Raw genomic sequence first — 64,889 nt, 5'->3', positions numbered from 1 at the left:
GTACAATGAACTTTCATTATTATTTGAGTGAAACAAACTAATTTCATTTACTTAATTAATTTGGTTTTACAGTGATGTGTGTGCATATATATATATATATATATATATATATATATATATATATATATATATATATAATATATATATATAAAAATGATGACACGACTATAAATACCATATATATAATTTTTAAAGGTGCCATCGAAGGTTTTTTTACAAGATGTAATATAAGTCTAAGGTGTCTCCTGAATGTGTCTGTGAAGTTTCAGCTCAAAATACCCCATAGATTTTTTTTAATTAATTTTTTTAACTGCCTATTTTGGGGCATCATTATAAATGTGCCGATTCAGGCTGCGGCCCCTTTAATTGCTTGCCCTCTCCGCCCCCTCCCGAGCTCTCTACTCTATAATTGCATAAACAAAGTTCACACAGCTAATATAACCCTCAAAATGGATCTTTACGAAGTGTTCGTCATGCATACTGCATGCATGTGTCGGATTATGTGAGTATTGTATTTATTTGGATGTTTACATTTGATTCTGAATAAGTTTGAGGCTATGTTCCGTGGCTAACGGCTAATGCTACAATGTTGGAGAGATTTATAAAGAATGAAGTTGTGTTTATGAATTATACAGACTGCAAGTGTTTAATAATGAAAATAACGACGGTCTTGTCTCCATGAATACAGTAAGAAACAATGGTAACTTTAACCACATTTAACAGTACATTAGCAACATGCTAATGAAACATTTATAAACACAATTCACAAATATCACTAAAAATATCATGTTATCATGGATCATGTCAGTTATTATTGCTCCATCTGCCATTTTTCACTATTGTCCTTGCCTGCTTACCTAGTCTGATGATTCAGCTGTGCAGATCCAGACATTAATACTGGCTGCCCTTGTCTAATGCCTTGAACATGAGCGAGAGAGGGCTTGCATATGCAAATATTGGGGCCGTACATATTAATGATCCCGACTGTTATGTAACAGTATTATGTTGAGATTCGCCTGTTCTTCTGAGGTCTATGGAAGTAAAATAATGCCAAATGTTTTTGAAATAAAAAGCTTGTTGAATTGCACTATTTGAAAAAAATATGCATTACATTAGCTGTACTTGCATTTAGATGCACTGTATTTTTAAGGCTTGCATTTTTATGGGCTGAAATTCAACATGGTCGTATATTTAGGCTGTGAATATTTCAATTAAAAATATTTCACACACATTTTCATTATTAAAAATTCAATAATTCATATTCACCTTTTAGATTTCACTTCCAAAATATTCATTCTGTTTAAAAATACAACCTATAAAATTCAACTAGCAATTTTCAGTCCATTTTATTTCGCTTTACAAATTCGCTTCCACAAATTCAGTGGCTCAAATTCGGCAGAAAATTCAACATTTCACATCCGGGAACTGCAGGAAGAGCAGTAGAGTGCCGATGCATCATCTCTATCTGCTGTTGGTCTTCTTCACCAGCAGGTGCCGCTAGCGGCTGTTTAAGACGAGATCACGGCTAGTAAGTCATCATTCATTCATAAAAACAGATTTACAGAAATGGAGCAAGCGGTAAGTGAATGTGTGATGATTATCAGGGCCAGTATAAATGCAGAAAAGCTGATAAAGACACAAAAGCTGCATTTATGTTTAATTCAGTGTATTTACGCTTACTTTCCCAGTGTAGCTACAGCTTTCTCTCCAGTGAACAAGATAACGTTATTGCCCGATGCTGGTGTATAGATCAAACGTTAAATCTGAGATAGACATATATTTCTCTCTGTTGTTTAGTTTCCTTAACTTTGTATCGCAGCGCTGTGTTGTAATACTAGGGCTTCCCTCATCCGTCATAGCTGCCATCAGGACATATAAACTCTTAACACAGCTTAATGGACTCGTACAGTGATATAAAAGACCAAACTCGCACCTCATTTGTGATGTAGGTTAGACTATATAGGCTCCAAGAAAGCAGATACTGGCATAAAGTTGATTTGACGCTGAACGTTTGATTATGATATTCGCAAATTTAGGGACTGTCTCTAAAGTTACAACATTATATATTCACGTTTCTACCTTCAATAGCATTTAAAGAGAATGACTTAGTCACAAAACCAACTGTAAATTGTTCATCTAGCTGTCAGGTATAATGCAAACCTTTTAGATTTTTGATGTTTATTAAAATAAAAGGTAACACTTTATATTAAATAGTTGATATGAACGAACAATGAACTGCACTTCTACAGCACTTACTAATCTTTGTTAATATTAATTCCAGCATTTACTAATACATTATTAAAATCAAGAGTTGTATTTGTCAACTTTAGTTAATGCACAGTGAAGTAACATGAACAATGAACTGCTGTATTTTTATTAACGTTAACAAAGATTAACAAATACAACAACAAATGTGTTGCTCATGGATAGTTCACATTAGTTAATACATTATGAACCTTACTGTAAAGTGTTTCCAAATAATCTGTAGGTGCCAGGTCGAAGAGTGATGCACCCTTCTCTCTCTCTCTCTCTCTCTCTCTCTCTCTCACACACACACACACACACATTCAAACACACTCAACTCAAAGTACATGCACATATACTTTTTCTTTTTTTTACACATTCATCACACAATTAGTTCTACTTAGTTAATTTTATTTCTAAATTTAATTTAAAATTTGTATAAGCAGGATAATCTATGATCAGGTAAAATAAAAAATGAACAAAGTAAAAAAAAAATTGTGTGATGAACGTGTAAAAAAAAAATAAATAAATAGTATATATGCATGTACTTTGAGTGGGGTGTGTTTGAATATGTATATGTGCATGTGTGTCTACAAGAGTTTGGTAGAAGGTAGAAACGTGAATACAGAATGTCGTAACTTTAGAGACGGTCCCTAAATTTGCGAATATCATAATCAAACCTTCAGCGTCAAATCAACTTTATTCCAGTATCTGCTTTCTTGGAGCCTATATAGTCTAACCTACATCACAAATGAGGTGCGAGTTTGGTCTTTTATATCACTGTACGAGTCCATTAAGCTGTGTTAAGAGTTTATATGTCCTGATGGCAGCTATGACGGATGAGGGAAGCCCTAGTATTACAACACAGCGCTGCGATACAAAGTTAAGGAAACTAAACAACAGAGAAAAATATATGTCTATCTCAGATTTAACGTTTGATCTATACACCAGCATCGGGCAATAACGTTATCTTGTTCACTGTACAGAAAGCTGTAGCTACAGAGGGAAAGTAAGCGTAAATACACTGAATTAAACATAAATGCAGCTTTTGTGTCTTTATCAGCTTTTCTGCATTTATACTGGCCCTGATAATCATCACACATTCACTTACCGCTTGCTCTAATTCTGTAAATCCGTTTTTATGAATGAATGACTTACTAGCGTTGCTTTGGTCTTCCTAAACAGCCGCTAGCGGCACCTGCTGGCGAAGAAGACTAACAGCAGATAGAGATGATGCATCGGCACTCTACTGCTCTTCCTGCAGTTCCCGGATGTGAAATGTTGAATTTTCTGCCGAATTTGAGCCACTGAATTTGTGGAAGCGAATTTGTAAAGTGAAATAAAATGGACTGAAAATTGCTAGTCGAATTTTATAGGTTGTATTTTTAAACAGAATAAATATCTTGGAAGTGAAATTTGAAATGTGAATATGAATTATTTAATTTTTAATAATGAAAATGTGTGTGAAATATTTTTAATTGAAATATTCACAGCTTAAATATACGACTGTGTTGAATTTCATCCCATAAAAATGCAAGCCTTAAAAATACAGTGCATCTAAATGCAAGTACAGCTAATGTAATGCATATTTTTTTTTCAGTTAGAGCAATTCAACAAGCTTTTTATTTCAAAAACATTTGGCATTAATTTACTTCCATAGAGGTCTTTTAAACAAATGAGATTTACATAAGGAGGAAACAATGGAGTTTGAGACTCACTGTATGTCATTTCCATGTACTGAACTCTTGTTATTCAACTATGCCAAGATAAATTCAATTTTAAATTCTAGGGCACCTTTAATAAAACTGAAATTAAATTAAGAGATCCTTACCTTATTTATTAGAACATTTCATCCATGTTTTACAGGCATACAAAAAAAGGATTTGATTTGAACATATACAAACTTGTATATATAATTATGTAGCATATTTTTAGGACCATTAAGATTATTATATTATATTATATTATATTATATTATATTATATTATATTATATTATATTATATTATATTATATTATATTATATTATATTAATTTGCCATGACAGTAATAAGAATTGGGGGGACTTAATTTTTAATAAGTATTTTCTTCCCACTTTATTTTAGGGGAAAATAAGAGTCCCTGACAAGCATCATTACATTTACTGTGCATATATGTATTACTGGGAGGCAAAATATCAAAATAATTTGTTCTACTGAGATGTCCTTGGTCCTAGTTGTCCTAATGTCCTTGTTGCAATAATATAGCCACATGGTGGCGCTACAACTTAATTCATTAGATAATATACATTTTCACCACACTTGCAAACACACACACAACACATGCACACACACACTGTTCTGTTATTCATTACAAATGCACATAATAAAAATGCAGATGAATGGAGTATTTAAGTATTAAAACAACTAAGATCATAAATACCAATAAAAACACATTAAAAACATGAAAAACACATCAACCACCCAAATAAAGAACAGGCAGCAAAGAGCAGTGATTCTTCTGTATCACAGTGACCTCTTTTCAAATAGCCAGCAGCGTGATTTGTACTGGTTGGGAACTGGGGGTTGAGTGAGGGGAGTGTGTCTTTTACTGATTTTCTCTGGAATACCATGTGGCCAAATGATAACATCTCTAGCAAATCAGAGCTGAAGAAAGAAATGAAGCCTTGCATGGCCATTTAATGTGTCACTGCGATAGTGAGCTGATTCTCTCTGATGGATCACAGGTCTCAAGCTGAAATACATTCAGCAGAAACAGCTTGTTCTACCTCAGTGACTGATTTAACAGGTCACATCTTCTCTGTTGTATAATGCTGGACTCTCACAGTTCTCAATGTAGTTTCATATCTGTTTTGAATAGAACTAATTAATCAGTCAGTGAATGAATCACTTCATTTAAACACTGAATCACAGTGGTGACAATAGAAAACATTTTTTTGAACACAACAGTGTATTTGATCAAATAAATGCAGCCTTGGTATATGTCTACTACACTATTTATAAATCTTTTGTTGCAGGTTGAGAAGATACACAAGAAAGTCTATTACAGTTTTGCCATGCATGTGTGCATGAGAATAAGAAGACCAAAGATGAAGGCCAAGCACAGTATTTCAAAGAAGCCTTTATAATTCCAAGCTAATTAAAGTTACATACTGAAAGAAGTGACTTTGACAAGACAATATGGGGAGAACGAGATGAAGAGACACACATGAAACAGACTGAGAGAGAAGTGAGAGTGTGAAAGAGAGGTAGGTGGAGAAAGAAAGGGGAGGGAGAGAGAGAGAGAGAGGAGGGGAGGAGAGATAGAGAACGAGAGGGAAAGAGGGGAGGACAGTTCGCCTCTGCAGCGCTGCAAGGACAGTGTGAACATCGTAAGGACACAGACGGACCCAAGCTCTCAACAATCACATTCTCTTCACAATGACAACCATGCAAATCACTGCACTGGACTGACAGCTGTCAATCGACAAGAGAAGATTATCAGGATCACCTGCCACAAGAGAGATTACAAGCTACTATAGAGGACTTAAGCGGAGTAATTCCAACTTATGTTTGGTTAGAAGTTGTTACCCAGGGGAAAATTGGCCATTTTTGATCCCTCAACTGATTTACTCTTGCATGCGCTCACATGTGCATGCTTTAGGGGGAGTGCGTACGAGGTTGTCTCGCTTTGTATCAGGGTCACGGTCTTACCCGTGAGAGCAGTGCCACAGTAAGCTTCAGCCTGTGTTAGTGGGTAGCTCTGTTTATTTAGCCTTCAGCCACTAAAACCATGAGTGCGGGCAAGAAGGAGTTAGAGATGAGGGACAAAGCCATCATGCACCAGCAGAGGAGACTGAAACAGGCCACTCAGTTCACGCACAAGGACTCCGCGGATCTTCTGCCCCTGGATGGGCTGAAGAGGTTAGGCACCTCCAAAGATCTGGTGAGTGGCTCTTTTGTCGATCCATAAAATGATTGTGACGGTTATCAATTTACTTATGTAAATGCAGTGCGTGAATATGTGAAAGGATTCATGCATGCAGCATTATATATTTATTATGTAAATCAGTAAGCAAGTTTTTGCATCCCATCACACAATGCTGACATGATGCATTATTTAGCGCTCCAGGCATGGCAGTGAATGTTTCTGACACATCAGTAGATCCGGTATTCAGCTTCCCCTCCATGCTGGTAGATAAGAGTCACACACTTTCACACACATACACACACGTCATGGATTATATCATGGTGAGGACCTCCCATTGACTTCTTTTGTACTTGAATCAAGCTAATTATAATTCCTACACATTACTCTACCTCTTTGAAAAACACATTAAATTAAGTGATTCATTTGTGAGGATGTTATGAGATTAGAGACAAATATTTTGTTTTTTCTAAGCGCAACCTATTTCTATTAGGTGGACATTTTGGTTACCTGAGAAACATGTACATGTTTATTTTAAAATAATGAAAAAATATAGTATAAAATATGTAATTAGTTATATATTGTCACACAAAGCAAGAGTGCTGACATGAATATGATTCAGCAGTAGGCCCAAGGCTGCAGGGAATCACAATCGTGCTGATATTTAGACCAACAACACAACTGTGAGTATGGTATTGCTTTTATACAGCAGTTCAATAAGCAAGAAATCAATATTGAGTTACTAAAACTTGCAAAATATTAGGGCTGCACGATATATCGCATGAGATTGTCACGCGCATTTCGTCAGTAAAGCCGGTTCCCTGATTGCCGCTAAATCACCATCACCTGCTTTCAAATGGAGCGGCATTTAATATACAGAGCCGTAGTTCACTGACAAGCCATGCAATATCGCGTTCATATCGCAGATGAATCGCCTTCGATAATGAACGCGATATTGCGTAGCTTGTCAGTGAACTACGGCTCTGTATATTAAATGTCGCTCCATTTGAAAGCAGGTGATGGCGATTTAGCGGTAATCAAGGAACCGGCTTTACTGACAAAATGCCCAACAAAAATATTTCCAAACAAAGCCAACGGTCGTGCATATCTGAGTAACACATAGTGACATTTTGTTTCTGAATTAATCAGTGTTTCAAATGCAAACAAATTGAATGGTTTGGTGAATAATTCAATGACTCATTCATAAGGACATCACTTATTTCTTAAATGAATCAGCATTTTTTAACAGATCAGTTCAAAAGTTCAGTATTCAAAATTGCATACGGTCTGAGTAATAACTACATTTGATAAAGAACCTACTTCGCGACCTTCTAATAATCTATGAATGAAAACTAGCCATTCACAACTCCTCTTCCATGGCCTCATGGGATAGTAAAGTGCTTATAGGGTTCGCACTTCAGAATCTCGCTGAAAATAGTATGTCATCCGATACTTTTTGCCTACTGTTTTATTAGTACCATAGACTCTATAAAACAATGAACGTAGTGTGTGTGACATCGCCGTAGAAGAGCATTTTTGAAGCCCAAAGTGGGCGGAGCCGAACGTCGCCATCTTGGCAGTGCATCACCATGCATCACAAACAAAAAAAGGGCAAAGAGGTGGGATGTGGACAATTGACAAACAGCTAGTAGTGACAGCAGCGGCAATCCACCTGTCACTCAAGTGGCCACGACCCTAATTATGTGGAAATTTAAGACTTAATATAATTTAAACGGATGAGTTATAAAAAAATTCACCCCCCTCACAGTTGTCATGAAAGGCAAAATTAGCTATATAGACCAAAACGGCTTTTTGTACCAGGCTGTAAACATATTTTGTTTCTAGGGGATTGACCCCCATTTCACTAGCAGCCAGTCAATGAATTTCAGTTTAAGTCACTTCCATGAAGAAAAGTTGCCGCTTGATTACTAAGCATTTGGACAAACTATTTTCACATACTATTTTTCGCATACTATATAATAGGGAAGTATGCATATTAGGACACAGGGAATGAATAAAGATGGTCACTTGTCGCCATCTAATGGCATAAAGATGTAACCTGCAGAAATGCCTACAGCTAATGCACATACTGATCGAGATTGATGACTGCTATATTTAATAATAAATAATATTATCTAGATACTTATTACTGATTTTTGTACTGTTTTTCTCAACCAAAAAAAAGATAAGAAACCCGTTTTGTCAAAGTTACATAAGCAAGACAGAAAAATAATATATGGCCTCTACTGGCTTCTGTGTCGCTACAGAGTTGAAATCTCCGTAACGGTGCGCAAATTAATCCTCTCATGAATTAATCAGAGCTGCGTATTTCCACACAAGATTTCTCAGAGCTTAAGCTCTCTAGCTTTTTCCCCACATATTTTTAGTCATCAACATCAGGAGCTAGAAATATTGGTGGACACACACATAATGGTTTATCTCATGGCAAGATAATTATAATATCTTATCCCTAATCCTAAGGCTTACAGACACCATTTTCCATGTTAGTCCTTTTACGAAGTCTCGGTGGCACCACAAGTTCCCCACTATGTAGGTTTATCACTACCTGAAACACACAACAATAGGCCAACAATAAACCGAGAGGTAATGTCCTGTTCATTTTGTGATATTCTCTTCCTCTATGTCATTAAATTGTACTGGTTCTGTCTATCTGTCATAATAACTGTCCTGCTGTCATCTCTAGCCACTACTCTGATTAGATGGCACATACCCAAATTCCCAGTGCGCACTCCAAGAAATCTTCAGAAAACGAGCGTGCGAGAGTGCGCAGACACGCATGCGTGTTTGTATGTGTGTGCCTATGATTAGAGAGTGCACATACACAGCAGGGAAGAGCTGAAGCTTGTGTGCACAGCTTACGATGTCAGAGCCTCAAATGTGGGAGCTCAAGATAACTGGCTGTCACAGGCAATGGAGTTTTTTTGTCTTAACACATCAGTTTAAATGCTTGATGTGTCTCATGTAATATCATATTCTGTTTGTGTGTGTGTGTGTCTGTGTGTGTGTTAACCTACTGCTCATGCAGCTGTTTTGAAAATCACCATCTGGCTTTTGTTGTCAAAAACAAAACACAAAAAAACAACAAAAAAATACAATTCTCTGCCTCTTTCTTGTTTCATGAAGGCTGTCATAAGCAATTATTCACCAGATTCAATCTTGACGCTCATGGATGGCACAGATGTGTCACGCTTGCTTGTCCTGCCATGGCGAGTCAGAGAGGGCAGACAGATACCTACTGACAGTTAGACAGATGGTACTGTCGTTGCACTCCTACAGTGGGCTGTGTACCTCTTAAGGGCAAGAGGAAGATTGTGTCCTATGTGTTTAGATGGATGAAGTGCAGGGTGCGAAATACAGAGAATTTTGGAGAGGCCCCAAACAAAATCCTATAAAATTTCTAGTTATAATTTTATCTATTGCATTTTAAAATGTTTCCACAGCATTTCAACGACATTTCCATAACCACAATAATCGAGGAGGACTATGTACCTGGAGAAAACCAACAGTTTTAGCATTCTCATTTATTTCAATGTTAGTTAAATATCCAATGTATTATCTTGTCCTTTTAACAGTTAAGGGGTTTTCCCGTGACTGACAGCGCTAGTCAAAGCATTTGTCAGTTGCGTCTTGTTCCGTGTTCACAACAATTCAGTCTTTTCAATGTAAAAGTCTTCGCTACTGACTGACACACTCATAAAGAAAGTCTTTGCCACCATCTAATGGTGTAATAATATAACTTTTGTTGCTGTTCACGGTCAGGGACTATCTTTTTTGACAGAAGGAAGGCTTTTAGTTTGTCTGGCTATCACCAGACCAGGCTCAATTTAAAACTGAACATTGTCCTGGGGAGTCTGCTATGTATTTTCTGCTGCTCAAGAGGCGTGATCAACAAGCATTATTCACGCAATTGGATAGTCCTTCAACCAATCAGATCAACGATCCGGGCAGAGCGACAAGAAAACTCCAGACAGGTTTAGTTTGTATTGGTTTGTAGCATTGATCAGCGGTTTGCAGAAGCAGCAATGGCATCAAGCGATTTTTGCAGGTTGTGCAAAAAAAAAAACAAACATGAAAGTGAGTGGTATTTACACCCACTCGAGCGATTTGTTTGCTAAACTAAAGAAGTCATTCAGCATCGTCGAGAGGTTAAAAGGAATTGGATTGACGGTCGTGTTTGCCGTCGCTTCTCTATCGTCATCGCGTTACACCCGCCAATAGCGTGCAAGGTGGATAAGCCAGTCTGTGTTTGGTTCCCGCAAAAGTGTAACAGAAGCAGTAGAAATGAATGTACGGGTTTCCAGACTGAGTTGCCGGGCGAAATCAAATCGCCGACAGATCAGGCTGGGTTTACCCAGTCTAGGTTTTAGTGATTTTACTTCATGAAAGTTGCATTGATACATATTTTTGGTTTTAATATTTATATTGTGTGGTAACCGTTTTATAAAAGCAATAAGGTACTCGAGGCTGTATTGTGTATAAGTCACGGCTTTGCCTTGCCACAATTCTGTCTCTGAGCTCTTCAGGCAGTTCCTTTGACCTCATGATTCTCATTTGCTCTGACATGCACTGTGAGCTGTAAGGTCTTATATAGACAGGTGTGTGGCTTTCTTAATCAAGTCCAATCAGTATAATCAAACACAGCTGGATTCAAATGAAGGTGTAGAACCATCTCAAGGATGATCAGAAGAAATGGACAGCACCTGAGTTAAATCAAAGTCCCTTTAAGACAAGTCATTTCACTCGGCGGCCATCTTTGAAATGCCCCTCAGGCATCCTGGGCATCATGCAATCTCTTTGAATGGGGAAACATCAAATTCTCCAAAACTGTTCGCCAACCTTATGATTAAATTTCATATTGGCTCTTATTTAGATGGCGGGACTTATTCCGCCATATTGTGCGTTACACTTTCTCACATTCAAAACAATACGAGTGACACGTCTTGTGTTATTCTATAGTCTTTGGTTAAATATATGAGTTTCACAGCAAAGGGTCTGAATACTTAGGACCATGCGATATTTCAGTTTTTCTTTTTTAATAAATCTGCAAAAATGTCAACAATTCTGTGTTTTTCTTAAATGATTTTAGCAAATGGCTGCAATATAACAGAGTGAAAAATTTAAGGGGTTCTGAATACTTTCTGTACCACTGTATATATAGTAATGATCATTAACTCTAAGATTAATAGTAAGATTAATAATTCACTATTAAGTTTAATAAATGCTGTAAAGACTGTTCTGTGGCGAAAAAAGACTTCGGTACTCTGCTTGTCATGTGTATGGATGTAATGAAGCACATGAGTAACCAGTCTTTAAAGGGATAGTTCACCCAAAAATGAAAATTTGCAGTTAATTTACCCACCCTCAGGCCATTCAAGATGACTTGAATGACTTTTTTCTTCAACTGAACAGTAAGGAAGTTTTTTAGCTGAAACTGTAGTTCTTGGTGATTCGTATAATGCAAGTCAATGGCTACCTTCAAAAATACATATACAGGCAAAACAAAATGAATACCAGTGGCTACTGATGATACACTGAGTTCCTATGAAGCAAAACGGTCTGTCTGTGCAAGAAACTGAACATTATTTACAACATTATTACCTGTAATCCACAGCCTCTGCAAATGGTGCTGAGCACATTCATGCCAGTCTGCAGCGTGAGCTTCCGGTCGCATAATGACGTATGTGTGGGAGCAAAATTACATGTCAGCTGACGCAGGGCTTAAATATATGGGGAGTGTAGTCAAAGATAAAACAGAACAATTGTGGGAAATGATTTACAACCGGGGAAACTAAATAGAGAACTAAGCCAGGCAAAACAGGAACAGAACACAGTGAAATCAAAACTGAACATAATCGTTACTCTGCAAGACTGTCAAATATTTTTGTATAATAAACACTAAACTGTATAATTAATACATTTAACTCCTCTATGTCACTGTATAGGCTGATTCACACTCAGATGAAGTGTGTGTATATGTGAAGGCAATGATAGTAGAAGTGTTCTCAATGCACCCTGGTTTGCTGCTCTAATTAACCTACAAGTGTCATGTGAAATTGTTCTCGTTATGTAACCGTAGGTTTGTTTTTTAGCTCTTTGGCCTTTAGGCCCTCTGCACTCCCTTCTTCTCTCTCTCATACTGCCATGTTCTCTCTTGACGTGAACTAGAACACAGAGAGCAAAGCAGTGAGCATGAAAAGGGCACACTCAGATCGGCACTGCGCAGGAGATGTGGATGAGTGAAAGAGAGAAAAACACACAATTCCTCCCTTACAATGCTTCTTAATGCACTGAAGAACTGTGTGCTGTTTATGCTGCCGCTTTTTGATGATTTAGTCCAAGGCCGCACATTTCTCACCATTCAAAGAATTCAAAGATGTGGGCAGACAGTGACTGAATGTGCGTGCAAAAGAGTTGTAGCACGTGACTGACAGTCTTCTTGCCAGTGATGTCAGCAGAATTTTATTTTAATTGGGGGTGGGGGTGTATATATATATTCTGTTTTTGATTTACTAGAAAGAAAATAGTGAATGATTAAATCATTTGATTTGTTGCAATGTATTTGTGCACTGTCCATGAGAACACCCCAATGCAAAGACATTTATCTGCATTATTTTGCTGTATTTTTTATTGCATCACATTCAATAGAGATTGTAAGCTTACATTCATAACACTGATAATAATACATTTTGATTTCTTTTGCTGTGGAGCTGAGAATTCAGCAGCTGGTAGATCAACGGTCACAAGCCATTATGAAGTGCAATGTGCAAATAAATTCACTTCTGTTATTACACCACCCTCGAGAGTTCTCAATTCTGATTGGTTAGCCGCAAGATTCTGTGGTCAAGTGTTCTTGTATGAAGTCCTTTTTAGCTCAAATCTCTGTTTTATGTCCATTTATTTATTAGTTTGGTAAGAAGCAGTGTAATATGCAGAAAAATGTACAGTCAGCTGATCAATATCACTAACCCTGATAAATCAGAGCCACGTTGTAAAGCAATATCCTTTACACTTAAAAATAATGGATCTCTACTGGCATCTATGGTTTAATGAAGAACATCCATCTTTCCATTGCACGCAAAGGATCTTTATAGAGTAAACATGTTCTTCAGATTATTACTCTAAGAAAAAGAACTGTTCAATTAATGGTTCTTTGGGGATCTTCTATGGCATCGCTGCAAAAACCTCTTTTTGGGACTATTATTTTTAAGAGTGTACTATTGACATAAAAACAAAATGGTGTAAAGGGAGTAATGGTAGCTTTGTGTCCTGACTAAAACTCCTCATTGGCCTCTTTGATCTTGTTTTACCAATGAGAAACATTACCGCTTATTATTAGGGTTACTTGATGAATAGCTGAACCTTTTTTCCTCACCCCAATCCCTCGTCTCTATCTCTGAGGAATTGTCAAGAGCTGAGATACAAAATGTTCCTTCAGGAGAGATGCTAAAAATACTACCTGTGTCGGGGGGGGGGGAAATAAACAGCTGTACGGCTGCTTCATAGAAGGTAAGGAAAAGGGTTAAGATGAATAGGTAGAGATAGAGAGAGAGAGAGAGAGAGAGAGCAGCTGGCTGTCTGGTGCTGGGGTGGGAGATCAGCCATTAAGTAGGTCACATGACCCTCTGAATGAGAGAGAGGAGCCTGTTGCTGTCTGATAATTAGCCATTAGCCGATAATCACACAAAGAGAGCAAAAGAGAGCAATCTCTTACGGGGCAAAAGCCCAAATCATGTAGGTAGTACTCTTAAAAATAAAAGTTCTTTAATGGCATCTATGATTCCATAACGCCGTTTTAAAATGAAAATGATCCTCATCTACACTGGCATTTCCACAACATTGCAGAAACAGTCTCCGTCTATGGCCCCGTTTACAATAGTGCGTTTTCATTTTAAAACACATAACTTTTGCTATGAACAAAGAACGTGTTTTCAAAAGATGTAATATAAGTCTAAGGTGTCCCCTGAATGTGTCTGCGAAGTTTCAGCTCAAAATACCCCATAGATTTTTTTAATTAATCTATTTTGGGGCACCATTATAAATCCACCGATTCAGGCTGCGGCCCCTTTAATTGCTCGTGCTCTCTGCCCCCAGAGCTCGCGCTTGCCCTAAACAGCATAAACAAAGTTCACACAGCTAATATAACCCTCAAAATGGATCTTTACAAAGTGTTTGTCATGCAGCATGTCTAATCGTGTAAGTATAGTATTTATTTGGATGTTTATATTTGATTCTGAATGGCTTTGATAGTATGCTTCGTGGCTAAAGCTAAACATTACACACTGTTGGAGAGATTTATAAAGAATGAAGTTGTGTTTATGAATTATACAGACTGCAAGTGTTTAAAAAATGAAAATAACGAGTCCTGTCTCCGTGAATACAGTAAGAAACGATGGTAACTTTAACCACATTTAACAGTACATTAGCAACATACTAACGAAACATTTAGAAAGCACAGATCCAGACGTTAATACTGGCTGCCCTTGTCTAATGCCTTGAACATGGGCTGGCATATGCAAATATTGGGGGCGTACATATTAATGATCCCGACTGTTACGTAACAGTCGGTGTTATGTTGAGATTCACCTGTTCTTCTGAGGTCTTTTGAGATTTATATAAGAAGGAGGAAACAATGGTGTTTGAGACTCACTGTATGTCTTTTCCATGTACTGAACTCTTATTATTCAACTATGCCAAGATAAATTCAATTTTTAATTCTAAGGCACCTTTAAAACACCGTTTTAAAACAAAAACTAGTGTAAACGGGGCCTAAACTACACAGCCGAAAACGCATGTCACATGACCGTTCATGCACACTGGGCATGTATGTACAAGTGTAAACAGTTGCCTCTTGTGCATGTAGGCAGCTGCATTATTAAAAAATGCAGAGTTTATACCGAAATGCAACCCCAGCGTTTTCAAACTAAAACGGTGTCTGCAGCGTTTTCGAAAGTCTCTATTTTTGAGGTTTGAAAACTCTGGCATAGTGTAAACAAAAGGTGTAACCGCAGCATAAGTTATGAGTTTTAAAACGAAAAGGCACTAGTGTAAACAGGGCCTAAGAATAAAAAGTTGCAATGTTCATGCTGCAAACCTCATTAAGTTCACAATTAATAGACACTGACCTCTATTTACTCACAATTCAACAGCACAGTGGTTTTGGACATGCTGTTCTAGGCCAAACATAATTTTCTGATAATACAATGATCAGCTCTGTCAGGTTAGGACAGATATTTTTCTCATTAAAACCAGGGATGGCAATTGTCCCCAAACTACCAATAATAGCACACATCTAATTCACAGACCTACGCAAATGAATCATGAATCATTCATGCAGGCCCTTGCAGTGTCCACAATTTAAAATGGATTTTTAAATAATTCTTCTGGTGGGACTGCACAGATTTAGAGGGGAGATTTGCATTTGATCATAATCTGTCAGTTGTATTTCTGATTTTAAAATGACTATTAAGAAGTCTTTATATAAGATTGAAAAAATACACACAAAAACTTCTCTTTTAAGATGTTTCGTAACTGCAATATGTGCCTGTTACGTGACTGTTTTACCTTGATTGTATATGATAAGATTCTTATCTTATTATGAAAGGAGGCCATTTCTATGTCCTGACTAGAGATTTTTTATTATGTCTGGTGTGTCAATGACTTTATATAATCTGATGCACAAGGTTACGGAGTCTTTTCAAATCACCATCAGAACCACACAAGAGCATCACTCTATCAAGGTAACTGCGGCTGTAGTGACAGCCAGCTCTCAAAGGAAAGAGGGCAAGAGAGAGAGAAACATAATGCTGTGATCAATCCTGTCAAAATCAATCCAGCCTGCTCTATGAGCAAACCCAGACAGAGAGAAACATGGGTAATTGCATTTTGTTTTTGTCTTTAAAAGCAGAAGGAAAAACTATTTTATCTGTATTCACCTTACATGTTCCCTGAATCAAATTAACAATGTTCAGTCAGAAATTGCAAGTACATTTCACAAATATTACAAAGCAACACTGAATTAAATGTGACATTTTGAAGTAGAAAGACTGTAAAGTATAATCTTTGTTTTCCAGTAAAATATCTAAGAATATTTACATTATAAGATTTAAAGGGTAAGTTCACCCAAAAATGAAAGTTCTGTCATTAATTACTCACCCTCATGTCGTTCCACACCCGTAAGTCCTTTGTTCATCTTCAAAACACAAATTAAGATATTTTTGATGAAATTCAAGGTTTTTTAAATCCCCCATAGAAAGCAAAGAAATGACCACATTCAAGGTCCAGAAAAGTAGTAAAGACATTGTTAAAATAGTCAGTGTGACTACAGTGGTTCAACCGAAGATGAAAGAAGGTCTTACAGGTGTGGACCAACATGATGGTGACTAATTAATGACAGAAATTTCATTTTTTTTGGTGAACTAACCCTTTAAGATGTGACAAATTAATAAGAAAAATATTTATAATCTTAAAATATAATTATATAAATTATATAATGAATTGGAAATATTAAGACTTGTTTACAGATGTTTCTTGAATTAAGCAAAAATGTGTAGACTTAGACTTAAAGATGTTTAAAATAAGCAAGAAAAAGCCAAATCTGCAGCAACTGAGGGATGCCATTATTATGTAATATGGACCAAAATCTCTGAGGAATGTTTCCAGCACCTTGTCAAATCTATGCCACAAAGAATTAATGGTGCCATAGAATCGAAAATTGAATTTAACTTGGCATAGTTGAATAACAAGAGTTCAGTACATACAGTGAGTCTCAAACTCCATTGTTTCCTCCTTCTTATGTAAATCTCATTTGTTTAAAAGACCTCTGAAGAACAGGCAAATCTCAACATAACACCGACTGTTACGTAACAGTCGGGATCATTAATATGTACGCCCCCAATATTTGCATATGCCAGCTCATGTTCAAGGCATTACACAAGGGCAGCCAGTATTAACGTCTGGATCTGCACAGCTGAATCATCAGACTAGGTAAGCAAGCAAGAACAATAGCGAAAAATGGCAGATGGAGCAATAATAACTGACATGATCCATGATATCATGATATTTTTAGTGATATTTGTGAATTGTCTTTCGTTAGCATGTTGCTAATGTACTGTTAAATGTGGTTAAAGTTACCATCGTTTCTTACTGTATTCACAGAGACAAGAGCCGTCGCTATTTTAATTTTTAAACACTTGCAGTCTGTGTAATTCATAAACACAACTTCTTTCTTTATAAATCTCTCCAACAGTGTGTAATGTTAGCTTTAGCCACAAAGCACCATCAAACTCATTCAGAATCGAATGTAAACATCCAAATAAATACCATACTCACACGATCCAATGTATGCATGCAGTATGCATGATGAACATTTTGTAAAGATCCATTTTGAGGGTTATATTAGCTGTGTGAACTTTGTTTATGCTGTTTAAGGCAGTCGGAAGCTCGAGGGGCAGGGAGCGCGAGGAATTAAAGGGGCAGCAGCCTGAATCGGTGCATTTATAATGATGCCCCAAAATAGGCAGTTAAAAAAAATTTATAAAAAAAAATCTATGGGGTATTTTGAGCTGAAACTTCACAGACACATTAAGGGGACACCTTAGACTTATATTACATGTTGTGAAAACACGTTCTAGGGCATCTTTAAGGTAATTCTGAAGACAAAAGGGTCCAACCCAGTAACTAATGAAGTATGTATATCACAGGATTCCCACAGAAAATGAATTACCCTGACCATGTATTTAAACACGTACACATGCATGGTCACACACCTCATTAAAACGAAGAGTGCTGTAATGACATTCATCACAGCCCAGTTAACTTGATGTGTTCACTCACATTATTAATCTTTTCAATAAAATAATATAATGGCCAATTATGGTGTTCAAGCGTTTTCTCCATTCACATCTAACTTAAAGGCTCTCAGAGATTCATTTAACTGTGTGTAAAATTACTGATGTTGTCATCATTCAAAAATCTAAAGCAACATCCAGTGTTGGAGAAAGTTACTTTTAAAAGTAATGCTTGTACTACTCCCTAAAAAAGTAACACATTACTTTCCATAAAAAGTAACTCAGTAATGCAATGTGTTACATTACTTTTGCATTACTTTTTCTAACCTGGGCTGGCCTTGCTTTTTTTTTAATAACAACAAAACGTTAATTTGAAGCTGTCAGACACAAGAGCAATGTTTTTGCTTTCAGGCAATGTAATCAATCAAATCAATAATAACAATCTAATTGACCTGCCTTTGATGCACAGCAGCAATAAAGAGCATCTAAAGCATCGTCAACAGCCAAGTCACAGCTGGATGGTTTTTCTTATTTTGTAAGAGGGTGTCAACGGGAACATAAGGGCTCTTGTGGAGGTCATCTCATTATGCCGGGATAAAATGCTTTGCAATACTATCTCTAGCCTTTGACTTCCTGTCAGGATATGTAGCTTGTGTCTGATAACATGGTATTGGACTTTGTAAAGATCAATGAATAAGAAAACAGATTGCTGCAACCTCTGTGACTTTTTATTTGATGAAAGAAGATGAAAATCTATAAATCTGTAAGTCTTGAATACATGTCTGTTGAAAAATGAAGTTCCACACAAGGCTGATAGCAAAAAGTCAAAAAGCAACAATACTCTTATTGTGACTGGGGATTCTGCTTTCAGCCATGTGAACAATGCACTGTTTTTCAATCAATATACAAAAGTCTATTATAAAAATGCTATTACATGCCATCTAACCCACAGCTGTGGATCAATAGTGTTGTAGCGTAGCTGGAGGAAATACCTAGTGATAATGTTTTGATGAGCTGTCACATTTATAGCACGATGGTAGAAAAATGTTGACACAAGCACAGGATGAATAAATTGAGTCTTTCTGATTCAGTGCTCATGTACTTGGGATATAACATTTCATTCCTTTTCAAAGACCTAATATTTTTTGCTTTAAAAAAAAAAAATTTTTATTTTTCTCCGCCCACCTATATCAATAAGAATAGACTAAACAACTAAAAAATTAATATGCATATGTAACACATTTTTTACATTATGATTTCCAATGTTCTTCAGAAAAAATCCTCCAGGTCCTGCAAATTCTTCAGTTTTCCAGCATCTTTTGCAAATTTTAACCTGCAGTGACTGTATGATTTTGAGATCCATCTTTTCACACTGAGGACAACTGAGGGACTCAAACACAACTATTAAAAAAGGTTCAAACATTCACTGATGCTCCAGAAACATGATGCATTAAGAACCGGGGGGTGAAAACTTTTGAACAGGATGAAGATTTTTCTTATTTTGTTTAAATATCATTGTTTTTCATTTAGTACTGCCCTTCAAAAGCAACAGAAGATACTTGCATGTTTCCCAAAAGACAAATTAAGTACCATTTACCTTGATTTTCAAATTCAAAAGGTTTCCACTCCCCGGCTCTTAATGCATCATGTTTCTGGAGCATCAGTGAATGTTTGAACCTTTTTTAATAGTTGTGTTTGAGTCTCTCAATTGTCCTCAGTGTGAAAAGATGGATCTGAGAATCATTCAGTCACTGCTGTAAAGGGTTCAAATATGCAGAAGATGCTGGAAAACCAAAGAATCTGCAGGACCTGGAGGATTTTTCTGAAGAACAGAGCTCAGTTTAACTGCTCAGAACAAACAAGAGACTTATGAACAACCATCACAAAACAAAAAAAACAGTCGTAGATCATCAGGTAACCACACACAGTATTGGGAATCAATGGTTCACATACTTATGAATGGGGTTATTTCAATAAATTCAGCTATTTTTTGTCTTGTGGATTATATGTAAACATCTTTTATGTGAAATATCTTATTCAGGACAGTACTAAATAAAATATAACATGCATTTTGTATTATCTCCTTTATTTTGTTAAAATTATTCACGTTCACAGATTCTGCAAGGGGTTCACATACTTTTTCTTGCAACTGTATATTACACTACTTTCCAAATCGCAGCTATCATCTTAAGCTGAATTTTTGAATAGGATGAGCCTATGCTTTGAGTTACAAAAGAACAGCACTATATGAAGCAGATGAAAGAGATGGGATTGAAAAGGAAGGGAAGATCTAGGTTTCTCTGTGTATTTTCAGCTTCCCCCTTTGAGAATATCTGAGTGGCACTTTCAAGAGGTCCTGATAATTGTATTATTAGAGAGGCAGAGAAATTTTTAAAAGCAGATCAAATTGCAGTCTGGTCTCTTTGGGTCGCCCTGTTGTGGAAATGGAAGCTGTTCTCTAACTAAGTTATAGGAAGAAGCAATCTCATAGACAGTAACAGCACCTGCACATGTACAGTGCACAGATTGCCTTCTTTATCTAATATTCACTTATCTGTCATAAACAACAATCTGCAGGATTTGTTTTTCTGAAATTGTGCTATCTAGCCGAAAGAAATATGATAGCATAATAGAATCACATCAAACGGCCAATGGAACTGAAATAAAGGCATCGGTGGTTTGCTTCTTTACATCAACTGCATCAGGAACCCAAGAAAGCTATGAGAATTTTTATTTGAGAGGTTTATTTTTAGTGTTATAATGTTATAAAATATACCTGTTGAATGAGAATTGAACTGCATCAGTTTATTAAAACTGCACAATTGCACAAAGAAGGCTGATCGAGTGACACTCACAGCCTTAAAACATTTGCTTACAATTTCAGGAGGGGAAAAAAACAACAACTATTTACTTCTACTTTAGATTAAATAGCATGCTGCAAGTTAATGGTGTCTTTCGGGAACCATGGCCAAAGCAGACACACAGACTTCAGCACTAATTAAAGTGATGGGAGTCATTCTGGAGCCATCATGTTTGTTAACGGAGTTCACTTCAGCACTCAGTGACTCTGTTTACTTCACACCTGTTTACTGTCTGACTTTGCAATGATGAAAAACTGACTGATAAAACATCCATAAAGTTGTTTATTTCCCACAGGCAATCAAACTGCAGAAATGTAAAAGGGAAAAACAATTTACATGTATTGTCAATATGCTCAGCAAAATAACATTCTACAAAATAGCTCCACAGGTACTTACTTATAATGCACGAGGAGCCTGTTGCAAGAAATAAGTGTCACAATTTAGAAATTAGTTTTCCCCAGCAGTTTTACTGATCAATCATGGGCTATTGTATATTTGAAGTAGAATACTAGAGTACTGCATTCTGTAATTTTAACTATTTATAAGAAATAATATGTAAAAATAGTATCCATTTTGCAATAATAAAAATTTAAAATATTAGTACCTATGGGTACGTTTACACGACAATGATATACTAAAAACGGAAATGTTTTTCCTTCGTGTTTTTCGTGTACAGACGACAACATTGTCAAAACAATCCCCATTCACACGGATCTGCGAAAACAATTAAAAATGCTGTATTATACTGCCAGGCCAGTAGTTGGCGATGTCACTTTGTAAAGAAACACTATGCGCCGATAGACAGCAGTGCCATCTTTAATTTTTAACGGGAATGAAAGCGAGGCTGTGAGGGATAGACATCTCTTTAGTGGGTTGCACTGTTATTTAATGTGTTTTTGGATTGTTCTGATGATGAAACACTGCAAAAATATCTTTCCAAGGAATTTCAGTAGACAAAACAGTCCAGACAACATGAGCTGTGGAAAATTATAAGTGATCTGGAAACTTTATACAGCTTTTTACAGCAGATGCCACTGAAAACACAGCAAGTCTATCCCTCACTGCCTTGCTTTCATGCCGCTGCTCTGAATAAGGTCTGAGCATGTGATATGCATGTGACGTCAACATTTTCACAACTTTGCGTTTTTGTAGTTTACACAGAGATAAAAATGGTATAGTTTTTAAAAACGTGCACTTTGAATCCCATTTTCAAAAGTTTGCATTTTCAGGCTCCAAAATGCTGTTGACGCATTAAAAAGTTTTCCATTTTTAGTTGAAAATGGTGTTGTGTAAATGGCCCAAACATGATAGTCACATGACAATAATTTAATTAAATCTTTAATTTAATATAATAAAACTTAATATTTATATTGTGCATATTTTTACATTTAATTCAATATTTACTTCTATATAAACATTTCACTTATTGTACATATTTTATTATTTAATTCAATATTTTGCCCAATTTAAATAAATATTTTTTATATAATATTTTTATAATTACATTTTTTTTGCATTCAGTCCAGTTTTGTGTAATACGGAAGAGGATTAGGGCCAAGCAATAATAATAATAAAAAAAAAACATCTCGAGATTAAAGTTGTTAAATTTCAAGAAAAAAGTTGAAATAAAATGTTGAGAATAAACTCATTAAATCACAAGAAAAAAGTCATTAAATTTCAAGAAAAAAGTCGAGATAAAATGTTGAGAATAAACTCATTAAATTACGAGAAAAAAGTTGTTCGATTATGAGAACAAATTCGTTAAATTACGAGAAAAATATCGTTAAATTTCGAGAAAGTCGAGATAAAATGTTGAGAACAAATTTGTTAAATTACGAAAAAAATCGTTAAATTTTGAGAAAAAAGTCAAAATAAAATGTTGAAAATAAAGTCGTTATATTATGAGAACAAATTCGTTAAATTATGAGAAAAATGTCATTAAATTTTGAGAAAAAAAAGTCTAGATAAAATGTTGAGAATAGTCATTAAATTACGTTAAATTTCGAATTTGTTCTCATAATTTAACTTTTTTCTCATAATTTAATGACTTTATTCTCAACATTTTATCTAGACTTTTTTCTCGAAATTTAACAAGTTTTTTCTCGTAAGTTAATGAGTTTATTCTCAACATTTTATTTCGACTTTTTTTCTCGAAATTTAACGAGTTTTTTCTCGAAATTTAACAACTTTAATCTCAAGATGGTTTTATTTTTTTATTATTGCTTGGCCCTAATCCTCTTCCGTAGTGTAAAGAAAAAAAGAAGTCATAAAAAACATACTATTCATATAAACAGTATTAGGTAAATGTAGTTGAACATCTATAGATATTGTATCCTATAGGTTCTCCATGCATACAGAAAATTTGCCTCAATGACATCACTTGCTATTCATGTGTGCCCCATACAGCAACCCCACAGCATCGTGCAGCGACGTCTCCTGGAGGGCAACATTCCACGTTTGCGTGGAGAGGCCCGGGACATCCCATCTCATGTTCGCTCACCCCTGGCAGACAGCAAAGAGAGTGGAGAGCCGGAGGAGAGGAGCGAGAGCACGGTGGATGACTCCACGGAGGAGAGGGAGTCTCCGGAGGAGAGCGAGAAGAGCCTAAGGTCTGATGAAGATGGGGACGATGAAGATGAAGAGGACAGCAGCGATGCAGGCGGGAAGACAGAGTCCAAACAGAAAGATAAAATGGGAGAAGGAGAGAGGAAGAAAGGCCTAAAAGAGGGCGAGAGAGCATCCACCCTCTCAGCTCTAGTGGTCCAGTGTAAGGTAAGCATTCACACAGATGAACTGAGCTGAGCCTCAGCCTTTTCAGCTGTCTCTGCCCATAATAGAAGCGATAACAGCTTGCTGTAATGACAAAAAACCAGCTCTGGCTCCCTATGACTCATTGTTTTATTTTCCTCACAGTCGATTGTTCTCGACGGTCGGGTTTGAGAGGGTTTTAGAGGGCCAGTGTGCATCTAAAAATCCCAACTCATGCCAAGTTTATAATAGAGATGACGTAACTGGGGCGCAAGTGACTCATTGTATGGAGACATAACATATATCTGACCCATCAAAAACTCATAAATGAGACACAAGCAACTAAATACTGAAATAAGACATACACTACCGTTCAAAATTGGGGGCGGTACGACTTTTAAAATGTTTATTAAAGTAGTTTCTTGATCACCAAGGCAACATTTATTTGATCAAAAAGACAAAACAGTAATATTTGGGGACAAACAAAGGCAAATAGACACAGGTGAAACTCATTAGTAACTAAGGTGAATAACGTCTAGGCTACTATTGTAACCCCCGTTCCCTGTAGGAGTGAACAGAGACTTTACGTCAATACTGACGTAATGGGGTCTAGCCTGGGAGCCCATTACATCAGTATCGATGTAACGCTGAACATGACTGACTGAATGGGAACCATAGACTGTAAAAAAAAAGATGGATGACGCACCTTCACTATCTTCCATTGCAGTAACTGAAGCCGCCAGTATGCCAATATGGCGCTGACATCTTGAGTCTAGAGTCTGTGCATAGTGAACTTGGAGCCCGAGTCTGCGCAGTAGTGAGCGCGAAGTGGAGCCACGATACCAAGGTCCCGCCCACACTCCCGCAAAATCGGTTAATAAAGCAGGCCAACTCATTATGTTGAAGTGAAATAAACAGTTCTGGAAATGTAGAAATTAAAGTTAAATCTCTAATCTCCTCCCAAAGATCCAGAAAAAAAGTTAGTTGGTTCTTCAGTGACTACTTTGCTCAGAGAAGCTGTCAATCTCAGCTGTCAATCATTAGGTCAGAGCCCGCATAAAAAACGAACTAAAAACAGACTTATTTAAAGAACGAACACTTTAAATAACATCAGCGTGACAAAAACTAAAATGACAGAAACCATCTTTAGATATTTTGACGTGTAATTTGATTGTTTGTCTCACGTTCCATTACAATACACGGAGAGGGCGGGGTTTATGACCTATACTGCATCCAGCCACATGGGGGCGATCGAGACACATTGGCTTCACTTTTCAGGACTCGTGTGGCACGCTTGATGGGAACAACGGAATTCACAAGACTAAACTCAAGAAATACAGGCAAATGAATGAAAACACAAGAACAATGAACAACATAACCCCGACAATAAATGCCTTTCCTGTCACTTTTGATTACATTTATGTCTTTGCTGAATAAAAACATTAAAATCCTAATGACCCCAATATATATAATCCTGAACATTTGGAGAAGTTGTGGAAATGAATTAATATATATATATATATTAATATATATATTGATTATATATTGAATTAATTTCCATAACTTTTCCAAATGTTCGAGATTACTGAACAAGAACAAGTTTACATTTTTAAAAATGATTATTATTTTTAAATGATTTCCTAAGATCTGGAAATAACTATTCTAATCCCTGATGTTTCAAGGTTTTCCAGCAACATCCATTTTCATTAAACGGTTCTCCGTTTTACTATATAGCAGACTGAACATCATCGAAATCACCCATCTTGCAGGACCCCCTCTCCATCACCCTCCATTCATGCGGTGATTGAGCGTGGTAAAAATAGACCCTAAATTAAAGCAGATTAAACCACAGGGTTGGGTGTGAACCAAAGAGCAGCTGATTTCCTCTGCCTACACGTGTCAGCTGACAATTCAAGAACAACAAGACCAATCAATGTACCACTGAACCTAAATTAGGCAATCATGAAAATCAATCAATAAAATTAAACCCTATTGCATAGTTTATCTTTTTATCATGTAAGAAAAAGTGATAAAAGAGACATGAAAATAGTATAATTACGGCCATGACATGACTGACCAATAATAATGAAGTATTCCAAAGTTAAATGAATGAAAATTCTAATCTGAATGTTCCAGATCACATGTGCATTCCGAAAGAACTGAATGTTCTGGAAAACACATGCAGTCGTATTGTCATAGGTGAACTGAAATCCATCAACGTCTAATTAAAGCTTCGGTAATGAAGAGCCAGATAAGTGGGGCAGCATTTTACACAGCAAATCCACCGTACTGGTTCATGCCTCCAAGATAAGTTTCAGTTTGAGGCAACAAAGTCAAGTTTGATTTAGCTCCATGCAGAGCTGCCATCATTATAAATGTATCGCACATGCGCCAATGCACACATAAACACACTTTTATAACAGCGGCAATCAAATCAAAGACATAACACAGCTCACAATGGAAGCATCCCACAGAGTTTGACCGTTTCTCCACTAGGAGTTTTGCTACATTTCACAGTTTGATTCTGCAATGCAAATGAAAAAACAAAAACAAGCATCTTTATTCAGTAACTCTTTATATCCTGACCACAGGGCACAGGAAAAAGACACTGAGAAATTAATGACGACTTGCACAGTAACAGCTAGAATGAACCTGACACATATCCGTCAGTCACAGTTTGCCTCATATGGTGTGTTGCCACCTCAATGTGTTTTATTTAGGCCATCTCGCACTGCCAAAAAAAACACTTTCAACGCAGCACTAGAAAGCTAGCAGAGGAAGAAACAAGCATGAAACAATGCAAGGAAACCTGCGTGTCTGTGTGGAACATATTAGTGGGGTAGGAACAATGTGCAAGAGGGGCTTGACAGCCCCCCATATAAGCGCAATGAGAGACTGACGCACTGATACGAGAGAAGGTGCGTCCCACCCTTTATGTGGTAGGAAAGTTGCGGGGGTGACAGCTCACCTTGAGTGACAGGAAACTCAAAGAGGTTGCAAAAAAGCTCTCATCCACTTATTTATCTTTAACGGTGGAACAGTGCTGACGCAGACCTCATCCCTCACCCATTAACTGTGTAGTTAACAAACAGGCGAAGAGCAAAACCAAAGCTTAACAATGCTTTAGCTGTGTGTAGGTGGAGCCATATTGTCTTTAAGTCCTCATGCATGCTGGGAGACCATATGTCACAAACAGGTTCCAAATCCATCGAAATATCTCAGCTGAGGCTTCCTCCACCCACGACACTAATTCATTATATAATAATAGTTACTAACAATTATTATTAATATTAAAAAGTATTATTTAATAAATAATGTGTTACTAATTAAATATTATATTTAGGTTACAGCTAAATGGTATTATTATTTTTATTACTACACAGCTCTCTGAAAAGCTCGAATCCATATCCAGGTCAAAATTTTACACAATCAGGATACTTGAAGAGTTCCTGAAAGGATAATAATGATATTATTTACAAATACTAACTATTAAATTACATTGTACATACTTTTTATAAGAGAGTGTTATGATGGTAACAGTAACAACACTTCAGGTGTGTTTTTTTTTTTTTTCATTTGTTAACATTAATTAACTCCATTAGTATATGAACTAAGAATGAAAAAATACTTCTAAAGCATTTATTAATCTTAGTCAATTTGATTTTTTTTTTTTTTTACTAATACATCATTTAATGGACCTGAGCTAACTAACAATGAAAGTTGAATTGTTATTAGTTAATGTTAACAAAGATTAATAAATATTGTAACAAATGTATTGATCATTGTTATGGAGGACCAAACCTGCAGATATTAAAAATGAATGAATAAATAAATATAAAAATAAATGAATGCATAAAATAAGTAAATATAAAATAAATGGAAAAATAAATAAAATAATAAATAAATAAAATTAGAAATAATTAAAACACAGAAGCAGAAAATAATAAATTAAGGGGGAAAAATTAATTTGTTTAAAAAATCAATTATATTTATTTTATCAAGTTGTTTATTCATTTATTTATTTATTTTTCTATTATCACATTTATTTACCTATTTATCTTTTTATTAATTTATATATTTATTTATTCATTCATTTATTTATTAATTTTTATTTTCTGCAGGTTTGGTCTTCCATACATTGTTAGTTAATGTTAGATAATGCATTAACTAACGTTAACTAATGGTAACTTATTGTAAAGTTTAACCATAATATTTTCACTTCAACTTAAATATATAACGTATATAAAATATATTTGCCTTCTTCATTCTTCCTATGGACAAATATGCACATTTTGTTTGAAAAAAAGACATAAGTTAGTATTTTCATATTTATACTTCCATGTCTTTTTTTCAAACAAAATGTGCATATTTGCCCATAGGAAGAACAAAGAATAAAATTATTTTTTTCCTCCGCTTTTGCTGATCTATGAAGAAAAATGCCAGAAATAACACATATGGAGTAAGCTAATGTATTCATTGCTCAAGTTACTGTTTACACAACTGTGGTATGACCCAAAACAGGATCTATCAGGAAACAATGGCTAATAAGTTAAAATAAATAAATAAATAAATGCAACAATCCACTATTTCTGCTAATACTGAAAAAATGATTAACACATAAATGTCAAGCAAGCAGCACGAACAGGCACTTAAACCTTCCAAAGAGCAAATGCTGCAAAAGCACAGGGTCATTGCTCATCTGATGAGCTCTGAATTCTGCAAGCACTGATGGAATTTCAGGTGAAAGGACGGACTGAGAATAAACTGACTCACTGAAGTGAAACGACGGGAGCTTCCACAAAGTACCTTTGACAGCGGCAGTCCATTATTAACCAGGACTATTATCCTCAGACGGTGCTAAACTATCCTGATACTGTAACACGATGCAAAAACAAAACCGGACCCACTTTATATTAAGTGGCCTTAACTACTATGTACTTACATTTAAATTAATCATTTGATACAATGCACTTATTGTGTACATACATGTTTCTACATTGTACTTATATTTTAAAAACACCTGCATGTAATTACATCTGTAATTACATTTATAATTACACTGTTGACCCATTCCTTCCACCTTACTCCTACCCTTAAACCTACCCATACCACCCAAGCTTTCCCTAACCTTACCCGTATCCCACCTCAATAGCAGCAAAAGTGTTTTGCAATTCAATATGAACCCAATAAGTACATTGTATTTATTTTTTTATGTAAGTACATAGTAGTTAAGGCCACTTAATATAAAGTGGGACCACAAAACCTGGCACTGTCTATTTAAAAGACCAAGAGCTAATATCTGTTCTTAACATACTGTACTGTAGTGTCTCATCTTGGCTTCTGTGTGAAACTAGTTGGCAGACTGAATGTTGTTAGACATTAAAAGTGTGAAAAAGGCATCACAAGGAAAAAAAATATATTATCAGGGAATTCATCGGAGTGAAGAAAACTTGTTTATTTTGCAGTGCGGAGATGCAGAGGTGATGCTGTCCATAAACACAGGGTGCCAACACAACCACATCTCTAAAACATGCTGCAGACGACTGGGGTAAGTGTATTATACACACACGCACATTTGTTTTTGTGAATTGTGGGGACATTCCATAGGCATAATGGTTTTTATACTGTACAAACTGTATTTTCTATCGCCCTACACCAACCCTACTCCTAAAACTACCCATCACAGGAAACTGTGCACATTTTTACGTTCTCATAAAAACTCATTCTGTTTGACTCATAAGCGATTTGTAAAATGGGGACATGGGGTAACGTCCTCGTAAGTCACCCTCTCCTTGTAATACCTATATCATTTGTGTCCTGATATTTCACAAGAACACACACACACACACACGCACATGTGGTTTACAGTGACTCTCCATAGACGTAATGGTAATGGTTTTTACAGTATATTCTGTCCCATTACACTAAACCTACCCTTGAACCTACCCATCACAGAAAAAATTCTGCATTTTTTTAATTTCAAAACAAACAAACAAAAAGTCTGTTTAGTATGGTTTTTAAGCCATTTGGTTTACGAGGACACAGGAAGTGTTGTAATACCCATGTAATTACGTAATACCCATGTAATTATATACAAGAACACAGAGAGAGAGAGAGAGAGAGAGAGAGATAAAAAGTTCCATCAGGATTTTGTTGGACCTTTTCCAGATTTTTGCGGCCCAAAATGACGGAATTGTGGTTTTGTCAAATATTGTGATATTTATGCCGTTTTTGCAGTGAAAACCAACCAATAATTATTATCCATTTATGTAATTTATATCAGTGAAATTAAGCATACAATCTGTAATTTTTTTGTGCATTACTGAAATCAATTGTGGTCATAATCATAATTTTGCTTTGCAGTTAAAAAAAAAAAAAACAAAAAAAAAAAAACTAAAAATTGTGTTAGACATACACTACCGATCAAAAGGAATAATTCTGAACCCTTATGATTATTTAAAGATTTTCTAAAAGCCTTATGTTTACCAAGTCTACATTTATTTGATCAAAAATACAGTAAAACATATTTGAATGATTTCTGAAGGATCATGTGACACTGAAGACTGGTGGAGAAATGGCTGCTGAAAATTCAGCTTTGCATCACAGGAATAAATTACATATTAAAATATATTAAAATAGAAAACAGTTCTTTTAAATTGTAATATTATTTCACGGTTTTTCACTCTATTTGATCAAATAAATGCAGAAATGGTGAGCATAAACAGTAAACACTTAATAAAAGATTACATCATGCCCTAAATGCTTGTATTTATTGCAGACTGAAAACCAACCAAGAAGACAAACCTCGAGACAAGCTGCCACTCAGTGATTCGACAGTGGAGACAGTGAAGTCACTGCACCTGCAGCTGGGCAGAGAAAGAGTGCAATGCACTGCCCAGGTTATAGGTCAGACTTCAAAGTTTCTCCAGTCACTTCTGAAAATGCACTGCCCATTACCTTAAGAAAAAAACAAAAAACATGACAGCATTCAGCTGTTTATACAATGTTCAATGGATTTGACTGAATACAGAATAGCTGAGAGACATCCAGGACATTCTCCTTAAGAGTTAGATACTCACCGAACTGGTTTCAACCAGTCATATCTAAATATAAGTTTAATGCAAAGAGAAAAGTCTTGAGAGAGTGTGGAAAGGGATATTCATATAAATTTATTCAGCCTGTATTTGCATTCAGCTTTCAGAGTAAGCCACTGACCTTTTCCAATTCAGACAGCAGTCTGGGAACGCTTGAACAAAGAAATGTGGGCAGCACATTACATAACAGAAGAGTACATGACTTGGGCACAGTGCCGGTCGTGTTTCATGCATGCATTGCATACAGATATATAATAATGCTATGCCAATGATGCAGTTTTGTGCTCTTCTAATTAGAGAAACAATACAATTATGCCCACATGCAGGGGATAAATATTCTGTTTTTGCCTCCCTCATTTTGAGTCTCACTTCTTGTCTGTTCACAGAGGATGCCATGTTTGAGGTGTGTCTGGGTCTACAGACTCTGCTGGAACTCAAAGTAAGCCCTGTGTTTTATTAATACTGCTATTAATTAATAAATAGTGAATAAAAATTAATTTAAAAAAATTACAAAATTTTAGACTATTAAGTCTACATCTTTTCCTCTGCCTCAGATTGATCTAGATTTTCAAATATTTAAATGAGACTTAATAATAGCAAATTACAAGCTTATAATCAGTTTGTCAATTTTGATTTTAGCTGATAAAAATCTGACATTTACATTATTTATTAAAACAACTTATTTACATGAACAAAAGTTACTAACGTACACTCAAAAAACAAAACATTGGTTCAACAAAAAAAAATATGTTAACGTTTTCTACTAGATTTTTTTAACTTAAGCCAATTGGGAGAATTACATTAATTCAAAGCAATATTTTGAGTTGATCCATCATTATGTTTTAAGTAAGATGAAGATGTTTTTTTTGCCACAATAAAAACACGTTTCTAAGGTAACATGAACTTAATAATTGTCAACATGAATGCAACTATTTAAGTTGATCCAACATAATGTTTTAAGTAAGATGAAGATGCTTTTTGGACACAGTAAAACTGCATTTCTATGTAACATGAACTTACCAAGCACAGCTTGTCACCATGATGGTAACTCTCCAAAAACCCACATTAACACATTAACTCTTCTTAGCAGAACAAAACCCTAATTACTGCTAAATCTCCCTTACCATTAATCTTGTGCGAAAAACATTATATAACACTTAATTTTAGCATTTACTCTCCCTTTCAAGTGTGATGGGCAAAGCATGATGGGAAATATAAATCCCAGCCCAGTTAAAAGAAGTGTTCATACAACTCAAAACAATGAAACACGTTTACACATCATCAGAATTTATTTTACATTAACAGAACTTAAAATTAAATACATTTTTGATTAACTGAAAATGTTAAACTATGACAAGTCATGATAGTATATCGAATCAATAGGCATAATTTGTGTGTCATCCAAGCTCAATAAAATAACTATTACAAGTAAAAAGTCTAACAGCATTTCAGAACTTGATTTTTTATTTCACAACAATATATATATTTAAGTATACTGACTAAAGGTCCCCTGAATTAGTTTTTAGAGTGTACATTGCATTCAAAGTATCCATTTTATCAGTAAGTTAGTTGTATGTGTGTTCTTGTGCAATGCTCTACCAGTTGATTTTTAACAATGAAACTGTGAAAAAAAGGCATGCTGAAACCATCACAGACATTGCATGATGTAAGTCAACTTATGAAATACTTAATCCAAAATCAAGAAGCAAAGTTTTGAGGCTATATTAGATGAGTTCTGGCACTAAGTGGCTTTGTACATGATAGGGGAGTTATTTTTTGAGCATATATCTAAATATTGAATCAGCTCTGAATATGGTTTGAGGTTTTTTCAAATGCCAGGGGGGAAAATTCCCCTTTGAGGTTTACATGAGTTATGAGGAGGAAGCTAAATGCTATTGAAAAAAAAAGAAATCCTTTTTAAAGTATGACAGAGGAAGCAAGAAAAGGGGATGAAGGAGAGAGAAAGCTAGAGAATGAAAGTGTGGAGGATGTGGACAGTATCTGTATAAGTATATGCAAATTACTATTCTTGTCAAAAGAAAAAGATAATGTATGCAAGGAGAAGGATCCCTGAAACCAACGTGGACCTATGTGCTGACAATAAACAGCAGAATCAAACTTAGGTCTATTTTTCAGCCATTCAGTTCACCTGAAATATAACTGACATTAAATAAATTAAAATTTTATATAAAAAGCCATTTTTTTCAGTTCCAGTGTTGACGCCGTTACTGCGTCTTGAAATGTCCTTGCTCATTTTCTAAAAGTAGAAAATTAACTTAAAGATAAACTCTGATGCTGGCTTGAAAACACCAGAAACTTTATAATATTTTTTTAAAATGTGAAGGATAAGTTTGAAATTTATACAGGTCTCACAGACAGACAGTCAGACAGAGAGATTCTGGGTGGTTGCTAGGCAGTGGCGTAGGTGTTCTGACCGGTGATTGGCAGTTACTTAGATGTTGGTTGATAGGTTATAAGCAGCTACTAAGGTGTCATCATTGGTTGCAAGGGCAGACAGATATAATGATACACACTGTTATTGAACGATAGACAGTATGATGGATAGAATAACAGACAGACAGATTGAATGACAGACAGACGTCTGATATAACGATAGAATAACAGACAAAAAGACTTCTAGATAGAATTGCAGATAGAACAATAGACGGACAAACAAATAGATATATAGACAGAAAAATAGATAGATGGATGGATGGAATCATAGACAGAAAGAGATGCTGTATATAGACAGACAGACAGACAGACAGACAGACAGACAGACAGACAGACAGACAGACAGACAGACAGACAGACAGACAGACAGACAGACAGACAGACAGACAGACAGACAGACAGACAGACAGACAGACAGACAGACAGATAGATAGATAGATAGATAGATAGATAGATAGATAGATAGATAGATAGATAGATAGATAGATAGATAGATAGATAGATAGACAGAAAGAGATGCTGTATATAGATAGACAGATAGATAGATAGATAGATAGATAGATAGATAGATAGATAGATAGATAGATAGATAGATAGATAGATAGATAGATAGATAGATAGATAGATAGATAGATAGATAGATAGACAGAAAGAGATGCTGTATATAGATAGATAGATAGATAGATAGATAGATAGATAGATAGATAGATAGATAGATAGATAGATAGATAGATAGATAGATAGATAGATAGATAGATAGATAGATAGATAGATAGATAGATAGATAGATAGATAGATAGACAAAACGATGGATGGATGCTGGACAGACGGATGGATGGAAGGAATGACAGAACAGATATATAGACAGATATATAGACAGACAGATATACAGATAGATAGATAGATAGATAGATAGATAGATAGATAGATAGTCTGATCAGCCAGACAAAGCAACAACTGTAACAATGAGCCATCAACATTATAAGCAGTATTACACACACGATGTGATGAAATGATCTGCTCTCTATTCCCAGTGCTGTGTGGACCTGAACTCCAGAGTGCTCCGTCTCCACAGCACAGGGCAGGAGCTTCCCTTCCTGGATCCACCTGCTTGCAGCCAGTGCCATCACCATGACAACAACAAAAACATGTGACCTCGGACCTATGTGCCCAACAATCACCATGACCGTACCCATATAATCAGAGAGGAAGTTGACGGAAGGACGGAAGCATCTGGACTGTAGTGTTCCCTTGTGCCAGATCAACATAGACAGGCCTCACCTCTCTCATCTTTCCTTCTTTATTCTTCGTTGTTTGTTTCTGTGCTATTTACAGAAATCTGCCAACTATGATTTTTTTTTTATATTATTATTTGCTGTGCTGCATTAGTTTTGATTAAATGTAATAAAGCTCAGGAGGAGGAAGGTTGTGTTTTGACATTTTAAAATTGCCTTTATCAAAATGACAAAAGGGGTATGTAGTTAATCCGTAAGAAATTGAATTAATGTTTGAAGACTGATGAGTAATATTCTCTAACTGGTGATTTTAATTACAAAACAAGTAAATTATATTCTTGTACATCACAGTAACTGAGAGTCCACGAGATGCTGCACACTTTGGGATCTCCTAAAAAACCTGATTTTATACTTTTAAACGTGTCAAAATAAAACAATCAGAAACTTTCTTTCGCAAATTTAGCTAGAAATCTCTCACCCGAAACTGCCTTTAACTAAAGACTATGTTTTCAAACCTCATTTCCCTTTAGAAAGCCAAATCTGCCCTCAGATGATAAGGACTTCTTCAGCCAGCCCAATCAAATGTTAATTGAGCCCTTGGGCTGCAATCTCACTCAATGACCCCCAAACCAAGCAAAACACTTCATCTGCATGATTTTATAGACTTTCCCCTTTGTATTTTTCTGTTTTTGGTACGTGTATGACTGAGTAAATGCTTTTCTGTTTGTCACCTGCGTGTGTTTTCTTTTAGATTGGAAGAATGCTCCTTTATCTAGAGCCCAGTTTTCTAGAAACTCAGTTTGTCCTCATGACCGGAGGCATTTCTCCTCCACCCATGCCTTGCTCATTGCTCTGCTTGTTCGACAGCCAAAATCTCCCACTAAAAGGCCAACCGATGACCCAAAGGGCATCGATGTCCCACACAAACTCACTCTAATCGGTGGGGCTAATTAAATTGTTGGCATACAATGCTCAACTACCCTGATCATCCAGCCTTTTAACACTATGGATGACCTTTCACTGAAGGATGTCCATATATTTGCCCATTTTATGTTCTTCTCTTTCTTTCTGTGTCGAGGACCAATTGTACGGGGGAAAATAGAGTTTATTTTTGGTGTTTTTTGGTTTCCTTTTCTCTGAACAGTATTTTCTCTGCCTAAACAAAATAAATATGTATTCTGGCTATGAAGGTCTCTGGTCTTCATCAATACACAGATCTCATAACAAGCATTTTTGAGAATCTCAAACCTAAGGAGACAACACCTGCACTACTGCTGGCAAAAACTCCTCACAGAGGTTCACGTGGCCGTAATGTTGATTTGCCCAGGGCAGTCAACAGCCTATTTTAAGCTTCTTTCATCTGATCATGGAGGGAAAAGATGTTCCCACAACCATACAGAGCCACATGGGATGACGTCATTGACCCTCCACTGAGGGCAGGCTGCTCCTGTTCCAACCACCCTGAAGACTGGAAACATAGCCAAGACAAGAATGGCTCTATTTATCATTTATCAGTCTAAAAACCATAAAATCCATTCTTTAAAAAAAGCCAAGGAAATATATTCTAATTTACTAATATATAATAATTCTAAAATGACATATATAGTGTTCTAAACAGTTTTCAATGTACAGCACAATTTGTAAGTGGCATTTATGTGGCACCGTGAAGCCCAGCCCACAGTTAAATCTCATTAGTACACTCTCCATAACTCCATATTTAACATCAAATATGTTTTTATTGGCTTGTTTTGCATCACACAATTGTTCAATGTGAAGAGACACAGAACTTAACAGTTTTTGACCAAAATATAACAACGTTCCAGGCTCTGAAAGAACTTTTCTTTTCTGCTATAACACAACAACCCTTTGGAAAGGGTAATATAATATTATCCATGTAACGAAGGTTCTTTGTGTAATGGGAAGGAAGAGGACAGGAATCGGCTTTAGGGCTGCTGACAGTCTTTATTCTCACCAGAGAAAAAATATCCAACACATAAACAAAAAGACGGTGCAACGCACACTCAATAATTCCACATCCAAGGACGGGCTTCACTCCACGACACGAGCACAGCTCACTTAGTCCGACTGTCAGCAGTCCCTCTCTCTCTCACACGCTCCTGCTTCTCCTGGCGTTTTATCCTGTCTCCACGCCAGTTACTGGAACGAGAAACAGGTGTTCGTGATTTACATTCAACCCGTTCAATCACCGCACATCCCCAGACACTCCCTCCTGCCGCAGACCCCGCTAAACCACGCCCCCCTCGCCACATACCCCCACCGCCCGACTCAGGCCGGGGAGCCGTCCGGCCTGCAGCCCCCCCATTTCTGGAGAGGAAGTCGGCCACAGCCATCTGAACACCCGGCCTGTGGATCACTTTGAATTTAAAAGGCTGTAAAGCAAGATACCAACGAGTGATCCGCGCGTTGGTGTCCTTCATGCGGTGGAGCCACTGCAGAGGGGCATGGTCCGAACAGAGGGTGAATTCCCGCCCCAGGAGATAATAGCGGAGGGTGAGGACGGCCCACCTGATGGCTAAACACTCTTTCTCCACGGTGCTGTACTTAGCCTCTCTCTTAGAGAGCTTGCGGCTAATGTACAGCACCGGCCGCTCCTCACCCTCTATCTCCTGGGACAGGACCGCACCCAGCCCTCTGTCCGACGCGTCTGTCTGCAACAAAAAGGGAGAGAGAAATCAGGGGAATGAAGTAACGGCCCGCCACATAAAGCAGCCTTCACCTGGGTGAAGGCCTGCTGGCACAGCTCCGTCCACTGGACCGTATCTGGTGCATCCTTTTTAGTCAGATCAGTCAACGGGCTGGTGAGGTCCGAATAATTAGGAACAAACCTTCTGTAATATCCCGCCAGCCCGAGGAACTGTCTTACCTCCTTTTTGGTCTTGGGACGCGGACAGGTTGCAACCGCTGCTGTCTTATCAATTTGGGGACGCACCTGTCCATATCCCAAGTGGAAGCCCAGATACCTTACTTCCACGCGCCCAATTGCGCACTTCTTCGGGTTGGCCGTGAGCCCAGCCCCTCTCAGCGATCTCAGGACAGCCCTCAAATGCTGCATATGCCGCTGCCAATCATTACTAAAAATAATAATGTCATCCAGATAGGCAGCCGCATACGCAGCATGGGGCCGTAAGATCTTGTCCATGAGTCGCTGAAAGGTAGCCGGTGCCCCGAACAGCCCGAACGGAAGGGTCACGAATTGGTGTAATCCAAACGGCGTCGTGAAAGCGGTCTTTTCTTTGGATAATGGAGACAAGGGGATCTGCCAATACCCTTTTGTTAAGTCCAGTGTCGAATAAAAGCGAGCTGTACCGAGCCGGTCAAGCAATTCGTCCACACGCGGCATTGGATACGCGTCGAATTTCGACACTGCATTCACCTTGCGATAATCCACACAGAACCGTACTGAGCCGTCTGTTTTGGGGACCAAAACTATCGGGCTCGCCCAGTTACTGCTGGATTCCTCTATTACCCCCATTTCAAGCATTGCCTCTAATTCTGCCTGAACCACTTTTTTTTTGTGTTCAGGTAACCTATACGGCCGGCTGCGAATCACCACGCCCGGCTCTGTCTCGATGTGGTGCTGAATGAGGTCAGTACGGCCCGGTAGGGGAGAGAACACGTCGGCAAATTCAGCCTGTAATTTGGAAACATCAGTGAGCTGTGAGGGCGAAAGGTGATCTCCCCCCGGGGCCAGAGCGAGGGATTGGTTTTTTACATTCGCCTCTGGCCCGAGATCATCCTCCCCGCTAATCACCGTCGCCAGCATCACTGATTCCGCCTCACTCCACTTTTTCAGGAGGTTGAGGTGATAAATTTGACGTGCCCCTCTCCTATCGGACCGTATTACTTCATAATCGAGATCACCAACTCGCCGTGTGACCTCAAATGGTCCTTGCCACTTCGCCAGTAATTTTGAGCTTGATGTGGGGAGTAATACGAGCACTTTCTCTCCCGGTGCAAATTTACGCAGATTAGTTCCCCTGTTATACAACCGGCACTGTCTGTCCTGGGCTTGTAACAAATTCTCCATAGATAGCCGCCCCAAAGTGTGGAGTTTTGTTCTCAAGTCCAGCACATACTGAATTTCATTTTTTGATTGAGACGGTCCGTCCTCCCAAGATTCTCTTAGGACATCCAACACCCCGCGGGGGTGGCGCCCAAAGAGAAGCTCGAAGGGGGAAAACCCCGTGGAGGCTTGCGGGACCTCTCGCACAGCGAACAACAGGGGTTCCAACCATTTATCCCAATTTTTGGCGTCTTCTTGAACGAACTTACGAATCATGGATTTAAGCGTGCGATTAAAACGTTCGACCAGCCCGTCCGTTTGTGGGTGAAAGACGCTGGTTCGAATCGAGTTAATGCCCAACAATTCGTACAGTTCGCGTAGCGTACGTGACATAAACGCCGTGCCTTGATCAGTGAGGATTTCTTTCGGAATCCCCACTCGGGAGATTAAACTGAAGAGGGCGTCCGCAACACTCTTAGCGGAAATGTTGCGGAGAGCCACTGCTTCTGGATATCGTGTTGCATAATCCACAATGACCAATGCAAAACGATGCCCTCTCGCTGATCGCTCTAATGGCCCGATGAGGTCCATGCCAATTCGTTCGAAGGGGACCTGCATTAATGGAAGGGGGCGCAAAGGCGCTTTTGGAGTGGCCGGAGGATTTACCAGCTGACATTCACGACAAGACGCGCACCACCTGCGCACGTTCTCGTGAATGCCCGGCCAAAAGAATCGGGTCATGAGGCGATTTAGTGTCGCTGTTTGTCCTAAGTGTCCAGCCATTGGGTTGGAGTGAGCCGCATGGAAAAGCATTTCCCTGCGGCTCTTTGGTACTAACAACTGGGTTGTATCTTCCTTTGATTGAGTGTCTTGGGTCACTCGATACAACCTATCTTTAATAATCGCAAAATAGGGATAAGTTAGTGGTCGTCCAGGCTGGAGAGGCTGACCGTCAATCGTACTGACCCTCTCAAACGCATTTTTCAGCGTCTCATCGTGAGACTGCTCCAGGGGAAAATCATCACGGTCCGAGAGAATCAGTCTCCCGATCCCGCTCGGTTCCCCTGAGGCAGTCACCACTGGTCCCCGGTCAGTCTCCCCCGCCTGCACTCGCACTTCCCTTCCCCGCGTACACTTACTCCAAGAGGCACCCGAGCATAAATGCCCCAATAATTTATTAAATGCGGGCCAATTCGTCCCCAAAATTAACGGGTGCCGGAGGTGCGGATTAACTGCCACCTCCACACTATGCTTTTGACCCCTAAATAGAATCCCGACTGACACCAACGGATAACTCGCGATATCCCCGTGCACACACCGTACCTTAACCACGCGGCCTGTATCCAATGCCCCGGATGAAATCAGGCTTTGATGCACGGAGGTTTGGTTACAACCCGAGTCCACCAAAGCCTGATATGTACCCCTTGATACTCACTGGTATCTGGTACTGACCAGCCTGACCGGGGGCGACCTGCAGGTCGTCCGGGACCCGGATCAATGTCCCCACCTCCATCACTGGACACCGGTCTATGAAGTGATCCGGGTCCCCGCAACGCCAACAGGCCGGCCCAGACCTGCCCGCCGCTCCAGTGGCGGAGAACGGGCCGAATGATTGGCGTGGAGAGAGGGGAGAAGCAGGCGCGGGGTCCAGCCCGGCGGTGGCCAGTCCCGCCCCCTGGGCGGGGCTCTTGGCGCCACGAACTGCCGAGAATCCGTTCCACCCCGCCCTCGGGGCGGAACACGAGGCGGGCCGGGCGGACGGGACCTAGGTAGAGGGACAGGTTTAGAGAGAGAGAGGGGAAGAAGAGAGGGAGAGAGAGAGACAGATGGCAGGGATTCGCCGACCCCTGGGCACGCCACCAAGTGGTCCTCCGCCAATTGGATGGCCGAATCCAGCGACGTGGGCCGGTGGCACTGGACCCACTCGGCGGTCTTCTTTGGGAGCCGAGTGGTGAACTGTTCCAGCACCACGCGATCGATCATTTGCTCCGCGTCGCCTCCGTCGGCCATCAGCCATTTGCGGCACGAGTCCCGGAGCTGTTGGGCCAACACGAAGGGTCGGCCCGCCTCCCCCAGCTCCAGAGACCGGAAGCGCTGACGGTGCTGCTCGGGGGAGCGGCCGACCCGCTGCAGGATGGCCCTCTTGAGGTCGTTGAAGACCAGGAGGTTCTGGACGGGCAGCTGCTGTGCTGCCACCTGCGACTCGCCCGAGAGCAGCGGGACGAGCCGCATGGGCCACTGGTCCCGGGGCCAACCTGAGACCTCAGCAGCCTTTTCGAACAGGTCCAGGAAGGCCTCCGGGTCATCTTGCGGGCCCATCTTCTGCAGTGGCAGCTGGAAGGGGCCAGCAGCTGCCGCGCTGGTCGCCGTGGGAACCTCCCGGTCTATCCAGCTCCGGAACCTCTCACGGTCCTCGTGCTGGCCCTGGATGATCGCCTCGAAGCGGCGTTCCTGGTCACTCCGAAGATCCATCAGGGCCCGATGTTGTTCTTGATGCAGGACCGCGAGGGATGCAATGATGTCCGCAAACGGCTTTCCAGCGGCGGGGGATGCCTGCATGGCGGCGGCTTCCGTCTTCCTTCCCGGGTTTCGGCACCAGTGTAACGAAGGTTCTTTGTGTAATGGGAAGGAAGAGGACAGGAATCGGCTTTAGGGCTGCTGACAGTCTTTATTCTCACCAGAGAAAAAATATCCAACACATAAACAAAAAGACGGTGCAACGCACACTCAATAATTCCACATCCAAGGACGGGCTTCACTCCACGACACGAGCACAGCTCACTTAGTCCGACTGTCAGCAGTCCCTCTCTCTCTCACACGCTCCTGCTTCTCCTGGCGTTTTATCCTGTCTCCACGCCAGTTACTGGAACGAGAAACAGGTGTTCGTGATTTACATTCAACCCGTTCAATCACCGCACATCCCCAGACACTCCCTCCTGCCGCAGACCCCGCTAAACCACGCCCCCCTCGCCACAATCCATTACAGCCAATGATATCACAGCATCGATGTTTCACTTTTTACAATCCAATCAAATCCAGACCGGTAAAGCTTCCTACTACAGTTTCATTCAGTTATGCGTTACATTATGCATTGTGAATGCCTTTTTTGTGGTCTTCAAGGGAGAAAAGAAATTAAATTCAACATCAAATCATGTTATAACCACATTTGCTACAGCACGATAAGAATGGCACAGTAAATGACCATGATGTTGCACGCTGTGGCCCCATGTCTTTTGGTCACATCCAGTGATGACTTCAGAATAACACATATCCTGTAAAGCCTCAGTGCTACACAGAAGAGTAGGAAAGGCTTTTTTTCAGCCAGTGCTCACATAGAGATGGGCTCTGCTACTGCTTCATAACCCACTGTGCAACGAGGGGCCTGTGGCGTTTTCTTCTGACTCAGTGCACATGCCACATCCTGTCACAGTTTTAAAAGACATATCTACCGGTGCAATAAAAAAAAAAAAACAATCACAGATTTACTGAACAGCAATGCAACCTTTGACACGTAGTTTTAAGGATTGACACGCTTGCTAATTTTGCAAGATGAATCTGCAAGATCTGCATTTGCAAGAACTTAATTTGCATCGGTCTTTGGAAACACCTGCAAAAATTTAAATTATATATATATATATATATATATATATATATATATATATATATATATATATATATATATATATATATATATATATATTATATATATATATATATATATATATATAAAATTTAAATATTATATTAATATTAATATTACATTATGTATATTAAAATGTTAATTTAAATAAAGTCAAAAACATCGTTTGCATACAAGGCAAAAATCTTGTGTTCCGGTCCCCAAATGCATCAAGTACTGCTCTAAAATGAATGAACTCTAGTAACATGCATATAATGGAATCACAACACAACTAAAATAAATATTTTTTAAATTATAATAAAAATTAACCCAATGTTTTGAAATATTTCAGAATTGCTATTTCATCGGAATGGTACGAAACTCTGTGACTTTTGTGGGAATTGCTATTACCCCTTTTCCACCAAGGCAGTTTGAGTGCTGGTTCAGAGCCAGAGCCTAGTTTCAAATCAGTTCTTTGTCTTTCGACACACAAAGCACCAGCTCCGAACCAGAAAAAGTGGCACCAAAACAATGCTGGGCTAGAAGTAAGAACCGCTCGCGTCAGGGGCTGGGGGCGGGGTTACCCTGACCAACAAGAAACTTGTGACCGCCATTTTTGAAATAGTAGCTAATCGAGCTAATAGCAGCGTTTGGATGCCGATGTAGGTTTGCAAAGCCATTAGCATCAACAGTACTGAAACATCCGCGATTGTTGATAGAAGGCTTGTTCGAGATGCATCGGAGCAGCGCGGACCGATTCGGCGGGTGCCGCGGGTTCGCGGGAGCGTTTGTAGAGCATACGACTCCTTGTACTTTTGGATCGTTCTTGTGGAGCTTTGATGCCATGCGCTGATCGCTTTGCGAGAAGACGATGCATCTCAAACTAACCTGGTGTGTTTGTGTTTGGCGCTGCAGTGCTAGTTTTGCTGTGAAATATGAGATGTATACAGTGATGCAAGACCTGGCTCTGTGGTGGCTCTCTAGCTTGTGGAAAGGCAATCTGGTTCTTAGAAGGCTCGTGAGTTGAACCAACTCCGAACTGGCACTAGCTCTGAACTAGCACCTGGTTTGTGCTGGTGGAAAGGGGGTATATGTGACCACAAATACATAAATAAATGAAAAATTGTGGATTTGTTTCAGTAGTTACTGCAGATCTGTCAGCTGCACATCCATGATGTGAAACTCTTGTTCAACCACATCCCAAGAGTGCTCTATTGGATTGAGATCTGGTGACGGCGGAGGCCATTTGAGTATAGTCAACTCATTGTCATGTTCAAGAAACCATTTTGAGATGATTTGAGCTTAGTGACATGGAGCGTTATCCTGCTGGAAGTAGCCATCAGAAGACTGGGACGCTGTGGTCATAAGGAATGGACATGGTCAGCAACAATACTCAATACTGAGGCATTTAAACAATGCTCAAATGGTACTAAGGTGCCCAAGAAAATCTCCCCCACATCATTACACCACCAACACCAGCCTGAACCATTGATACAAGGCAGGATGGATCCATGCTTTCATGTTGCCAAATTCTGACCCTACCATCTGAATGTCGCAGCAGATATCGAGACTCATTACAATGTTTTTCCAACCTTCTATTGTCTGATTTTGAAGAGTTTCCTGTTCTTAGCTGACAAGAGAAACAACCGGTGTGGTCTTCTGCTGCTGTAGCAAATCTGATTCAAAGTTTGACATGTTGTGCATTTAGAGATGCACTTTTGAATACCTCAAGTAATTATTTGAGTGAATGCTGCCTTTCTATCAGCTTGAACCAGTCTGGTCATTCTCTTCTGACATCAACAAGGCATTTTTACTCGCACAACTGCCGCTCACTGGATATTTTCTTTTTCTGGCAATTCCCTGTAAACCCTAGAGATGGTTGTGCATGAAAATCCCAGTAGATCAGCAGTTTCTGAAATACTCCAGCCCGGCTGGCACCAACAACCATGCCACGTTCAAAGTCACATAAATCACCTTTCATCCTCATTCTGATGCTCAGCAGGTCATCTTGACCATGTCTACAAGCATAAATGCATTGAGATGAATGTTTAATGGCTGATTAGATGTTTGAATTAACAAGCAGTTGAACAGTTGCATACAAGCCAAAATTCTGCATACAAGCCAAAATTCATCTGCACCGCTCCTCAAATGAATGAAATTTTAGTGACATGCTTATTTAATTACTGAATCGACATTTTGTATGGCTGTTATCTGAAGTGTGAACATCCAATGGGAGCACAGCAGGAGCATGAGACTAACAGGCAGGGAATGAGCTCCCTCACAGCACACAGGTGGGTTTAGGGTTCAAGCTTTGATTGACACCTTGATAGAAAAGAAGAAAAATAAACAAAAGCATGTGTGGGCAATCTGCCAGCCCTTTCTCGACCCCAATCCCTTCCACCACCAAAGGTGTTGTGATATTTCCGTCCCCTTGCTGAGCACACTCCACAGGGTTCAGGCAAAATCCATCTTGGGAGTGCAGGTAAAAAGAGAAGCATTGATTAGAGGAAAAGACTCAAACGCACGGAATAAAGAGGAAATGGGCATCTTCCAGTCCGTAATGAACATGACTATGAGCAGAACACAGCAGAGGGACCACAGCAGTGTTTAATATCAAGATCTAATGAGCTTTGCACCTCTATCGGCACAAGCTACTGAGGAAGCACCACAGAGGAACGCATTAAACGGAAACCCCGCTGCCAGCGGGATAAACATAGGGGCTTATTAAAACTGCCATTTGCGATTCCATCGACAGGAGCGCCTCTGAGGGGGCTGATGAGATGATGGAATGAGGGACTAGATGATTAGAATCAGCACTAGATGAGTTAAGTGTCCATTAAGAAAATGGCCGGAAACGGAGAACGAGGAAAACGGCATGTGGAGCTTCTTCAAGATGACGCCTCGCTGTCAATCAACAGGCTGGAATCCCTCTCTGACTCCGCAAGGATGCAAGGGAGGAAGAAAGACACGGGCATTAGTTACACGGATTTGAAGAGGCATAATCTTTTATGATTCGCTCCCTTCTCACCATGAGCAAAAGTGGGTTATAAAAGGCCAGCGGTATTAATTAAGGGCTTCTCTACTGCGCATAAAGAGGAACTGGGTTCACTGAAGATAAATACATTTAAAGTAATGTGAACAAAATAAGAATAGTGGGTTAAGGTAAGATGAGTTTCAGTCACTTAGCCAATGCTGCTGATATCATGCAAGACACATCTTTGGGATTTTCACACAATTGTGAACCCTGGGTTAACGTAATCCTAGGTTGCCTGGTTTCATTTTTCAGCGTAGGTTCTAATTGGAATTTTTATGAGGTTAAAAACAAGAACAGCATGTGAGGAGCACATTTTAATAACTGCTGTTGATATTCTAATAATTTTAAACTCTGCAGCTCTCAAATCAAATACAGCACAGATTTGACAGCATTATGTTTAGTTATAAGAACCAATGATCTATGTTTTATGTTGAAGGATGTTGAACCTGTGGCAATAAGCAACACGTCTGATTTTGAGAGATACAGTCAATCTTTTTTTTTCACTGAAATTTCAATTAAATTTTGGTCTGCTAATTCTACATTTGGCAATGCAAACTCATGAATGACTAAAGACCACATTTGCATTTCTCATTACATTTCAATAATCCATAATAAATGAGCGTGTATGGTGATGAGTCATAAGACCAAGCCGAATTGAAATTACATACAATCATTTACATAGCATGAGTCACATTCAAGCACCATAGACAGGAAACGTTCATTGATGCAATTAACCATGATACATTACACACGCCATCCGCATTAACACAAACACAAGACGACACATTTGCACATACACTGGCCTCTAGAGAGCTCGGCTCCAGGCTGTCAGTTGCCATAGTCTCCAACTCAGCCGAGTTTGAAGCACTCCCTCTAGCTTCAACCCAGTCTGTCGCACAGTTCTGGATAGCAGTGAGAAGATAGCACACCTTTTTTTTTCTCTGTTCCTGGAGCTAGGTGCATTCATTTAATCTTCGCCAAGAAATCTTCTCTGACCCCCTTTGACCCACTCAAAAGGTTTTGAAACGAAAACATTGTGCAGTGCCCCAAAAAATTTAAATGACATGTACGTGGCACAATAGTCTCAATTCAGACTGTGTGATTAAATTCACAAAAAACACTTTCAAAAGAGCAGCATCTGGCAAAGCCTGAGGAGTTTTGACCACAGACACACAATATGACAGTCGCAATATCATACCAACTTAGTTGCCTAAGCTGTGAATCAGCTAATCAACATGAGACTGAGAGATATGAGAAGACAGCAATATCATGAACGTGAATAATTTGTCCACTTGATTTAGTCTACATAGAGGACCCCAGGGTGAAGCCTTTTGTAATGCCTATAAATAAACAAAAATAAGCCAACAGAAGCCAACAGAATACAGGCTAAGCTAACAGGCTAATGTAGACATTTGCCTAAGGTACAGCTAAGTTTACAGCTTAATAAAAATAAAAAAAAATAAAAAAAAAGATTGTGCAGGATGTAGGCTAAGCATTCAGGCTTATTTAGACATTTGTACAAGTTAAGCTAACAGGCTAATTTGAAAATGTGTGCACAATAAAGGCTAAGCTAACAGGCTAGCTAAGCTAATTTAAACATTTGTGTAAGGTACAGGCTAACTAACAGTTATGAACATTTGCTGAGGGTATAGCCGAAGCTAACATGCTAATCATCTAACGGTGTGCTAAGTATGTATGCTGTGCGGTTAACCAGATAAACATAAGCTAACTAAGGATGTAGGTTAAGCATTCAGGCTTATTTAGACATTTGTACAAGCTAAGCTAACAGGCTAATTTGAAAATGTGTGCACAATAAAGGCTAAGCTAACAGGCTAGCTAAGCTAGTTTAAACATTTGTGTAAGGTACAGGCTAACTAACAGTCTTGAACATTTGCTGAGAGTATAGCCGAAGCTAACATGCTAATCGTCTAACGGTGTGCTAAGTATGTATGCTGTGCGGTTAACCAGACAAACGTAAGCTAACTAAAATAACAAAAATGTTTGTTATATATTATTATATAAATTAAAAGACAATAATTGTCATAATAACACAGTTCAGACAATTTACATCAAACAAATTTTTAGGATTTCTAGTGAGGTACTTAATAGTGTACCCATTAAAAGTTATTTCAATGAAACTACTCGATTCAGTGACAACATTGTTCATGACACTTGTTCGTAAATACAGCATGCAGCAGATGCTGCCCATTGGTTTTAATGGTGCATTGTGGCAAATTCTAGGGAATGTTTCAGCAAACTAGAAGATTTTGACAAGGTAACAGGCCTAGGGATTGAGACACACCCACAGACGTAAAAGATAAAGGATTCTTGGTTACACTTTATTTTAAGGTGTCAGTATTACAGTGTAATTATACATTTAAGTACTGAGTAATGACAATAAACTACATGTACTTGCTATAGGGTTAGGGTTAGGATGATGGTTTGGTTTAGGGTTGATTGCATGTAATTATGCATAATTTCTAGTTATTACTACAGTAAATGCATGGAACATATGTAACAACGACACTGTAAAATAAAGTGTTACTGGATTCTCAGGGCAAATTACAGGACATTTTTGCTTTTACAATCACTAACACCTGAGCCTTTTAATACTCAGACACAGGCCTGCTGCTAAAGTCTGCAGCACAAACAAACCAAACTAAACCATCTCTCATATTTTGGCTGGAGAGATTCCCAAGGGTGGCCTGTTCCCAGGGTCAGCTATCTGCTGGCTTCACATCAGCTAGTTTTTTGCCCAATGTTTTCTTACAGCTGGGCAACCGAGTTCAGTTCACACGGAATTAATCAAGTGCGCAGCCCATTTAGAAAAAAGGGTCAGAAAGTCAAAAAGTGCCAGTAAGACACGTCATGATGAAAGTTTCCATACTAAAGACTAAAAACTATCAAAAATAGGCCCACAGCCAAAGCCACCATAGACTTGTAATATATGTCACACAACGCCACTAAATCCACAGTGTGACCCTGAGGAGTAGGTTTCTTTGATGGCTATTGTGCCCATTTACGGTCAAACAGGAAGTAGCTTTGACAAGACTGACGAGAGTGCTGACCATTCAGTGTCTTTGTTCTACTCTGCACTTTTAAGGGCAAATCATTTTGTGCACGGCTTTTTTTGGGTGGCTGAGGGATCAAGCTAAATTCCAGTCACTGAACTGCTGTCATATTGCTCAGAACTAGACTTCAAGCATTAGATCTTGCACACACCATTAGATGATGCACACAGTCATTTTTTTTATAACTAAAAAAAGTTTTACACAGAAAGAAATGAATAATAGTTTTGAAAAATATTGCATAAAACCATGTTTTATTTTACACACTCAGTGTAGGTTGCCTCATGGGGGCACAATTTTACTTTATAACTTGTTAAATATGGTTATTTTTCTTACGCAAAGACATCACTTTGCTTCAGATGGCCTTTATTAGCCCTCTGAATCCGTGTGGAGTATGTTTATAATGGATGGATGCACTTTTTTGAGCTTCATACTCGTTGGTCCCATTCACTGCCATTGGATGCGTCGGGATATTTAGTAATATAACTCCGATTGTGAAAGAAGAAAGTCATATACACCTAGGATGGCTCGAGGGTGAGTAAAGCTTGGGTTAATTTTCATTTTAAAGTGAACTAATCTTTATGGGAGAAATCCTAAAAGCCCATTCTGGCTTGGTAAAAGCAAAATAGTTTAGCACTTACTGACTTTAATAATCAGTTTCATTCACCTTCACAACATTCACAGTTGCTGAACAGCAGAGGTGTGAACTCTTGAAAGGGTAAAGAGATGTTTGTGTTCACTGAAGTACATAAGCTGTGTCTGGAGAACTCATATATCCCCCGTGTTTTTGCGGTAAACTGCAGTGCAGAGCTCAGATACGCCTCAAGGGCAGACACACACACAGGGGACTGACAGTGTTTCAGTACATCTGAATTTGCAGACACGGACACACTTTAATCTGTCCTCTCTCCTCAGCAGCAAGAAACCCCATAATGCATGATGACACCTGAGCCAAACATTGCTCTTGTCCTGAAGTATACACACACACACAAACACAAAAGCTGAAATCAATGTGTCTCCTCCAATCCCTAAAGCAAAGTATCTCCATAATCCATCGATAATGCATGAAGCTCCACAGGCTCAGAGCAGGTGGTGAGACACGGAATCCTCCCCCGGGCTTCTCCTATATTACAAACACAAGGAATCCAGTCTTTCCCTGAAAAGTGGAGGCCTTCTGCTATAGTAATAGCCATTACACTTCACCTGGAGTTAAACGCCACTCAGTAATAATCAATATCTCTCAAACTAAAGCTATACAAGTCATTACTGTTACGTAGTACGTTTTTAATAAAATGGGATGCAATAAGAATGATTCGTATATTCCACCAATTTCAAGAGAACCTCATGATCAACAAATGGTTCCAAATGGTCAGAAAGGAAAATGGCAGGCAAAGACACAGATGAAACATCCAGATGTAGTTTTATTAAAGGCTATTTACAGAAATGAAGAGCTCGTGATTCACTCCGTGCCATCTTTCGGTATGTTCTCGTAGAGCACGTCTCCAATGAGTTTCCGAACTGCTACTGTGTCACTGATATCTGTAAGGTGCACAAACAAACACACCCATATAGTTTTTAGGTTTTTATATGGTAATAATTCTCAGCTTTCCTGCAGGATGTAAAACACTAAAGACGGTGTTTGCAAGCAAACAAAAGCTTATTTCAAGCATGCTTGTGTGTATGTGTGTGTTGTGCATAGAAATGGGCCGAGGGCATTGCGTTAATGAATTATAAATGCAAAAATGGGTACGAAAGGAGCCCTTTCTGTTGTCAGAATCCAATTTAGACTCGTGTAAGATATTTTGGAAACTAAGAGCGGAAACTAATTGTGGGAGGTTAGGGGCATCAGAGCTCCAAAAAGCCTCAATATTAATTCATGCCTCTAACGCTCTTTTAAATATTCTTTTGAATACATTTGCATAAAATAGTAATTTTATATATTTTTAAATATAAAAACAAACCCTCCAGTCCATTAACTTCAATTTCAACTCTCATTTTTTAATTTTCCCACTAGGAATCAAAAAGCCATTAACCTAGAATTAAAAGCTGTCTCCAACAAGAAAAAATAATTTTTTAAAGGCCCACTGAAGTGCCTTGGAAATGCACAGCTTTATTTACACTGTCTGAATCGTTCCCTATTCTCTATATAGTGCACTATGTGCCATTCAACGTGTAGAAACTAAAAATGCGTGAACAAATGACCGATTTCAGCCGCAGCTTCAGTGTCTCTGTTTAGTGTCGGAGGGGGCACACAGTAAAATCCCCAGAGTTAAATCAACTCTGCTCAGAGTACATATGGTCCCTCTCTAAATAGTGTTAAAGTAACACTGAAGCAGAGTTAAAGTTAAAGAGATAATTAAACAATTAATAAAGCTGTGACTGAAGTCAGTTGTAGTTTCTCTTTTCTTCATTGATTCTGCTTGTTAAAAGCAGGTGTTCATCACTAATGTGCAATCATTACTTAATTGCTTAAATATCTCATTAACTTTTAACTCTGCTTCACTGTTATTTTAACACTATTTAGAGAGGGACCATATACTCTGAGCACAGTTGATTTAACTCTTCAGATTTTAAAGGGCATTTGATTGGACAGAAGATTTGATGAGAAGCTGAAGTGTGATGTGATTAGGGTTGCAAAATTACGGGAATTTTCAAAGCTTTCAAAACTTTCCATGGGAATTAACGGGAATTGATGGAAATAAACAGGGAATTTGCAAAATTGCAGGTTAGCCTATAACAGGGTACTTTAATATAGTTGAAAAAAACATCTTGCAGCATAATTTTGGTTAAAATAACCAGATTTAATGCAATTTCAGTTGAATTTTTACCCTGACATTCACACAGCACACTACTTACTGCAGGGCTATTGAGGCCACACCCCCTGCATGCACTGTGCATTCCCCCAGTCCATAACATGCACATTTAATCAAAAATACAGAAAAAACAGTAATATTGTGAAATATAACTACAATTCAAAATAATGGTTTTCTATTTTAATATACATTAAAATATTATTTATTTCTGTGATGCAAAGCTGAATTTTCAGCATCATTACTCCAATCTTCAGTGTCACATGATCCTTCAGAATTTATTCTAATATGCTGATTTGATACTCGGTTATCAATATTGGAAACAGTTGTGCTGCTTAATATTTTTCATAACCTGTGATACTTTTTTCAGGATTCTTTGATGAATAAAGATGTAAAGAACAGCATTTATTTAAAATATAAATATTTTGTAACAATATACACTACCAGTCAAAATTTTGGGGTCAGTAATATTTTCCTTTTTTTTTTTTTTTTTTTTTGAAATAAATTAATACTTTTATTCAGCAAGGATGTGTGAAATTGATAAAAAAAAAAAGTGATATTAAAGTGATATTGTTAGAAAAGATTTATATTTTGAATAAATGCTGTTCTTTTTAACTTTTTATTCATCAATGAATCCTAAAAAAAATATTACAGGTTCCAAAAAAATATTAAGCAGCGAAATGTTTTCAACATTGACAGTAACTGAGTATCAAATCAGCATATTAGAATGATTTCTGAAGGATCATGTGACACTGAAATAAATAACACATAATAACTGCTGCAATAAAAATATTTATTTTACATATTTACTAAATTAAAATTAATTGAACGCGAAAAAGAAATTTCATGTTATGACCAAACAAAATGTTTATATTTATGTTTATATATAATACATTTTATATAAATATTATAAATTTATATAAATTTCCCAAAATTTCCAATGAATTCCCATAAATTTCCATAAATTCCCGTAAATTCTTGTTTCCAAATTGGAATATTTCCAAAATTCCCCCGGTTAAGTTCCCGTGGAAATTTAACAGAAACTTTCTGCCCCTTTGCAACCCTAGATGTGATGTCGTGAAAATCCGTGATCCGTTTTAGTGGAAGTGAGAGACTGTAACTTTTTAATGCTTATATCTCTTAAATGCGAATTATGTCATTGTTTTGGAACACACCAGATTATTCATAACCTTATCGCTAACATATTCATACTGAAAGCTTAAAAACTTACATTTTGATTTCAGGGGGACTTTAAATAGTCAGCGACAAATAATGAAGAAAAAAAAATCCAAACATTCCCCATTTATTGGTGAACACATCGGCTTTAAATGCCTCATTTGGCATGAATCTGCATTTATATCTCCACTTTTCTCCTACAAACATCTCGTGATTTCTCTCACCTGCAGGAGTTCAGGGCGGGCTGTCCCGTGGCACGGTTAGCTAATCATGCTTTGAAAATCACGTTGTGGGTGCACATCAGGCTCGGAGGATGAATAATTAACAGTGGCCCCAGGAAGTCAAGCTGGCTTTTCATTAACAACTGTGCATGTGGCAGGAGTCTGAGTGAGCAGAATGACCTGACCCCCCTTCGGCCCAGTCAAACTCTTTTGAATACGAAGGCAAATTGTGCCGCATCCCAAGAAATTGAAATGACGGGGAGCAAGAACTCGAGTTCAAGAGTCTCTTCAGCCTATGTGACTGAATTTGCATGAAAACACTTTCAGAAGAACAGCATTGTTGCAAGATGTACCATTTTTTCCCACAGTAAAATTCTAGACTGGATTTTATCAGCCATATCTCAATAAATATAAGCTAAATAACAGCCAAAATATCCCTAATTTCAACACTAAAACATAATATAAAGTCTGCAGGGTTATATGCATTCAGAAACTTGATTTTTCCTATACATCCTATCTTCTTCCCAGCTCCTCCAGATGGTCACTGTGGGCAATGTTGAGCTCTACAAACTATCACACACACACAGACGTCCACTCACCCACTCCCAGTCTGTGAAGCAGATCTGGATACTCGGGTCTCTCTTCCAGCACACTCAGCAGGTTGGTGGGCTCCATCCTCTCCAGCTCCACCCTCCAGTACACATAGATCTTATGGTTAAAGCTCACATAGACCAGACAGGGGCTGTTCCTCCCGTCCTTACAGGCATACTGGCCTAATGGAGAAAATAAGAACATGACAAAGAGGACATAGCACATTAAAGACTATATTACTAAATGTTAAAATGAACATTTCATTAAAAAAATAATATCTATAAATGGTGAATTTCTAAATATTTTCCTGACCAGAAATCACAGAGACACAACAATATAACATAAATCAAACTTATTGTGTAGTGGTTTAATTCATTGAAAGGTATTTGAGTTGCCACCAGATGCTTAAAGTTTAGACTGGACACAAACCATAGTATCAAACATGGAAATTTATGCGAAGGCTCTTTTTACTATAATTGCTAATATAAAAACATTGTCGATCAACACTGATAAGCTTGAATGAATGCTTATTAAATCAAATTACACCTCTGCAATTTTGTTTACACTTTCAAATGGAAATTACTGATCAGGAATTCACTGGTGCTGTATGGACAAGACCACATAACGTTTCACACGGCGTCTGATCTGTTTAGCATTAGAATATGTTTTTCTCCAGAGAGACCTTGCGTGAAAGCGCAGCACCTCTCCTCGACATTCCCATCATACAGCAGACTCACAGAGACTGGGGCTGAATTTTAATGAGCGCACGCTCCCTCCACATTTGCTTTCTGCATTTTCACAAGATGAAAATGAAGACAGGTGTATGAGCTGATAAACATTACGTAGTGTGTGTGAGCCTTTGTTGGATGTGAGTCAGTGCTTTTCAATGTCAACATGAATTCAAGTCATGATGTTTTTGTGTGCACCACATCTCTCTGTCATTTTAATCCTCTTAATGTAACAGTTTCAATACTTCACTAATGTACACTGCGATGAAAGAGAGAAAAAAGGTGATAAAAGGAACAGGAAGATGCAAGCGAAAGTGAAAGAGACTATATAGAAGGTACACAAATGAGACAATTTCCAACCCTGCAGGTCCTTCTACTCACATATCAATTAATTTTAAAGGGAAAATAGTCTTTATATCTTTATTTTATATGTAAGGGGTATGACGAGATCTCGTGGGAACGTGATATTTCTCGTTGAGGTGAAAAGCTGTCTCACAATATAAACATTACAAATCATAATATAGCATAGCGCTATTGTGATATCACAAATGCTGTGATTCAATTAAGTAAATATATGCACTGCGGGTTTCAGAGTGAAGCACGACACGTGTGTGCAGGTTACGTGTTTCTTCCAGCATTTCAGAGTGGCTCCGTTCACAGCAGATGCTGCTCCATACGAACTCAGTCTGTGCATGTGCTATTTGTTTGGGTTTCCAATAACTTGCATTTGGGAATGCATATAAAGTCTGATGCGCTATGTGTTTCATAGTGAAGTGTTGCACTGTTAACATTCACATTGTATCAAATGTTGGTTAGCCAATATTAAACAAGGATTTGATCATGCTGTAAAGTGTAACAACAACAATCATCAGGCCGTTGGCACGCAGGGCAGGAAAGGAATGGAACAAGGCCCTTAGGAAAGGAATGGAGCAGGCCGGTGGCACAAATGCTGATAAGGAATCACCTGCGTGCCATATCAGTGTCAAGTCTGGAAGAATAAAAGGAGTGATGACAGTGACAGACAAGAGAGAACCAGGCCGGGATTTTATTTCGTGTTATTACGGTTATATGTGGCAGTTGTCTGTGAGGGGCTGCCATTTTCATTTTGTTGTTCATGTTTGTTTAATTATTGTTATTATATAGGCCATATATTTTAAGTCATTTTAAAGGCTATTGTTCACTTAGGTCTTTTTTATTAACACACACACACACAATCTGATTACTCGATTTAATCGTCAAAATAATTGTCCATTACTAAAATAAACATTAGTGACAGCCATAGATTAGTTAAAGGGTTAGTTCACCCAAAAATTGAAAACTCTGTAATTTATTACTCACCCTCATGCCGTTCCACACCCGTAAGACCTTCATTAATCTTCAGAACACAAATTAAGATATTTTAGTTGAAATCCGATGGCTCCGTGAGGCCTGCATAGGGAGCAATGGACACTTCCTCTCTCAAGATCCATAAAGGTACTAAAAACATATTTAAATCGGTTCATATGAGTACAATGGTTCAATATTAATATTATAAAGCGACGAGAATACTTTTGGAGCGCCAAAAAAACAAAATAACAACTTATTTAGTGATGGCCGATTTCAAAACACTGCTTCAGGAAGCGCATCGGAGCATAAATGAATCAGTGTATCGAATCATGATTCAGATCGTGTGTCAAACCGCCAACGGCTGAAATCACGTGACTTTGGCGCTCCGAACAGTAGATTCGATACACTGATTCATAATGCTCCGATGCTTCCTGAAGCAGTGTTTTGAAATAGGCCATCACTAAATAAGTCGTTATTTAGGTTTTTTTGGCGCTCCAGAAATATTCTCGGCGCTTTATAATATTAATATTGAACCACTGTACTCACATGAACCGATTTAAATATGTTTTTAGTACCTTTATGGATCTTGAGAGAGGAAGTGTCCATTGCTCCCTATGGAGGCCTCACGGAGCCATCAGATTTCAACTAAATATCTTAATTTGTGTTCTGAAGATGAACGAAGGTCTTACGGGTGTGGAATGGCATGAGGGTGAGTAATAAATGACAGAATTTTCATTTTTGGGAGAACTAAAAACATTTCAGCTACAATATTTTTGCCATTTTGTGACTTTCAGTAAAATAAAATACTATTTTTCCAGTCATATATCTCGTCATTGAAAAAATCTCGTCTCCTAAAAATTGTGTAAAAATATCATCTCGTTCTTGCGAACCCAATATCATATATCGTCTCGTGAGTTAAGTGTAGGGTCACACCCCACATAGTCAAACCAAAATTTATTCAGACACCTTGAACATTTCAGTCATTAATACAGTTTATTCACTAAAAATGGTAATAAAATATGACAAGATCTCAGAATTAAACTGTGTCTGAAAAAAATAATCTTAATTATGTCAGAAAGCACTTGGTCAGGTGTGAAGCAAGTGTCTGAATAGTTTTTGGTTCCAAATTTTTATAAATTTTAGTGGTAGTCCACTGTATGAAGTATTTTTGGGTATAATATGTCACAGTTTACTTTATTTTGCTATCCTCACTTACATAAATGAACTATAGTGTCCTGCACCCACTAGTAAAAATATATAAAAAATATAAAAAATTGTCTGAATTATTTTTTGATTTGAGTGTATATTATATATAATATATATAATTAATATGTGTGTGTTCTTGATGGAAATTACATAAAATTCATCCTGATAGAGACGATAAGAAAAACTCACCCGCACAGAATGCATTTACATTTTCATCAAACTGGAATCGGACCACCATACGGGTATGATCGATGATGTAAGTCTGGCCGTCCCAGGCACAGGCCACCACTTCCTCTCTCCCATCACCCTTAACACATGTACAAAAACACACCAAACTCTAAGACACATCATATAGTGCACTTTTTTTGTGCAATTTCTGGTAGTCAAACATTTATGAAACATGTACATAGAAAATCTCTTTTCTTTGCAGATGGTTTGATGTGTTATATGTGATTCAATTATATATACTGTATACAGGTATATGCACTTAAATAGTTTTTAGGAGCAACTGTACATCCAGACTTACAGTGACATCCAGCTTCTGGAGGGCAAAAAGCTGGTGGTCCACCTGCACAGACCACAAGAGCTTCTCAGAGCTGTCCATAAGCTTCAGCGTCCCTGGAAGAACACCATTCAAGGAAAAACAACCACAACAGCTAATGAAAAACAACAAGAGCTAACCAATCAATAACATCAATCCACTGATGTCCAAACAATTATCAAAAGCTTGCATCAGGGTTGTATTTGTGCTGTGTAACTGAGTGGCCATGGAGAATGACATGAAGAACAAGCCTATACTTTTAGAGAAAGAAGCCAATCTGAAGTCACACCTGAGCCCAGAGTGACCAAAGAACAGAGTGAACAGAGAAAACACAGTGTGTGCTGGGCTCATGTCTTCCCTACATCAAATAACCTCTGACATGTGGTGGACTAATACACTCACCGTCTAAAGTGCAAAGAGCAAACAGGCCACCTTTAGATGAATCATCCTTAGAACCTGCAGAAAACAGAAACAAGTTACAGCATAAGATTTGATGAAATTGTGATTACAATAACGTTTATATATCATGATTTAACTATTAATACATTTTAATATAAATATACTACATACACTTTATTAAAATAAACATAATAAACAATAAACAAATAATTATATAAACACATTCTAATATATATTATATATATATATATATATATATATATATATATATATATATATATATATATATATATATATATACACACACACACATTTTGTATTTAAATAAATACTTTTTCTATAAATTATTAAAATAAAACTAAACAAATAATATATTTATTTTTTAAATAAAACATTTTTGATTATTTTCATGTTACCTATAAGTAAATTTTAATATTAATATATTGCATACGCATATTTGTTTAACATTTTATTGAAATAAACAATGATTAAAATAATTAAATACATTATTTATATATTATAAATACTTTTTTATAATTTGATTATCATTTTCATGTTATTGCCAATAAGCAATAAATGGCCAATATTAAAAATCTTTATTATTGTCTGAATAAATAAAAAATAATTATTACATTTTTAAAGATAATTTTTTTTAGTAAGGGTTAGATGACAGCAAAGTTAAATGCAGGGATGCAAACACCAGGGGTAAAAAAGGTGAGAAAGATGCGAGACATCCCATAATATTATCTTTAATATTAGAAACAGTGCTAATAGTGTAAGTTAGATGTAAAATATATAATATATTCTTTTAAACATAATTTATGATTCTGGATAATCTGATTTTTTTTTTTATACAGATCACAGATTTTTTTTTATTTCAGATGACTCTGAAAACAAAGCATTTTAGACAACTAAACAAAATAACATGTAATTTACTTGATGTTCAGACAAAATGTTGTATTTAATGTTATAAATATATTTATATAAATGTCTAAAATGTTATAAAAAAAATATTTATTATTTTAAAATGAATTCATTGTGTAAAACAATGGTTTGAAATTATCATTAGACTTGTTTCGTCCAGAGATTTTGAACGAATCTCTATCAAGTAACGTTACATTTAAAAGTCACTGGTCGCCACCTACTGGCATAACAATGTAATAAAATCTTTATTTGAAGCATAACATTAGTTGGTTAAACAGTGTTTATATCTGGCCTTGTTGCGAGGTGGTATGCACATTGCACCCCCCTCCCCAAAACACTTTCTCATTGGATCTACACGAATCCCGTAGGTGACCTATTTTGACTCCAAAAAGGTGAATTCTCATGAAAAGGTGAGGAGTTTGCATCTATGTAAATGTAAAAATAGGGAAAATGCACAATTATGCATCAAAAAAAAAAATCGACCAATACCATTAAACTGGGAGAGCGAATAAAAATCTGAACTACTAGTGACTGAATCTTATTATTGAATTTGCATACTATACTCTGCCAGCTGCAAACTTTGTAAGGATATGTGTTGCTGCATACACAGTAAGCAATCTAAATGTGTGTAAGTACCTCTGCAAATGCTTCCAATCAAATGAGTGGACACGTTCTTGTTATGGATGCGTCCGGAGGTAAGATGAAGGGCAACGTCTCTGGAAGGACCCTCTCTGTGTAAACATAACACAAGCTTAATTACTCCCAAATCCAGTTTTGGATATAGTTTGAATTATTTAGTACCTCACTGTGATTTTCTCACTTGCTAGGAGATGCTGTGTTTTCATCCCCAGGTCCTGCAGCGCCCTCTTGTGTCCAAGAGCACATCAGAATAGCATAGCCACAGCCAGGCTGAGACACCATGAGCTCAGGGAGACCTTCTGGACCTGGGTTAACCGATAGACTGTCAACCTGTTGAAAGCGGATAAAAAGGCTGTAATAGTAGTTTGACTTCACGTTGACTTGATGTTTGGTGCATCTAGTTTAGTACCTGACCCTCCAGAAGCCATTTCTTTAGTAAGACCAGCTGACCAGAGCTCACATCTGAGGCATCAGAAGGTTCCTCCCACCTGAAGGCCCGAACCACCCGGTCCGTGTAGCCAACGACAAGCTCACAGCGTCCGTCTCCATCTTATACGCACAGCACACAGACACTTCAATATTCACATGACTTGAAAAGGTCTTTGAGAATGACATTTGCAAACTCCTCACCGATATCACTGATGAGCATCACTTTGGTATTGGCGGGAATGTGCTGGGTGTAACTGGGCTTCTGTTCGTCACCAATCGAACCGTCCTGCTGACTTGAGGAGTCTGACTTGGCTGCAGCAGCACTGATATCAAACAGGTGAAACCAGCCCTCCGCACCCACTGCCACAACAAAGTTCTGCAAGAGTAGAAAGAAAACCATTTTACAAATGTGAAGCCATGAAAGACTTGTATACATAAGACGTGTGACATTTCTTAAAAATTAAAACGAAAGAACACTAACAAAAAGTACCATGGTACTACAATGTTTTTTTTTTTAAATAATGAATAGTGAATCTGGAGTAAAAAAGTAAAATAAATAAATTAATTATAATAATAATAATAATAATAATAATAATAATACGTAGAAAGTATAATGAATTGATAAATATGAATTGTTATATACTAAATAACAAATTATGTATTTACTTATAATTATATAAAATGCATGTAAAGTTAAAAGGCTTTACTAAAAATCTTGACATATGTTAGACTGGAAAAAAAAAAAAACTATAAAATATAATTAAAGGTGCCATCGAATGTTTTTTTTACAAGATGTAATATAAGTCTAAGGTGTCCCCTGAATGCGTCTGTGAAGTTTCAGCTCAAAATACCCCATAGATTTTTTAAAATTAATTTTTTAACTACCTATTTTGGAGCATAATTAGAAATGCGCCGATTCAGGCTGCGGCCCCTTTAATTCTCCTGCTCCACGCCCACGGAGCTCGCGCTTGCCTTGAACAGTGCATAAACAAAGTTTACACAGCTAATATAACCCTCAAATGGATCTTTACAAAGTGTTCGTCATGCGTACTGCATGCATGCATTGGATTATGTGAGTATTATATACTGTTATATTGTTTACATTTGATTCTGAATGAATTTGAGGCTATGCTCTGTAGCTAACGACTAATGCTACACTGTGTTTAATAATGAAAATAACGACAGTCTTGTCTCCGTGAATACAGTAAGAAACAATGGTAACTTTAACCACATTTAACAGTACATTAGCAACATGCTAACGAAACATTTAGAAAGACAGTTTACAAATATCACTAAAAATATCATGATATCATGGATCATGTCAGTTATTATTGCTCCATCTGCCATTTTTCGCTATTGTTCTTGCTTGCTTACCTAGTCTGATGATTCAGCTGTGCACATCCAGACGTTAATACTGGCTGCCCTTGTCTAATGCCTTGAACATGGGCTGGCATATGCAAATATTGGGGGCGTACATATTAATGATCCCGACTGTTACGTAACAGCCGGTGTTATGTTGAGATTTGCCTGTTCTTCGGAGGTTGTTTAAACAAATGAGATTTATATAAGAAGGAGGAAACAAGGAAACTCACTGTATGTCTTTTCATGTACTGAACTCTTGTTATTTAACTATGCCAAGATAAATTAAATTTTTAATTCTAGGGCACCTTTAATATGAATTGGTATATATTAGTATTATATATTAAATAATGTATTTACTATAAATAAAATAAACAGACACACACAAATATAATATTTATATCTATAAATTATAATTAATAAACATTAATTCTATTTAATTTTATACATTAATAATACTATATGTTGAATTGAAAATTTGCATGTCCACTGCTTACTGTTTAGCATGTTTGTGGCCCCTGTGAAGACAAAGGCCCGGTTTCACAGACAGGGCTTAGCCTAAACCAGGATTAGGTCTTAGTTCAATTAAGATAATTATGTATATTTTATAAACATACACTAGAAAAAGACATTACTGATGTGCATCTTGAGACAAAACAATGACACTGTCACTGACATATTTTAAGATATGTCAGTACAAGTTGCTTTCAGTTAAAACAGCTCAAATATGCATTTTAGTCTAGGACTAGTTTATAAGCTAGTCTGTGAAACCAGGGGAAAGTCTTGTAGGAATCTTGGATTATGTAAATACCATACATAATAGATATGTAAATACTATGGTACATGAATAAAGTAGGCTAATCGTTAATCAGTACCATGATATTTCCCATCTGATACCTTCACCAGAGATATAAAGATAGTTCTTACCCTTCCTTTGTTGCAAACATCTCCGACTCCAACACATGTTAACTATGAATAAAAACAGCTTCATTAATTCAAATACATTCATCATGGCATCAGTCAAGTTCAACCATTTACATCCATAAGGTGAATGTGATGCTCTCCTCACCATGCCAACACATGATCGCGTGATCCACGGCTTACAGTCATCATTTTTATAGATGAACAGCTTCCCACTAGTGTCTCCCACCACCAGCTCATTTAACTGCAGAAAAACATCTGGTTTTCTTTATGCACAGAAAACTTGGCTATTGTAACAGATACTAGTGAATATGACAGCGATAAAAAAAACAAACAAAAAAAAAGATACACCTAATCATAAATTCACATCTGTCTAATACACACATGCACACTTCTGTAACTTACAGAGTCGTTATCTGCATCTCCAAGACAGATGGCATGAGGAAAGAGTGTTCCTGTGAAGTCTAAACTCACGCGCTGCACATAACTTACCGAGCGCATGACCTTTCAACTGCAGACTAACGATTAACAGTTATGTGGAAATGTATTAAGCAGTAAAAACTCATATATTTCAGATGCACCTCCCTTCCATTACAAACAAATGCACATGATCTGTCTGCTCCGTCGTTTCAAAATAAAAGTCCGTGGTAACTGTAATACGAGTCCCTAAACATAGCCTACACTAAATAAATTAATATTTATAAATGCACATGATTTGTTTGAGCTTTTTTTCAAAATAAAAGTCCGTGGTAACTGTAATAAGAGTCCCTAAAAATACACTAAATAAATTAATATTTATAAATGCACATGATTTGTTTGGGCTTTTTTTTCAAAATAAAAGTCCGTGGTAACTGTAAAAAGAGTCCCTAAACATACACTAAATAAATTAATATTTATAAATGCACATGATTTGTTTGGGCTTTTTCAAAATAAAAGTCCGTGGTAACTGTAATAAGAGTCCCTAAAAATACACTAAATAAATTAATATTTATAAATGCACATGATTTGTTTGGGCTTTGTCACAAAATAAAAGTCCATGTTAACTGTCATAAGAGTCCCTAAACATAAACTAAATAAATTAATATTTATAAATGCACATGATTTGTTTGGGCTCTTTTTCAAAATAAAAGTCCGTGGTAACAGTAATAAGAGCCCCCAAAACATACACTTAAGAAATGAATATTTATTCAGGAATTATGCTTTAAATTTATCAAAATTAATAATGTTATAAAAGATTTCTATTTCAGATAAATACTGATTTTTAGAACAGCAAACAATTTCCACCCAAAAAAAAACAAAACAACAACAACAAAAAAAACTATAAATTACTAAAATCCCCTAAAAAGTTTTATGTAATCAAATAGCCAACCAATCTTGGTTGTTTGAAAGATAGGTAAAAACAAAATTATTATTAAAATAATTATCACCTTTATTAGAGAGGGAGCTTTGCCTTGTTAATTACCATCACAGCAGTTACAAAATCATCCAATTAAGTTTATTTAACAAAAACATTATTTACATCTTCAAACTATTGAAAAATGCAAGTCAGGTTTACAAAACAGAAATTAGAAACATAATTCACTGTATGAGCTTTCTCCTCATACTAACACGAGTCCATAAATTCCTGGCACCTCTGGCTATGGTTGTCCTTGAAGGGAAACGGAGGCTTTTGAAGGGCTCCCTCATACATGTCAGCATCCCAGGCTGGGAGCTTTGCAAGTGCTCTTGGGAAATGTAGTTGATTCTTCTTAACTGTTTGCTATAGTAACTGCGCAGATGGTGTAGCTCCTCTACAGCAGCTGCAGAGATGATAGACACCTCAGAAGGGGTGCTAACCAGATCTGCTTTCGCTTGGTTAGCATTAGCAGCACAGTTCTGAGTTGGCGGTTGTTTTCGCCTCCTTTTCGGTGAAGATGATTGCTGTTCGGGGGCATTTTTAAGACCCTTTTCTTCTTCACAAGCACAATTCTGTTCTTGTACGAGGTTGACCTCGACATCAACCTCAAATACGGAGGTTGGCTTTACATACTCACTTGCTTCTGAAGCAAGACTTTCAATGTGGTTTTGAGCGAGTCTCTTCTCTATGTTTTGGTGATTCTTATAAATTTTTGTTTTGTTATGTCTCTCAATGTTGGAGACATCAATCAATGCTGTCTCTGCTTCCTCTTGTGTATCAACTGCTTGACCATCCTGAGGAAAGAGAAGAAATTAGTTTTTATAATTAGTACATCTGTTTTTATGCAGAGCTATAGTAAGGTTAATGGCTAGCTTCAATTTTGATGTTTATTATCTCTACAAAACACCATGCAAATCAAAACTACAAGAAATGGAAGATATTAAAATATTTCATAGCAAAGAAATGATAAATAAGTTTTGATGTAAACTCAGGGGTACAATAGACATCATGATAAGTGACTAACTTCTATAAACAAGAGCACAAGAGGAAAAAAAAGAAAGTGGTAGATATTCCCCTCATTAAACGCTTAAATGTTTCTTAGGCAATGTCTACATGCTTTTGTGAATATGGAGTAAATGAACTGTACTTTTTCTTTCTTCTCCTTACGGACTAGAGAAGAGTCTTGACTTTCTTGGCCACTGATTTTTTGTTGTCACTGTCAGCCGGTCTTTTTCCTTCTACTTTGGCACTACTTTTCTCCCCAGCACTTTCTGACACTTTCTTTACCTGTGGGGCGGCACAACAGCTCTTTACCTGTTGGGGTCTTAAAAGTCATTTGGATGAGTGGTCACTATAAACTGTAGGAACACAAGAAATAAGAGGGGTTACTGCATGTTCAATGAGGGATCATGTAGCTGAAGTGACACCTCCAACTGCAGAGGTTTCACTCATGATGGGAAAATGCTTGTATTATTGTTGGGCCATTGTTTGTAGATGATCCAGTTCTACCATGACTGTTGGGTTAGGGTTGTTTAGAGGGTGTTAAATGCATAATCTCTGTGAGGAAGTCCAGTTTGGATTTGCTTCAACTGGGCCACACTGATCTTCTGAAATCCCTTACTTTTCCGAGACAAATTTTCAATAAAGTGACTTGTTGGTTCAACAAAACATTTGTTTAAACAAACTTGCTTTATTTTTGTTGTACCGACCTAAACAAATTGAGCGGAAATGTTTTGCTTAATTTAATTAGCTATCTGTAGTTTGGTGTTAAAATTACTAATAGCCTTGTGGGCAGCATGCAGTTGCGCGTCGGACGTCCCGAGTTCGAGTACCGGCTCGTGGACCTGTCCTGATCCCATCCCCTTCTCTTTCTCCAATTGCATTTCCTGTCAAGCTACCATCTTATTGTAATAACAGGCACAAATAAATCTTTTTAAAAAAAATATTACTAAGCGAACGCTTTATGAATGTGTTACTGGGTAATAAAAAGTTTTTTAACTAAGTGAACTGTGATGCTCCCCTCTGATGGCATCTACCTGAAACACAATAAGACTGGAAGAGGCACAACAAAATAGATAAACAATAAAAGATCAGTAGATACTACAGAACAGAGACCAAAGGCCAGATTCA

General features: G+C 37.7%; 4 protein-coding genes across 9 annotated transcripts in view; 1 reads left to right on the top strand and 3 right to left on the bottom strand.

The window, feature by feature from the left end:
• Positions 1–5,565: 5,565 nt before the first annotated feature.
• On the top strand, positions 5,566–35,788 carry nrip2 (nuclear receptor interacting protein 2). The gene is made up of 6 exons (XM_067391060.1): positions 5,566–6,167; positions 23,224–23,589; positions 29,031–29,113; positions 30,344–30,471; positions 31,046–31,098; positions 34,148–35,788. The coding sequence occupies exons 1-6, from the start codon at positions 6,015–6,017 to the stop codon at positions 34,265–34,267; spliced, it is 903 nt and encodes a 300-aa protein (XP_067247161.1). The 5' UTR covers positions 5,566–6,014; the 3' UTR covers positions 34,268–35,788.
• Positions 35,789–41,130: 5,342 nt separating this feature from the next.
• itfg2 (integrin alpha FG-GAP repeat containing 2) lies at positions 41,131–61,974 on the bottom strand. Of its 2 annotated transcripts, none has more exons than XM_067391058.1 (13): positions 61,769–61,974; positions 61,512–61,607; positions 61,370–61,411; positions 59,285–59,459; positions 59,064–59,203; positions 58,836–58,984; positions 58,652–58,746; positions 57,095–57,148; positions 56,678–56,769; positions 56,341–56,458; positions 52,900–53,073; positions 49,533–49,632; positions 41,131–41,235 (listed from the first exon to the last, which is right to left on the bottom strand). In XM_067391058.1, exons 1-12 carry the CDS (start codon positions 61,862–61,864, stop codon positions 49,553–49,555), a joined length of 1,311 nt encoding a protein of 436 aa, XP_067247159.1. In that variant the 5' UTR covers positions 61,865–61,974; the 3' UTR covers positions 41,131–41,235; positions 49,533–49,552. The 2 variants fall into 2 exon arrangements, with proteins under 2 accessions (XP_067247159.1, XP_067247160.1); XM_067391059.1 differs by lacking the exon at positions 41,131–41,235 and adding an exon at positions 44,818–44,923.
• Positions 61,975–62,793: 819 nt separating this feature from the next.
• Positions 62,794–63,766, bottom strand: LOC137024574 (uncharacterized). Its single transcript, XM_067392280.1, has 2 exons — positions 63,758–63,766; positions 62,794–63,553 (listed from the first exon to the last, which is right to left on the bottom strand). The coding sequence occupies exons 1-2, from the start codon at positions 63,764–63,766 to the stop codon at positions 62,942–62,944; spliced, it is 621 nt and encodes a 206-aa protein (XP_067248381.1). The 3' UTR covers positions 62,794–62,941.
• recql (RecQ helicase-like) overlaps positions 63,420–64,889 on the bottom strand; it is an 8,419-nt gene continuing 6,949 nt past the window's right edge. For 2 of the 5 annotated variants that reach the window (XR_010895597.1, XM_067391054.1), the window contains exons 15-16: positions 63,907–64,046; positions 63,420–63,553 (exon numbers count right to left, since the gene is read on the bottom strand). Coding sequence is in view for 3 of the 5 variants with exons in the window: in XM_067391054.1 (XP_067247155.1) it covers positions 63,930–64,046 (117 nt within the window). In the remaining 2 variants the exon portion in view is untranslated. Of the gene's footprint in view, positions 63,554–63,906; positions 64,047–64,889 lie in introns of those variants that run through there. The other 3 variants (XR_010895598.1, XM_067391056.1, XM_067391057.1) reach the window with 2 other exon arrangements.

Source organism: Chanodichthys erythropterus, chromosome 8 (genome assembly GCF_024489055.1).
Source record: "Chanodichthys erythropterus isolate Z2021 chromosome 8, ASM2448905v1, whole genome shotgun sequence".
Taxonomy (NCBI): domain Eukaryota; kingdom Metazoa; phylum Chordata; class Actinopteri; order Cypriniformes; family Xenocyprididae; genus Chanodichthys; species Chanodichthys erythropterus.
This window is presented reverse-complemented; position numbering and strand designations above follow the sequence as displayed.

Bases quoted from the DNA above. Each gene is read 5' to 3' on its own strand.
- nrip2 (XM_067391060.1), top strand. From the start codon at position 6,015: ATGAGTGCGGGCAAGAAGGAGTTAGAGATGAGGGACAAAGCCATCATG. The intron at 23,590-29,030 runs GTAAGCATTCAC...TTTATTTTGCAG, and splicing joins CTCTAGTGGTCCAGTGTAAG to TGCGGAGATGCAGAGGTGAT. The intron at 29,114-30,343 runs GTAAGTGTATTA...TATTTATTGCAG, and splicing joins ACATGCTGCAGACGACTGGG to ACTGAAAACCAACCAAGAAG.
- itfg2 (XM_067391058.1), bottom strand. From the start codon at position 61,864: ATGCGCTCGGTAAGTTATGTGCAGCGCGTGAGTTTAGACTTCACAGGA. The intron at 58,985-59,063 runs GTACTAAACTAG...CGCTTTCAACAG, and splicing joins AATGGCTTCTGGAGGGTCAG to GTTGACAGTCTATCGGTTAA. The intron at 49,633-52,899 runs GTGAGTGGACGT...TGCACCTTACAG, and splicing joins GCTTCACAGACTGGGAGTGG to ATATCAGTGACACAGTAGCA.